Source organism: Mesoplodon bidens, assembly GCF_964165515.1.
Source record: "Mesoplodon bidens genome assembly, chromosome: 2".
NCBI classification, from domain to species: Eukaryota; Metazoa; Chordata; class Mammalia; order Artiodactyla; family Ziphiidae; genus Mesoplodon; species Mesoplodon bidens.
Window position 1 is genome coordinate 180085218 of NC_138177.1, and position 71174 is coordinate 180156391.

The window sequence follows — 71174 nt, forward strand, 5'->3', positions numbered from 1 at the left end:
CCCAGCAGCACAGGACTGTGTGTGGCCCCCCCAACCAACACAGGCTGCTTCAGGCCCCACCCTCCTCTTCTGGCTGATGCCTACTCACCCTTCAGGACTTGACTCAGCACCTTCTCCTCCAGGAAGCCCTCCTGGCCCCCAGGTGGGGCTCAGTGCTCTTCCGTGTCCTCCAGCCCCCCCTTGTTTATCACACTCCCAGTGTAGGGTTAGAATAACGCTCCACGTCTGTCCACTGTACAATCCAGCGGATGACAAAAATCCAGTAAGTTGGAAAAAGAGGTGGGATGGATTGATTCACAAAACTGGGAAGGCATGGGCGGGGCAAACCTGGGAGTGACAGGGATGGTTGGAACCCTCTGTGCCTCTTGTCTAAGTGGCTTCCTTCTCTAGGACAGGAGGCCTGGCTGCCCGCTCCCCAGGCCAACATACAAACAGGTCTGAGTCACAGAAAAAACACTCTTTTCCACCAGTTCCAGGTAGAAAATTCCAGGGAAGCTGTATCAGCCTGGACCCCAGCCTGCTGGCTCACACACATTAGGCTAATTAGAGGAGAGCTGCAAAGGGGACCCTTTACAGAGGCCTGGGCCCATTAGGGAAACCAGGGGGGACAGCACAGCCCTCGGGATGGGGTGGGAGGGCTGTTCCCACCCCCAGGTCTGAAGGGCCCGTGCGAGGGAACAAGCACTGGAACCCCAAGGGAGAGACACACAGGGAGTCTGGCTGCACAAGTGCTGTGACCCTCCTTCAAGGACACGGCCAGCCCAGGGGACCCTTCAGAGCTGGGGTAATAAATTACCCTCCTCACTTTTGTCCCATCGATGGATCCGACTGGAACCGGGGGCCAAGGGAGCCTGAGATGTAGCCCATGCCCACCAACCTGCTGGGACCCAGGTGGGGGTGAGGGGTGGCAGGATGCAGCGTGGGTCACGCGGAAGATCCCTGTGCATCACCCTCTCTCCGCGGACCTCTCTGCGGCCGGGGAGGGAGCCTGGCCAGTCCAGCCTCGGGCATCTGCCCTCCTCGGGGTGGGGGTGGGGCAGGCAGAGGGAGGAAAGCGTGTGGGAAGGTGAACGCCACAGTCTTGACACCCACTCAGCACACCGGGCCCCAGGGGTCAGGGCCTGGGATGGGCCTCCTCTCGCCGGGGCTCAACACCAATCAATAAATGTTGAAACGGATGAAAGAGGCTGTCCCCAAGCCTGGTGCTCAGGGGCTGCTGGGCACAGATGTGTTCAGCCGCCTCCTGGGCAGTGAGCGAGGCCCCAGGTTCCAGCCTGGGGTTCAGGCTGCAGGGACAGCGGGAGGGCGGGGCTTTGGGCTCCTTCCCTGCCACGCTCACACCACACAAATGGCTTCTCCAGGGCGTGGCGGACGGGCCAGGTGTCCTCAAGATCAGGCCTGGGAAGAAGCCCAGAGGGGCGGCCTCTCTGCTGGGCCAGGCTGAGCGGGTACAGCAGGCATCCCTGAGCGGAGCTGCTGCGTGGATTCTGGGGCAGTGGGGTGTGGGGACAGGGAGGCCTGGAGAGCAAGGAGGAGAGAAGGCACGGGCTACGAGAGTCCCTTTCTAGGAAAAACCGAGCCTGTTTGTGATGGAGTCGCCAGGGTGGCCGTCCCAGGATGGGGACACATAGACACAACCCTCACAGGGGAGGCTGCAGCGGGACTCCGGCCCCAAACTGCTTCAGGGTCACCTGAGGTCCAGCCCAGGGACCTTCCCGCCTCAGGTGACCAGCGCACGGCACCTGCAGCCCCTCGCAGCCCATCTGTTGGGTTCAACCAGCTTGGAACGTCGCTCAAATTCATGACACAGGCAACTGCGCCTCTGCCGTCCCTGGCCATCTACCCCGCCTTGTAGGATTTTGTGACAACCCTCCACAGAGGCACAAGAAGTCATAATATTTGCAAAGAATCAAACCACGGCTGCAATGGGAGAGGTCGTTGTTGCCCTGGACTTTCTGAGGCACTGGGGGTAATTTTAGCATCTGCTGCGGGGGAGGCACGGAAAGTACCATGGTTGTGCTGACCTTGAAGAGCACGGGGACCCCGTGGACACTCCCTCCCGCCTCACCTTCTAACTTGGCTCCCGAACACGGGCGGGCGTCTGAGCAGGTGACCCAAAAACTAGCTGTAAACTCTATCCTCAGCTTGGGCTTCTTGGCGGATGACTTGCTTCTGAAACAGTTTTATGAATAGAAAAACTTTTGGGTGGATGTTTCGTTCTCCGGAACACTACTCCGGAATAACTACTGCTAAAATGGTTATTTCTATTCACTAGACGGCCCTGATTTCTAAGGACCGGAAGGCAGCGAGTGAAAAGTTTGAAGCTCTCCAGCGTGCGTTCAGCCTGCGTGGTGGGTCCACGTGGGTCTGGGCGTGTCTGCTTCTCCTTTGGCAGCGACCCACCTGATGATCGCAACACCCCAGGGATGGGCAACTGCCCCCATCCCCATCCAGTGATCACTTCAGAGGCGGGTGCCACCCAAATTCCCATGAGGAGGGGCTTTGGGGCAGGAATCTGATTTAAAAGGGGAGCCCAGTACTTGCCTTCGGGCTGCACTGATTGCCCAGAACTTGACAAACATTGAGAAAACCTCAACTGTTCATATCCAAGAATTTTCGGGGTGCTCTGATGGGGTGGGGAGGGAAGTGAGAGGGCTCTCCAGACACCTGCTGGTGCCACCACCACAGTGACCCTTGCTGGACGCAACCAAGTCCTCCCCAGGGTGTCCCAGGCAGAGCCGTGAGCCCGAGGCCCTCTCTCCTTTCGGCATCCCGGGGCCATCGAGATGCTGTGAGCTGCCGGCAACCACCATCCCTCCCAGGAAAGGCCAGGTACACGAGGCAGGAATGAAGCCAGCGTGCACAGTAGGATCGCCAGATTAAACACAGACCACCCAGGTAAATTTGCATTTCGAATGAACAACAAATAATGTTTTAGTCTAAGTCTGTCCCAAATGTTGCCTCGGACATACCGCTACTAAAATCGTATTTATTCTTTACCTGAAACTCAACCTTAACTGGGCGTCCTGTAGATCTGTTTGCTAAATCTGGCAGCCCTAATGAAAGGAGAGCCTAACAGCTTCCTGGTGACACTGGCTGACTTCCCCGAGTCCAGCCCGGCTGAAGCTGCTCCCACCCTGGGCTTTCCAAGGAGAGGAGCCGGCCACTTCCTTCTTCTTTCAGATCTAGTTTGAGATGGGTTTCTGTCATTTGTGACCAAAGGGGTCTGGGTTAAAATAGCAAGTGATGGCCACCATTCAGCAACAAAGTAGCAAGTGGCCTGGGAATCCAGGGGCTTGGAAACCCAAAGTGTAGCGCCAGGGCCTCAAGAACCCTTGAAGGAGGATTTCTGGGCCTAGCGCCCCCGCCTGCAGCCTCTTCTCACTTCTCTCTCAGGGGTCGTGCCCCCGACACAGCCTGTGGCCGTGCCAGCCCCACGGTTCCCTCCTCTCTCTTCTGACCTAGAGGTTTCCAGCCTCCTCCTGTGTCCTCAGATTCTGCCCCCCCTTTCCTTCCTAGGCCATTGATGATTCTTGTGGTTATAACGATTGTCGTATCAGGGTTTGTTTCTCGATTCCAAAGTAGTTCACGTGTACCGGGTCCTTTGAAACCTCACATTTCTGTAATTTTAAAAGAATAAAAAGGGTTTCTGCCTTCTAAGTACGCTTTGTTGCAGCATTGTCTTCCAACAGGTAAAAGCGAGACGTAACCTAAGTGTTCAACCACAGAGGACAGGACCTGTTAACAGGATGCTATCAGTTGATGGATCTCACGCTTGCGTGGAAACAAAGTATGAAGACCGTGAGGACACGTGGAGAATGCTCGTGATAAGATAAACATGAAATAAAGCAGGACACAAAAGTGTGACAACAGAGACCACTGAGATGAGAGTCTCGTGGGCGAGGGAGGTGGCCGGACATGACAACGATTATTAGGCAGGGTGGCAGGCGCTGTGGACAACTTTCCTCTATTTCATGTTTTTAGTGGTGTCTGTTTTATACGTAAATAGAAATCCAAACGGGAGACAAGTCACCTTTTCCAAACTGCCTCCCTTCTTGATTGGAAGTGAGAGTGGGGACAGACCTCAGCTTTGGGGGCCACGTAATGAAATTCACAAAGAGAATCAAGGAAGAGGACAAGACAGCAGTGAAAGCAGGAGTCCCCCAACCCCGACCAGGGCTTCACTCTCAGGGTCGGCGGACACTGCCCTGGCCCCCCAGATTCAGTGTCAGCCGGCAGGCCTTGACGATGGTTACCTCTTGATGACCATCAGCGAAACGAGGTCTCGCGCCTGGACTGTTTTGGCTGCCGCTGGGGAGGCCACTGAGAAATCTGCTGGTGAAGAGGGCATGGAGGAGAAAGAGGAACTCAAAGAGGGATGGACGGACGGGCCACCCAAAATAAAGGGCAGATGGAGGGATCAAGAGGACGAGGAGGAGAGGCTCCCGGAGGACACGAGCTCTGGTTCACCTTTTGCTAATATTGCTAATTTCTGCAGTGGAGGGGACTGGACTGCAGTGATTTTTTTTTTGAACATTCATTTGTATACTTTTTGGCACTCTATGAATTCACTTATAATAAGTAAGCCTTATTTTACCAAAATATTTGTGATGTTTTTCCTTAAAAAAAGACAGCAGGCGGGCTTCCCTGGTGGCGCAGTGGTTGAGTATCCGCCTGCCGATGCAGGGGACACGGGTTCGTGCCCTGGTCTGGGAAGATCCCACATGCCGCGGAGCGGCTGGGCCCGTGAGCCATGGCCGCTGAGCCTGCGCGTCCGGGGCCTGTGCTCCGCAATGGGAGAGGCCACAGCAGTGAGAGGCCGTGTACCGCAAAAAAAAAAAAAAAAAAAAGACAGCAGGCAAAGATCTTACAGTGGTTAATGCTGAGTGGAAGTAATCTGTATGGATTCGTAGTCTTGTCTTTGTGCTTTTCCCCATATTTTTCCTTCTTTTTTTTCCCTGTAATTGAAAAATAAAGGTTTATGGAACAGGTGTGTGTAGGCGGGGGGCGTTGAGCTCAGTTTTACCGTTTTTATTTCCAAGAATGCTTCTTCAAGCAAAAAATGTGATGATGGGTTCCCACAAGCCAGGGGGTTGGGACAGGAAAGACGACGGCAGAGCAGAGGGTGACGCAGGTGGCGGACGGACGAGGAGAGCCGGGCTTCAGGGCCCTCACCTCCAGTGCCCGGCAGCTGGCCTCGACCTCCTAGCCCTGCTCTCCACCTGCAGCAAGCGGGAAAATCGCCACGCGTGGGGCTCAGACCTTGCCTTGCTTTTGTCACGCCTCCCACCCCATTCCTCTAGTGCCGACAAGTGCTGGCCCCCGACGTGGATGGACCACCTTTCATTGCCTCCTCGGCCCCAGCCCCCTGTGAAGGCAGGAGATCCAGTCTCCCCTAGAGATGACCACCCAAGGCCAGGCTCCCCTCTGGCTGCCACCCCTGCCTCGTCCTCCGCCCGTCCTGTCCCGCCTCTCTGCTGGCCGCCCCAGCTCTGAGAAGCTCCTGTCCAAGGTGCCGGCTCCCATTCTCCTCTCCTTAGCCACAGACAGCGGGCCTGGGGCCTACACGCCCTCTTGGGTCCTGCTGGCGGACCCTCCTGAGCCTCTCTTGGTGACTCAGCCCAGGTCCTGAGCCCTGGCTGCTGGGGCCACCTCTGTCTGTTTCTAGGCAGACGGTCCTACTCAGCATCTTCTTCAGGAGAAGGGGCTGTGGCAAGTGTCCAGGCAGCCTGGACCACGACACCTGGGCCATCCAAGAGCCCTACCAGCTGCAGCTGATGCTTCCTCTCCTGCTTTCATGATTGCCCTTCATTCACTCACACATTTACCGCAGGGCACTAAGTACCCGAAATGCAAGAGACACTGGAGTCTGCAGGCTTGGTCCTCAGCCGGACAGGTGAGGAGTGGATGGCGTGGGGTGGGGGTAGCTGGAGCCACGCTGTCCCCTTGTGTTGGGAGTGGGGCAGGCGGGCTGACACCATCTGGCACAGCCAGAGGCCCTCAGCAGAGATCCGGGAATGCTCCCCAGCTCTGGGTGCCCTCCCCGAGGGCGTGCGTGAGCCGTGTGTTCCCAGGCCAAGGCTCCATCAAGGGTGTGACTGCAGCCTTCGGTTCCCAGCCTCCATTACTGCCCACGGGCCTTCCCTTCTTCCCGGGGGCGGGGGGCGGGCAGGGCTCTGGGTGTGTCTGTCACCTCTGCCTCTCGGTCCCTCGGGATCCCACCCCCTCTGGATGTGCACGCTGCTCCTGTCCCCGCCTTGTGAGGCCTCCAGGTCTGCTTGGGTCCTGCACACCGTGGACAACAACTAACAAATCCCTGGCTCGTGCACCCCCAGTGGTCCTGCAGTTTTATTCGACTCCCCCAGAACCCTGTGTTCCTGGGATCATGACACAGGCTGGAGTGATAGCAGAGAACGTAAGAGAAGACAGATGATGGCATCAGGCGCTGCTGCTTCCGAAGGTGCGCTGTCCCGACCTCCCCCTCAGACACCACAGTAAGCACCCTCTGGGTGAGGCTCTGTCTGTCGGTGGACTGCCGGCTAGGTTGACAGCGGTGGGGGGACAGCTTTCCTCAGACTGCTTGGGAACCTATGAGACTCAGTCGTCTTGCCCGCCCCCCACTGTCTTTCCCAGGAGCCCAGGGGCCCTCAAGCAAGTGGAGACCAGCTGGTTGCTCAGACGTCCCACCTGTGATGGGCACGGGGGTAACCGGGTCTCCCTCCCCACCCCCTGCTTCAAGCACACACACAGCCGTCACACTCCATCTCCCAGAGAAAATGAAAGCATGAGTTTTGGCAAAACTATTTCATTGTTTCAAAGAATAAATGGTACATTTGACATACAAAAAGGCATTTTAAAAACTCTGTTCTGAATATGTCTCATCGTCAGAGGCATCGTTAAAAGTGTGCAGTATTTCCATAAAAACCAGGGGCGGTTTCTGTCTCTGCAGAAAGGCATGGCATGTTCTTGCCACTGGCGGCGGGCGGGGCTGGAGGTGGTCACGTCCACGGTCTCCCAGCACATGAGGGAACAGACAGGCCCTCTGAGAAAAGAGTCTTCCTGTCTCTCTTCTCTCCCGACAAAAGTCCGTGCTGTGCTGGCTTTCCCAGCTCGGGACAGAACGCACGGACACGACCCAGATTGCAACATGCCCTGATTTCAGTGCCCACACGCCCACCCCCCCGCCCTAATCTGGGTCTCACTCTGGCACCCGCTAAGCACGGCGCCAACATGCTGGAAACGAGGCCCTTCACTCAGCCATGGGCAGCAACGGCTCCTGGACCCAGCAGAGGGCCCACGGTGTCTGTTCTCAACCCGTTCTCCCACATGAAGGGCCAGGAGGGGCAGACTGTACAGGCCACATCTCGGAGAAGTGGATGCAACTGGGCCCTTGACTACCAGCTCCTCCAGGGTCCTTTCCTCTTATACTCAAGTACCTCATACCGTTTATAACCGACCCTTCTAGACTTCTGTGGGGTACAGCTAAAGACCCAAACTGACAAATACATGTAGTTCTGTTTACACTTCCACTCTCAAAGCTACTCGCCATTCAAACATACTCCACGCAGCTTTCAGTGAATGAAAACGTGTTTATCCCTTCCCACGCTGGACGGACAGAAAAGATGCAGAGACTTCCTTTAAAACGCCTGAGAGGAAGGTAAGAGTTTTCAACAAAGACCATCCTGGGAATGAAGACTAAAAGCAGCGTACCTCATCTAGATCCCCGCCCGTCCCCTCCTGTGGGTCACACACACACACGGTCACAGTGCTGGGGACCCGCTATGCAAACAGATGGGCTCCCGAAAGTTGGCTGGAGAGGAAGTTTCACCAAAGGGATCCTTCTCCCTGGCTGGCTGTGCTATCAGAAGTGCCTCCTCAAATCTCCGGCTTCTCCTCTCCGGTGCCGACAGCTTTAGTTAAGTCTGCGCCTTGCTTCGCCATGAGCCTCGGAATCCTGGGAGTTTCCCACTCCGGCCCCACCTCGAGCTGCTGACGGTGCGAGGCCGGGAGTGCGCGCCTCTAGACGAGGGTCCCGGGACGTCCTAGAAGACGCACGTGCTCCAGAAACACAGGCTGGCGTGTGTGGCTGGCTTCCTCCGGCGAAGGCTGATCTACACAGGAGGCAGGAGCCTGCTCTAGAGCAGGAGGGGTGGGAAGCGGGGTTTTCATCTCATGTGGACACTACATGGCAAAGGCCCACAAAGCACACGCTGGCGCCCAACCCCAAACTTCAAGTGACCAACGGAAGATGGACCTCGGACGGCAGGCTGACACCTGGGCCGACACTGGCCGGCCAACGGGGGCAGAGGGGTGGGTTATTAGAGGGTTGAATCCATGACTGCGACCAAAATGCTCGGGGCCTCCGAGAGCTCTTCGTCCCGGGCTCTGACCAGCTGCCAGATGTGGATGAGGTTGGAGGAACCACCCTCCTCCTCGTGGAAATCTCCCTGAACAAAGCGAGCACCTCGAGTGCCACGTGCTCAGCTGCAGCCCCGAGGTCTGCGGTGCCCAGAGCAGCGCCGTGGGAGGGCTGAGGGCATGGGGCTGCTCTTCAGCTCAGCGGGTGTGTGTGGTGGGGGGGGAGGGCACGGCCCCTGGTGGGCCACGCGGGCCACACGGGCAGCCTCCTAAGGCCTCCCCGCTCCCCGGAGTCTATGTTTGCGGGGCAGGCAGGCGCTGATCACGTGGGCCCCCCACCACGGCCAACTCCCCCCTCGTGTCACCACTGGCGTTTCCTGTGACTTGCTCATTCTCTGACACGGACACGCTGCCCGGCAGCTTCTCTACCAATGGACTGAGGTCCGCAGGGCCCGTCTCCTAAGGATAAAAAAAGAGCTGGTAAAGCTGATGCAGAAGCTGCTCCTGCGAGGTTGCATGTATTTCTGTCGAAGGAAAAAACAACTAGTTTCTGAAAACTAACGTGCTGCAAACTGCCCCTTGAGGCTCTGCAGAAGCGTCTCCCTCCCTTTCTCAGTCACACCGTCCCCAGCTCTCTGTACAAATGGGGAGGAGGAAGCCCCCAGACCAGGGAGACCAAGCCCTGTGTTCCGGAACAGCAGCCCTCGAGGGAGTGTTCTGAAACAGCGCCTGCTGGCAGACAGCTTGGGTTGTGCTGCTCCGCGGGAGGCCCAGGACTGGGAAGAAAGCACTGTCTGCAGAGAAATGAGAAGCCGGGCAGGTCAACAGGACTGTTCAAACTTGTGGTTAACAGAAAACTTTGCCCCCGGAGCAAAATCAGAATCCAGCTTACAGCAACCCGGAAAGTCCCAAATTCTTTCCCTACAGCTAATGGTAGTAATGCCTGCTCTAGAGATGGGGATTTGACCCGGCTTCCGGGAGGAGGGGCCCTGCTGCCTTTCACAGGCCCACACGGCCTCTGACGTGGGGTCTGCTCCAACAGCCTGGGTTCTGGGAACTGCGGCTGCACCGAGCTCGCTGGGGAGGTGGTGGCAACGCAGGGTGGTTGGGAGCACACGTCTAGAACCCTGAAGGCTTGGGGTCCACGTCTGGCTTAGAACAACTGGCCTGTTGTCATTAGACAACTGCAGTTTCAGTTTCAAAATCATTGGTAACTCAGGATTCCTCCACCTCCTCACAGGACTGTCGTAAAGATTAAACAAGGCCACCCGGTGCAAAGCGTTTAGTACTGAGCCTGGAACGTATCACCCTTCCGTAAAGGGCACATCGTCATCGCTCCCACAAGCCCCAGGGTTCTGGCCACCTTGTCTTCAACACCTACTCCTCCCCTCCCTCGTGATGGAGGAAGCAAGCATCCCACCACAGAGGCTGGAGCAGCATCACCTGGGACGGGTCCGAGGCGTGAAGCTGCAGCAACGGGAAGCCTGGGTACCAGTCCCAGTGCGGTCACGAGCATTCCCTGTGTGAGCCGGGCTCGTATGCTCCCTTCCAAACCCTGGGGCCTCCGCTTATACAACAGGGTAAAGTCAGATTAGAGCAGCACTTCTCAAACTTTGTACCAACTCAATTTAGCAAATTACAAGCAGTATTTTTAAAAATAAAAATTAGAGAAGGTATCCTGAATTCTCAAGAGTGAGAATTCCTTTATGAAACTTTTGCTTGAGACGTAGATTCATGCATGAAGGTGAGCACCGACTCATGACGTAAAGTGTGTTTTCTGCTGTGGATCATGATCCAGAAAGTTTGAAAACCACCATCACAGGGCAAGGGAGGGAAAGGGGAAAGGGGGCAGGTGGAAGCAGGAATACAACAGTGTCTCCCAGTGGATCTTCCTAGCGTGACTTTAAGACAGCACTCGATTCCGGAAAGGACACCGGCCCCTGCCCCTAGAGGCGCTCTCCACAGGTGAAAGTACATTTTGAGGCAAGGCGCTCCTCTGAAAATAGGACGTGCCAGGCTCAGGCCCCCAGTGACTCACTATTATTCAGACATGGTCTTGCAATGCCACTCAGGTATGTGGAGGTCCCCTTCTTTCTCGCAGAGGAAGAAGTTCCTAAAGAACAACGGCGGGGGCGGGGCCGGGGGGCCTGGGGAGTGGGGGTGGGGGCGTTGCTCAGAACCAAGGGGCCGGGGAAGCGCAGGAACCTGCGCGGAGGAGAAACGCCTCTGCGCTCCAGACAGCAGGGATGGTGCGAGGGCGCCCCCACGTGGCCAGAGGCGGCACTCGGGCGACGACCACGTGTCCGCTCCTGCAGGCCGGCCCACCAGGTGCATCAAAGCTAAAATACTGACTCTTCAGAAAGGGAGGAGACTTCCTGACCCCGGCACTGTGCACTTTTTGGCCAAGGTGAGCTCTCTTGGCCTAAAGAGAGATGTCCTGTCTGGACCGGGTCGTTGGAGACCAGGGGAAGCCAAATTTCAACAGGTGCAGGGCCCCCGGCCAGCGCCCACCTCACACGCACACATCTCAACTCACAGCAAGAACTCTTTTAAATTCTTGAAGAAGTGTAAATTGCCTTGAAGAAAGTGTAAGCAATCAAATGTAGAGAAACAGATTTCATGATGCTCCTTCTCACCCAGGAAAGCCCTTGTTGTGACCTTGACACTTTGTATCTGCCTGATCAGATGTATCTGCCTGATATAAAATGTGACTATAAGATGGGGAAACAGTTACACGGAAATACCTGTCTTATCCTTTATTGACATATCTTGGGGACATGGCTATGTGGGAAGTTGAAATAAAAATTAAATGTGTTCTGAGAGGGCTCCCCTGGTGGCTCAGTGGTTAAGAATACACCTGCCAATGCAGGGGACACGGGTTCGAGCCCTGGTCCAGGAAGATCCCACATGCCGCGGAGCAACTAAGCCCGTGCACCACAACTACTGAGCCTGCGCTCTAGAGCCTGTGAGCCACAACTACTGAGCCCATGTGCTGCAACTACTGAGCCCACGTGCTGCAACTACTGAAGCCCGTGCGCCTAGAGCCCCTGCTCCACAACAAGAGAAGCCAGTGCACCACAACGAAGAGTAGTCCCCGCTCGCCCCACCTAGAGAAAGCCCGAGCAGCGATGAAGACCCAATGCAGCCAAAAAAACACAAAAGAAGTGTCCTGAGAAGCTTGATTTTTAAAAAAGAATTTTGGAGACGCCCCTGCCTTGGGGGTTTCAGAAAAACAGGTATTACTGACCCATGGCTTCTCAGGAGCGGACTACCCACCTACTCTTAACGAGAAGCTTGCTGGTTTCCCCCAGATCTTCAGCAACGCGTTAGTGGTGAGGTGAGCGCTGCTGGCAGGAGGGACCGGCAGTCAGGAGGCCGATGCCGCCACGAGGTAGTATGAGAAGGGCAGGCGGCGGCCGCCCTCGGCGCTGACCATCAGTCAAGTCCCTGAGACGGTCGTGGGCAGCCAGTGCTGACATGAGCTGCAGGGCCCCACCAGGGAGGCCTGGCTCAGCCTGGTCAGATCAGGGCACCTGGATGGTCGCAATCACCTGATGTCACATCTCTCCCCCCAAATGAGATGTCACCGTCAGAGAAAGATTTAACTGGATCTTCCCAGGTAAAACAAGAGGGGACACCGAGAGTGGAAACACTCACTGGGAAGTTCCCTGAGACACAAAGGACCCTCCTAACTGTGGGATCCCTGGAATGGCCTGATCATCTATCTCCAGCGTGTTTCACGCAGAGTTGGCTGGGGACAGGAGCGCAAGCGTGGGGGCAGTGGTCTTCCCTGACAGAGCTGGGGAACCAGAGCCTCCTGCCATCAGAGAAATCCATCTACTGAGAAAAGGAGCTGCAAACCACAGTCGCACGATTTCTGGATCCACTTTAACATCTTGTTTGTCACCGTGTTACTGTCATCATCATCTGTCCATTAATGGGGTGTCTGAGGGACAGCAAAGAAACAGAGAGGGGGTGGGAAGATCTCCATGGTCGGGACTGAAAAGAAAGAGAGCCGAGATGCAGAGCAGGTGGAGGTGGCCCCGGAGGAGACAGGACAGCAGGTGAGTCAGAGGCTCAGGAAGAAGGGGATGGAGGAGGGTGCGGGCTCCCAGCGGCCTGCTCTGGGGGCGGGGCGGGGCGCAGGGCCACTGGTGCCGGGCTGCTGCTCTCTACCATCCACGTTCTGCTTTTCCACCACAGCCGGTCGAAGGGTCCCGGCCGGCAGGAAACCCCCCATGAACCTCGGCCCACCACATTCCTGCTCACGCGGGGAGCTTTCAGACCGTCCTATTTTGCGCTGGTTGGTGTTCACATGTAACCGCTGCAGGTCTTTTCTAAAGGTGGACATTTCTCTCCTGACTTGGATTTGAAGCTTCTCAAGAGCACAGATTCCATTTCTTCCTTGTTCCGGTGTGTACCCGCCACCACTAGGCGGGGGCGGTCACAGGGGCTGGGGAGGGGCTTTGTCCTTTGTCTCCGGGAGCCTGACCACGAGGCATCAGATTCCAGAGAGCAGGGCACGCGGGCTGGGGCAGGACTGAGAGGACGGAGAGAGGACGGGTGAAGGAGAGCGTGGGGGCGAGCGACGGGCAAAGGCACCGTCACCCCAGAAACGCGTCATAGTCCATGTACCACACCAGCTGGCCAGAGTCAGGCAGGACGCCCGAGATGGGCCACTTCTTGGGCTCGCGGCCCACGCGGCTCACCAGCATGGCGATCTCGCGCTTCATCCGGCCCATGACCAGGACCGCCACCTTGTGGGCGCGGTTGATGATGGGCAGGCTGAGGCTCATGCGCCGGCGCGGGCTGGAGGGGCTCGTGGTCAGCACCACCAGCTGCTGGCCGTCCAGGCCGACGGGTGACTGAGGGAAGAGGGAGGCCGTGTGCCCGTCGGTGCCCATGCCCAGCAGCACCAGGTCGAAGCTGCTGTTGGTCACCAGGGTGGAGATCTCCTCGGCATAGGCCTGGGCGCCCTGGTCCTCCTCGGCACAGAGCCGCTGGCGCCGGTGCACGGGCATGGGGTGGACGTTGTAGTAGGGGACATGCACATGCTGCAGCAGGTGAGCCTGCAGACCCTGGAAGTTGGACTCGGGGTCCCAGAGCGGGACGCAGCGCTCGTCCACCAGCCACAGGTGTGTGTGGGCCCAGGGGAAGCCGTAGTGCCCCATGGCCAGCTGCTGGAACAGGGCCACGGGGCTTGAGCCGCCCGAGAGTGCCAGGTGGAACTCGCCAAAGCGCCTCACAGCCTGCACAGCTGCAGCCTCGATGTCGCCGGCCAGCCTGGTGATCAGCTCCTCCGGCCAGGCCGATATCAGCGGGCTGTCTCGGTACTTGGCCCCGAGAACCTGGAAGTCGCTGGGCATGGGAGCAGAATCCGGCCCCGGCACCAGCTGCTCCGGCGGCGGCTGGGAGAAGGACAAGTGGCTGCCACCGAACTCAAAGTCCAACAGGTGTCCGTTCTCCGCTCCTCCTGGGTAGAGGCGTGGGACCTCGTGGGCCAGGCTGTCCAGCAAGGGCGTCCAGAAGACCCAGGAAGCCAGCAAGTTCTCCACGGTGATGAAGGAGTCCTTCCGGCGGTGGAAGATACGAGAGATGAGGATGGAGTAGGCGTCCTGCTCCCTCACAGGGCTGTAGGCGTAGTAATCAGACAGAGGGCGGCCGAAGAGGCGAAGCCCAGGCTGGCCCTCCACCTCCTTCCAGCTGGCGGAGGGCAGGGAGGGCCTGAACAGGTTCCTGCTGACCAGCACGGCTGGGCCGCCCAGCTCACCGTGGCCAATGTAGAAGATGATCTGCTGAGGAAGGCAGTGGCTCTGGGCCGGGACCCAGCGCTTCTCGCTCTGGGCACAGTACGCCCGGTCCTTGAACAAGATCCGCACGTAGCCCACTCTCTCATCCAAGGCTTTGCCGGACATCAGGATGAAAGGGACACCCTCCCAGCGAAGGTTGTCTACGTGCACGAGGATGCCTGGGGTGACAGGGGGACAGTGGAGGTGATGCTCCAGCGTAAGAACCAGGTCCTCTCGGCCCACTCGCCCTCCTCTCCTTTCCTTCCTGCCAGCAAGCCTTCCCCTCTCCGAGCCCTCCTCTGGGCACCCCTGGCCTCGCCCCCATCTTTCACCTCTTCTGTTACCTTCTCTGCCCAGTCGGTGCTTGAAAAGCAGCCTCTGGGGCCACCTCGGACACCCAGCTCCCTGAGGCGCCTCTCAGAGTCATCGTCCCCAAGCAAAGGGGAACTGGACTGAGAGGCTCCAACCCAGAGGCTCCGAGAAGAGTCTCAAGGAGGGTGGGCAAGGCAGCGGCGATCCTGACCGAGGGGGTGTGGGTTCCTAGGGAAACGGACTTCCTTCCTGTTTGCAGAGCCCTCAGGACGCGCTGAGGCCGTCACATACAGGGAAAAGGGGAGGGTGGACAGGGCTCTCAGCCACAGGCCAGTGGGGAACTGCCGTGCAGGTGAGGAGACCTGCAGCGGGGACCACGGCGGTAAGAGCCGGACGCCGAGTGCCCTCCGGACTCGAGTTGCAAGCCTGGTTCGCCCACGTACTACCTCTGCATGACCTCGGGCAAGTTTTGGCCACTTGACTGAGCCTCACCATTCCTCACCTCTAGAGGGGCATGATAATCACACCTGCCTGACGCGTCTGTACACGTGAGGATTAAATGAGATAATGTATATAAAGTGCCAGGCACGTGGTCAGTGCCCGACAAGCAGCTGCTGCTCTGGCTGTGGCGGCTGTTATCTCAGTGGCAGGGAGCCAGCTTCCCCCAGAAAGCTCTGAGCCTGTGGAAGTGTCCAGAGGATGGCCCCGCTGGGCATCTGCCGGACCAGCGTGGTGCCTGCCCGCTGGGGGTGCCCCCGGCTGCAGCAGGCGGGTCTGCAGCCTCTCTGGGGGCTGATGTAGGCTCCACAAGGGCAAAGCCAGGTCTGAGCCCAGACTGGCGAGCCCCGGCAGGATCCGTGGACGTGGACTGAATGGAGACCGCCACTGAGGTGTCCTCCGCCCACAGGGAGCCAGCAGGTGACCTGCTGCTCTGAGCTCTTGGGAAGTCAGAGAGGCAGGGGCACTTCTTACTCACCACTGAGCACCCTTGTGAAAACCCCACTTCAAGTCCCTTCCAACCCAACCTGAAGGGCGTCCGGGTTGGGAGCAGTGCTTCCGTCTGGGGGATATGGGTGGGGGCGGCCCAGCAGCCCGCGCCCAGCCCCAGAGCCCACCTGCAAAGGTCGGCGTCAGGCTGTGGAAGCTGTCTGGCTTCTGCAGCTCTCTGCGCACCTGCCCGCGGTAAGCCTGGTACTGGCCCACGACAGCACTGCCCTTCTGCAGGCCCCGCAGGGCCCGGAAGGCCTGGAGCTTGTGCCCCAGCACCGCCTCCGAGCTGCTGATGTTGAGGGGCAGCTCCATGGCCACCAGCATGAGGATCTCGGTCAGGTGGTTCTGCAGGACATCGCCGATGACGCCGTACTCCTCGTAGAAGCTGGTGCGACCTGAGCGGGAGGAGGGCGAAGCTCGTAAGCAGCTCCCCGACGAGCGCCAGGAGCCCCGCCTGTGCTTCGGGTCCCCAGTGCGGGGGGGCGGGCCACAGGGCAGCACAGGTGGGGGAGGGAGTGCGGGTGTCTCTGAGCCACCTCCCTTCAATGAGAACCATTCTGCCAGGAGGTGTCAGGCCCCTTGGGCGTCTCCAGGCACCTGCCTGGGGAAGGCTCTGGTCCCCGCAGACGCCAAACTGCATGCGCGGATCCTGGGCCCTGGCCAGCAGGTCTGGCCCTGCACGTTACAGCGAGGGCCTAGGCGGCCTGCTAGAGCACGACCCTGACGAGTTACCTGACTTCTGAGTCTCTGCTCTGCAATCCTGCCATCAAATGGGGCTCACTGCCACCCCCTACCAAGCGCACGAGGCACCGGGCAACAGACAGGTCCTTGCCCGCAGCTTACAGTGAGTGGGAGGGAGGGAGGGAGGGAAGATGGGAGGGAGAAAAGCCAACAAAGACATTACAGACAGAGCTCATGACAGAAGGGAACGGGCGGGCCCGTCTGAGACCTGAAGAGACAGCCCTGCAAGAAGCTGGGGAGGGGCTTCCCTGGTGGTGCAGTGGTTGAGAGTCTGCCTGCCGATGCAGGGGACGCGGGTTCGTGCCCCGGTCCGGGAAGATCCCACATGCCGCAGATAGGCTGGGCCCGTGAGCCATGGCCGCTGAGCCGGCGCGTCCGGAGCCTGTGCTCCGCAACGGGAGAGGCCACAACAGTGAGAGGCCCGCATACCGGGAAAAAAAAAAAAAAAAAAGAAGCTGGGGAGAACATTCCGGATGGAGGGGAGCTTCGAGAGGGAAAGCCTTGAGGCAGGAACAAGCTCGGCTGCCAGGCGCCCAGAAGGAGGTGAGCGGGAGAGAGCAGGCAGGAGGGCAGGGCTCGAAGCACCTGGGGACGAGGCTGGACTTGTGTCTAAGCTCAGGGGAAGCCACTGGAGGGTCTCAGGCAGCACACATCAAGCTCTTCCGCACATTCACGGACGCCCGGCCTGCTGCGGGGAGAGCGGCTACAGAAGCAGGAGACTGAGGAGGAGGCTGTGCGGTTGCCCAGGGGGAGACGGTGGGGCCTGGGCTGAAGTGGCATCAACAAGGCAGCTGGAGGGAGCGGACGATGCTTTCTGGGGTCAGAACTGACTGGACCCGCTGACCGATGCGGTAAGCGCGAGCAAGGAGGGACCAAAGACAACTCCTAGGACTCAGGCCTGAGCAAAGATGGGCAGCGGCGGCATCGACTGAGATGAGGAGACTAGGAGACGGATGGTCTGGTGGAGGGGAAACCAGGAGCTCCGTTTTAGGTGTGTTTAAGCTTAAGACATACAGGTGGAGACGGCAAGTTGCCCGGTGGACAGTTACTGAGAGGCTAAAAGAGGGGGACGCACCGAACACTGATCACAAGGCCGGCAGTGATAACACCGACGCCTGCTGTGCCTGGGACAGTGCGGAGACGCTAGGCACCCGCCCCCCTGGTCACACCCACGAGGTCCCGCACGGAGGTACCACGACTGTCCCTGTCACACCCACGAGATCCCGCACGGAGGTACCACGACTGTCCCCGTCACACCCACGAGATCCCGCACGGAGGGTACCATGACTGTCCTGGCTCTACGCAAGAAGAAAGAATCAGAGGCCCAGGGCTAGGACAAGCAGAGTCAGAAGCTGGTTAACCACACACGTTACTCTCCCTCCTCCAGACCTCGGCATGAACTCTGATTATCAGTGACTCCAGTACATACAACGCAGTGGTCTAAAGGCTTAGGGTTCAAATGCACAACAGCTCAGACGACATGTTCACATTCAGCTGACTTGCCAAGATTTGGGCCAATCACAGCCTTACGTACAGAAAAAGGCGACATCACAACAGGAAGAGCAATCGTTTACCCAAGGTTCATGAGCACCGCCTGTAAGACGGGACCAGCTCTCCCACCCAGCAAGTCCTACTCTTCCTTCGGGTCTCAGCTTCTAGGAGGTTTTTACCGACCTCTTGGCCTCTCCTCCTGGGGGTCCTGTCTTTGGCCAGTTCACCTGACTGACTTGGTGCCTGTTTATCTGTCTTCCCTGGAACCCTTGAAGCCCCACCAAAGCAGGACTGCACCCGTCTGCTCCCTGCTGCACCCCGGCACCAGATGCACCGCTGCACTCAGATCGCACAACACTGTATGGCCGAGAAAGTGAACGCACACACAGCGTCAGGAATCAACCGCAAAGGCACAATGCGGAGAGAAACCTGATTGCTCTGAAAAAAATTCAACTTGAAAATATGACATAAGATGACCAGAATAAACAGAATTTCAATCAATGAAAAATATAAGGGGAAATCAGAAATTCCATAGATGGGTTTTATGGATTAGGAACAGTTGGAAATAAAGTCAGTTATCAGAAGATAGATCTGGAGAGATTATGGTGAATGCAGGTTAAAGGGACAGAAAGACTCAACTCTCACACACACACAGTGTGACGGTTCTTCGAAATCAAACAGCGCGTTGTTTAGGGAACCGGACACACACAGAAGCAATAAAGAGAAGCAAGGGGAAAGTCCACCTGAAACTTGGAACGCGAAGGACAGGGACTGGGATAGAATCTGGGGGAGGGACACAAGGTTGGCAGGTACCCTGGCATTCGTCACACGTAGTTCTGCATATCTTCCCTAGATTGTGTAAGCATTCTTTTCTATCCGGTCAATATTTAATTCAAACAAACAAAAAGAAGTGGCTCCCGGTTCAGACCTGCCCGGCCCACCTGCCCTGACCCAGCTCACCATCTCTCTCAAGCCAGCTGGATGGTGAGCAGGGACCACGTGCCCCGAGTTCAGCCCCACAGGCCAGGCCTGGTGGCGGCACCAGCGCTGCGGGGCAGGAAGTGAGGCCCACAGCCAGCTCGTGGGAAGGTGCCCTCGTCCTCAGGGCTGGAGCATGAGGCGGCAGCTCTGGCCGAGGAGGCAGAACCCCAGACGCACAGGACAACCAGCCCGGCGTGACCGCCGCTGAGAAGCCATGGCTGAGCTCCCAGCCCCGCCGCGGTCTGGTCTCCAAAGTTCACAAACCACCACTGAGAAGACATCAGGAAAAAGACAGTAAGGATAATGTTGATAATAACAGATGTATATCAGTCCATTTACCCCTCACAGTAACAACAGATAAAGGGGTCCTACTGCTACCCCCATTTTAAAATGTAAGGAAACTGAGGTTCAGAGAAGTCAGGTAACTGGCCCAAGGTCACACAGCCGGTAGAAGGGGGGAAACATGAGATTTGCACCCAGGCAGCTGGCCCCAGAGCCTGCAGCTCTTCGTGCTGTCACAACCCCCTGTAGCTGCCCAGCACTCCCATCTGAACAGCCTCCTGTGTGGAGCCGAGCGGCGCGAGCTCCAGCGGCTTTCGGCAGTGGAGCGCGACGGTCAAAGCAGCAGGCCGAGCTGGCTCTTGGAGGGATGGTCTAGGTCAGAGGTCAGGGACCCCAGCACCTAGCAGGCCAGGAAAGGTGTGAGAAGGACAAGGTAGGGCTGTGCCCCTCAGCTGCAGTCCGCTGGGGGGTACCTCACAGGTATGTGGGCCCACGGTGACCAAATCTTGCAATTTTTAGAGAACATGAAAATCTGCATCATTAAGTATCATCTCACTAGCTCAAAGAATTCAGATTTTTTAAACTGTCGTGTGTCTCAAAGAAATATATGTGTGGGCTGACTCTGCCCCTGGACCATGTCCTAGCTGGGGTGAGAAGCATGAGCCGGAGGTCAGAGGCCCCGACACGCAGGTCAGATGGTGAGGGTGAGCCTGGTCTGGCAGAAGTGGCCAGGTTGCGATTCGGAATAGCAGATATCGAGAACAGATGGAAAGGGCTTTGGAAACTAGACGGAGGGCTTTGAGGAGCTATTAAAAGTTCTTGACCTCACCAGTTAAACAGAGTTACTGTATGATCCAGCAATTCCACTCCCAGGTGCATACCCAAGAGAAATGAAAACATATGTCCACGTAAAAACTTGTACATGAATGTTCAGAGCAGCGTTATTCACAATAGCCAAGGGCTTCCCTGGTGGCGCAGTGGTTAAGAATCCGCCCGCCAATGCAGGGGACACGGGCTCGAGCCCTGGTCCGGGAAGATCCCACGTGCCACGGAGCAACAAAGCCCATGCGCCACAACTACTGAGCTTGTGCTCTATAGCCCATGAGCCACAACTACTGAAGCCCGCGCGCCTAGAGCCCGTGCTCCGCAACAAGAGAAGCCACTGCAATGAGAAGCCCGCTCACCGCAACGAAAAGTAGCCCCCGCTCGCCACAACTAGAGAAAGCCCGCGTGCAGCAACGAAGACCCAACGCAGCCATAAATAAATAAATAAATAAATAAATAAAAATAAAGTTCCCTCCACAATAGCCAAAAAGTAGAACCAATCCAAATGTCCACCAACTGGTAAATGGATAAAATGTGGTACATCCATCCACACAATGTTATTCAGCAAGAAAAGGAAATGAAGCACTGACACAGAGAACCCTGAAAACATTATGCTTCGTGAGAGAAGCCAGACACAGAAAGTCACATATTGTATATTCTATTTACATGAAATGTCCAGAATAGGCAAATCCATAGAGACAGAGAGTAAGTTAACAGTTGCCAGGGGCTGGGGCAGGGGGAAACCAGAGGTACAGAGCTTCTTTTGCGGGGTGATGAAAATGTTCTAAAATTGATCGTGGTGACGGATGCACAGCTCTGTGAATACACCGAAACCCACTGAATTGTAAACTTTAAATAAGTGAACTGTATGATATGTGAGTTGTGTATCAATAAAACTTTTTTTTAAAAAGGTGTTAGGAGTAGGGAAGTGGACCCCTGAAGGAGGCGCTGTGGGAAGATTAAGCCATCTCTGATTGGCAAGATGAACAGAGAGGGGACTGGTGGAAACAGGGCAGCTTTTGCTGCAATCAAAGGAAGTAACAGGGGCCGGAGCAAACAGTGTAACACAGAGACATTATTCAGTGCATGAGTGAAGACTGCATGGTCACTGGCTGGATCCATGAAAGGCAGTGCAAGAGTTGTGATCTGGAGTCTCTGGAACCAGGCTGCTCGGGTTCAAGTACCCACTCTGCCACCTTTCAGCCCTGGGACCCCGGGCGAGTGGCTCTACATCACATATAAAAGAGGACTGGTCACAGTACCTGCCTTGTAGGGCTGCTGTGAGGATTAATGGGGCTTGGAACAGTGCCTGGCATGCAGGAAACACTAATAAACATTGGCCGGCATTATTATTACAGGGGCTGTGAGAGAAAGGCTACCAGCTGGGCAACTCAGAGAATGGTCACCATTTGAAAATAAAGAAGTTAGAAAAAGCAGACGGTATTTCATGAGAAAAATGCCATGATGGTTTAAGTTCTAAATCTGCTGGGTCTGACGTGGTGATACACACCCAGTGAAAATATCTCAAGGGTAGCTGGAGGTGTGATACTAGGGCTTGGGAAGGCAATGAATGCTGGAGACAGACTAAATCTCATCACATCAAAGATGCCAATGATGGTGAAAGCATCATTATGTTGTCACCACTAAGAAACAGGCTGCCAATTCAACGATATCACCCCGTCAATGGTAAACCCAGCTTTAGAGAGGTTCAAATATGTAAAAATGTGTGTCTTAGAATCAATGAAAACAGGAGATTAAAGAGTGTAAAGAGGATAATTAAAGCTTTGAGAACAGATGAATTCTTTATGGAGAGAATACAGCAGAGTCTTAAAAAGCCCTGTTGTCTGCTTACTAGTCATTAGTTCAGCAAATCCCTAAGGGGCCCCCTTCCTATTTTTATCCTCTCTCACTCCTGGGGAGAACGCATTCATAGGTTTACTAGCCGCTGTGCAAAAGAGAGCTTCCTTCACTCCGTAATCTCAAGCTTCGGGATGGGGTGGAGGTGCGCCTGTGTGTAGCACAGCCCATACGTTTGTGGACTTTGATCCCTTCCTGCTTAGCTGTACTTCCAATTAACGTGGAGTGATCAGGCCCAGGGCTGGCACCTCATGGGGGAGAGGACAGGCAGGGAGAGGAAGGTCGGGGCTGGTCCTCCTGACGGCACCCAACAATGTGATTTCTTCTGGTTACCACCAGTTATTGTGGACTGATGTTTCCTGAAAAGGATCCATAATGACTCCTCGCATCCTTCCTAGGTTGAAAGCTGAGGGGTAAAAGCCCATCAATACACGAACAAGGACAGAATAAAGCATGACCAGGTGGGACGACAGGAACAAAGACCCCTATGAACTTGGCTCCCAAACTGTTGAAACCCAGAGCTCGTGCACGTCACAGGATCACAAGCACGGGAGACCCGTCACTTTGCCCCTTGGTCGTGCTGCCCCCTGAAACCTCACGGGGCGGCACCCCCACGTGGGGCAAAAGCAGCTGTGTCCCACACGCCTGAGAAGAGCTGCTGCAAACCTACCAAACCGGCAGGAACAGGGGAGACGGGGGCGCCCGACATGGGCAAAGCTGTAGGAACACCACTAAGTGATGGACGCTGCTGTTGCGAATTTTCTGGAAAACAGTCCGATAAGATGTAATAACCACCATGAAGTCGTGTTCACCCTTCTGGCCTAGTCATTCCACTTCAGAAGTATACTTTAAGAAGAAACACTTTTTAGAACACTCATAAATGTTCCAGAATTAGATAATGGTTGCGTGAGTGTGTGAATATATTAAAAACTACTGAAGTGTATGCTTTAAAAAAGGGTAAATTTTATGGTATGTCAATCGTATCTTAATTTTTTTAAGCGTGCAAAGTACTATTTAAAATAGCAAAAAGTGGAAACTGAGATGCCTAATAATAGAATAATGCATATTCTGTGATATAAACAGAATTGAACAGAAACACAGAGCTACTGAAAGGTATATATTACACAAAGTGTCAATACATGGAAATTTAAATACATACGTAAGTGAGAGAGATAATATTATGTGAAAAATGGACATAAGAGGGCTTCCCTGGTGGCACAGTGGTTGAGAGTCCGCCTGCCGATGCAGGGGACACGGGTTCGTGCCCCGGTCCGGGAGGATCCCACATGCCACGGAGCGGCTGGGCCCGTGAGCCATGGGCGCCGAGCCTGAGTGTCCGGAGCCTGTGCTCCGCAACGGGAGAGGCCACAACAGTGAGAGGCCCGCGTACCGCAAAAAAAAAAAAAAAGGACGTAAGAGAGAAACTGCAGATCAATTACGGGTCTTTATATAACCCAACACAAGTCACCTACAAGCCACGTGGAGCCCAGAGAGACGGAGAACACTGCTGCTTCCACTCCCTGCCAACCTGGAAGGAGAACAGCATCTCCATTTGTAGAGTATTTCCATGCACATTATCTGGTTTAATCCTTAAAAGAATCCCAAGAGAGAGGGGTTACCATCGTTATGTAGAGATCGTGCTGAAGATGCAGCCTTCAGATCTGGGACCAGAAACCCCCTCCTCATTGCCTCTACACTGTGGGAGATCCGGATTTTCCCAGCAAAACAAAACAAAACTAAAAGCCAGCTGCCATCTCTACCAGTAGCTTCTGGGACCACTAAACATAAAAAGGCGGAGGGCCAAGGAGAGTGAGGGTCCACGGGCTGGAGGCCCGGCAGCTGCCCTGGGCTCACCTTGCAGACAGCCCTACAGACGGCTGGAAGGAGAGCTGAGCGACCTCTCAGCCCCTCCTCACACACCAGGCTGGGAGGCGAGACAGCTGGTGCGTACCTGGGAGGATGCCGGCTGCCTTGGTCCCTCAGTGAGGGGTACGGAATGATCACTCCAACCCTCAGAGGTCAACGTGCATCATGCCAATGTCTGAACGGGGACCCTCCCAAAGCAGTGACAGCTACACTGTCCTCAGGAAGTCTCCCTCCTTTCCCCTGCAAAAAAAAAAAAAGAGGCTTCCAGCCAGAGGGCAATCTAGGGCAGCAGAGAGACAGACAGCCCGAGCACATCCTGGCAGGAAGGCCAACTGCCGACGGCCTGGACAGACGGACGCTGCAGGCGCAGTGGTTAGGAGCTCGGGTTCCGGGGGGCCACCGACCTGGGACCATGTCCCAGCACCCCCGGAAGAAAGGGCAGCCTGGCCTGCACGGCTGCACCTCAGTCCATGAGCGACCAGCCCCCCTTTCAGCACAGCCCTTCCCAGTGGCCGCGATGAGGGCCAGCAGGGGTCACCTCCACACACAGGCTAGTGGCCCAGCCAAGGTCACTCTTTGGACGGCCCGGAGTGCTGCTTCAGGAGACCCCGGCAGGTACCCAGGGTATCTGTGACTCTCAGGGGCTCACTGGACAGGGGCTCCCTAGAGGGAGATGAGGCTGAGAGCGAGCTGGGCGCTGGGGCTGCAGAAGGACCACTTCTCCTCCCGCCTCCCCTTTGCTCTCTCCCGCTCCTGCCCACGCAGCAGCCTTGACTGCAGCAAACTCCTCTGGGCCAGAGGCTACGGCAGAAAGGGAGGAAAAATCTCTCCCACGGCGGCGGAGCGGGGGAGCCGGGGGGCCTGGAGGGTGGGGCTGGGGGTCGGGGAGACATCCAAACCACCTTGCAGCTCAGAAGCCCCCGGGCCAGCGCCCGCAGCCCCTCCCTTACCAGCACTCAGGCCGCAGTCTAGGCTGCCACCAGGAGCTGGGCCCTCCGGGGCCTCCTGGCACAGGAGTCAGCGAGGGGGGTGGGGGAGGGGGAGTGCCGCCACACTGTCCTTCTGCTTAACGGCCAGACCACGCGGCTCGGAATCCTGCCTGGACGCTTGCTGGCCACGCTCAGTCCTGCTGCGGCAGCTCGCCTGCTGAGCTCATCAAACGACATCAAGACACGGTGACCTCTGGCGGGGAGGGCAGCTTCTCCTCCTGCAGCCTCCCACCCCCAACCCCACGAGGAGGCACAGCCGAGGCCCTGATGTGCTGGGACGGGGCCTACTGGCCATGGTGGGGCGGCTGCAGGGTCCCCAGCTCCTGCAGGACCTCCCTGGGGGATGGGCTCCAAAACAGGACCCAGAAGGAAAAGCAAGGGTCCGTGCTGGGGCCACGGGGCTGTACCAGGCCGCTTCCTCGGGCTGCAGAGAACCCTGTCATTCTGGGTCCCCGAGCCCTAGGGGAAAGAGAGACAGGCAGACAGAAGGTGGGGCGGGGGAGGGAGGGAAAGAGACAGACCCAGACACAGAGAAGAAGAGACCCTCCGTTCTCACTGTTACCGAGGACCCAGGTCCACAGCCCCACCCTGCGGGGATGAGCCCAGAGGCAGGAAGTCATTCCACCATACACCATCAGTGCCTGTGGATCCCACCAGCAGGTAAATGGGCCGACCAGGGAGACCCAGCACCCAGGACAGCCGCAGTCCTGCTGGCCACCTCTGACAAGGACAGTGGGCTGAACTATCCCCCTCTGGCTGCAAGCCCCTCAGGGTTGGGGGGGGTTCCTGCCGCCTGCCCTGCTCCGTCTCTCTCTGCCTCTGGGCCAAGTGAAGCAGCACGTGCTCTGGGGTTAGCAGCAGTGAGACCCACTGCTCGGAGCCCACACCCCGCAGGCGACAGGGCCTGAGCTTTGGTCACACACAGCAGCCCTGAAGGCAGAGGCGTGGCGCCACCCTCCTTCCTGGACCTCGGCTGTTACACTGCCGTTCAAACCCGAGACTCCCTGCCATAGGCCTGCCGTGGCAAACAGACCTGCCCAGGCCTCTCCCTGCCTTTCTGTTTTGCCTTCTGTTTTCCTTTCTCCACCATCCAAAGGTACCTTCGCAAGGATAAGCAGGCCTGCAGTTTGCCTAGCCCCTGGCTCCGCAGGGATCCTGCAAATGACATCAGATAGCAAGAAGGATGGTGTGGCAGGGCTGGAAGAAATAAGAGGCAACGACGCCAACTGGTAACTCCAGGCATCACGGCTCTTCCCCAACCCAGGGTGGGCCCGGGAAGGAGTTGCCAGTAATGGGCTAGGAGAGAAGACCCCGTGTCAAGCCCAGGCAGAGAGGCGCTGGCCCCTGCCCCTGGCCCACAGCTGGGGGGACAGAGGCCACCTCCCATCCCGCCCCGCGCTCTCAGCGCCAGATCTATAGCTCATGTCTCTGCAGATGAAGCCAGGGCACAGCCCAGCCCTCAGTCCCGCCAGGACACCCAACACACACAGACACAGGGAGGAAACCCATGGCCTGAGCCCTTGCTGAGGACGGGACGGGAAACGTGGGGGGCTTGGGAAGGATCCCCGAGACCCACGAAGGGTCACTGCAGTGGGGAGAGCACCTCTTTTCTCATATGGGTTCCAGATGGAGGAACCCAGCTCCCCTAAAGGACAGCAAAGCCCTTCGAGGCCTGCCTCCTGCCCGACACCCCAGCCCACCGTTCCTCCCCTCCCCCCCCCCGCCCCGGCCCCAAAGCACCATCTGCATCATTCACTGTAGAGCTTGTCCCGATATTTACCTCCCCTGGTGAACCCCTGAGGTATCAGGGGACTGCAGCTGGGTTTCACACCTCTCTATCACTGCAGCCCCCAGAGAGCTTCTATAGCACTAAACAGAAAAAATGTCATGAAGAACCTAGGGGTAAAACGGGAATAAAGACACAGACCTACTTGAGAATGGACTTGAGGATATGGGGAGGGGGAAGGGTAAGCTGTGACAAAGCGAAAGAGAGGCATGGACATATGTACACTACCAAACGTAAGGTAGATAGCTAGTGGGAAGCAGCCACAGAGCACAGGGAGATCAGCTCGGTGCTTTGTGACCGCCTGGAGGGGTGGGATGGGGAGGGCGGGAGGGAGGGAGATGCATGAGGGAAGGGATGTGGGAACGGATGTATATGTATGACTGATTCACTTTGTTATAAAGCAGAAACTAATAAAAACGTAAAATAAAATAAAAAGGAAAAAAAAAAGACAAAAGGGGAGAAAGCTGAAGAGAGTCACCAAGGGAAAGAGAAAGAGACAGACCCCCTGGGCCCTCATCCAGGCCCGAGGGGCCCTCCCCTCCGCCCAGGCACACGCTGTGGGGTGGGGACGGTGGCCTCTGGCACTGCTGCTCGGGCTGCGGAACACAGTGGTGGGGACGAGCTGACTGCAGTGGCGCAGAGCCTGGTGCCGGGGCCAGACTGCCTGGACCAGGACCCGGCTCCCCCACTTCCGGCCATGACCCTGGGCTCGTCACCAAACCTCGTCTGTAGGTGGAAGCTAATAACAGTGCCCATCTCATATGGCTACTGGGGGCATCAGCAAACAGTAAGAATTAGCTTTAATGATTTGGGGTAAGAACCGATGCTTTGAACACACACACTCAATGCTCGCAAGACATGATGGAATCACGGAACGCTGGAGCTCAAAGGGGCCTCAGCTGCTGTTGTCGACACAACCCGCTGGCCTCACAGATGAGGGACAGGAATGGGCATGCTGAGGTCACTCGGATGCAGAGACAGGCCTGACACTCAGGTGTCCCTACTCCCAGGTCAACACCGCTCATTCCTGCAGTGTTTGGTCAGCACTTCCCAGGTGTGTGCCAGGTGCCAGCGAGGAGCTGGGAAAGGCAGATGGGGCGGGGATGAGATGAGGCCAAGAGCGCAGAGGGGCAGGGAAGGGAGGCACGTGAGCTCTGAGTGTGCAGCAGAAGCGGGCCTTGTCGGGACGGTCAGCAGAGGCTCCCCAACCAAGTGACCAGTGAGCTGAGAACAAATGCACAGGAGGGACAGGAGGCAAGCAGGGGGCAGGAGAAGGCAGAGGGGGCCGCTGGTGCAAGCACTGCATACAAGCCCGGGAGCCCTCGTGCTAGCTGCCGGCCTCCACCACACTCACAGGAAAGCCAGCTTACCTCCCAGGGTTCACTGCTGGCCAGTGTTTCAGCACCTGGGCCAAGGCTACTTAACGGGACTGCACACTCCCTAAGGGCAGCGATGACCATGTGGGCTTTGCCTGCAGGCACCCCGAGGTGTAGCATGACCCAGAGCTGGGCACACGGCAGGCCCTGGAGGGAGACCACACACCGGCAAAAGCTCCCCTCTGAGCAGCACTGGCCAAGGCGCGGGGGCCTGGCAGACCCTCCAGTCCTGCGGGCCGACGCCTCACAACAGACGCGGGGCGGCGACCACTCACACACCTTCTGCGTCCACGGTCTCCTTCATGATTATCTCCACCCGCTCCACGTGGTGCCGGTTCCAGAGGCCGTCCAGGGCCTTGCGGTTCTGGTCTCGGAAAGGCAGGATCTGGGCCACCACCTGCCAGGGAAGGAGACTGTGGTGCTGTGGCTCCTTTCAGGACGAAGAGGGAATCCTGACCCAAGGAAGGGCCCCCAGCCTCTCTGCCCCCTTCTCACAAGAGATGCTCTCGGGAGCAGCGGTCCCTGGACACCAGGGCTTCACAGCCCAGTAAGGACTCCAGAAGCCTCTCAGTCACCTATACAGGGTTACCAGCTTTTTAGTTTGCAAAGAAAGAAAATATTTAAGGATTCTCTATCTTCTATTATCATCAATTTTTAATAAAAGAGATTTTAACACTAAAAATGGAGCAAGAAAAGCTTCAAATTGAATACCATCCAGTTTTGGGGTTTTTTTTTTTTTCTAATTTCTCCCATAAACAAGTGAAAAAACCTACCAGGATGGGCAAGTGGCCTGAGGACCTGTCTTTGGAATACTGCAACTCCAAATAGGGCTGGACGGAAGGCGATGCCTTTGCCCCAGATGACTATGTGGTGCCCACCCTGTGGCCCTGGGCCCACGTCCTGGTCGGCACCAGAGAACACAGGTGCTCGTGTATTCTCTGCTGCAGTTTCCGGGAAGAGGTGTCCCGAAGGGGCCCTGAAGGTATGTTCAGAGAGAACTGGCCAGCTGACTAGCATCACCCAGGAGGCCAGCCCCTCACTCCACCACAGGGCCTGGATGAGAAGCATGGACTTAGGGTCCCTATTACATTTTAAGATCTCGTTACCAGCCTTCTGGTTCAAAACAGAACTCAGGAAGAAAAAGGTACTGAGAAAGAGCCGGTGGGTGCGGAGTAAGGAGGTTAATTCTAATTCCCGCAGCATGCCCAGCTGGAAGCCAGGTCCAGACGCCAGCATCTCAGGGCCCCCTCTGCAGAGAATGCAGGGCAACGCGGAGACATCAGAGCCCGAACCCTGGCTGGGAAACAAAGAGGACAGGATACACTAAAGAACAGGTGGCTGGACACGTGGACGTGGGCTGAGCAGTCCTGCCCTTGCCACTCACCGCCTTCCCTCCGGCCTCTTACCTCCTGCCCACAGTCAAGATGGCCATGGGAGCCCAGATTTCACGATGCCTTCAGGACCAATTCCGCCATCGGTGTGGCCCTGTGGACGGGGTCTACCTGCACCAGCTCCCTCCACCCCAGCAGGCTCCTAGCTGCAGGCTCACCTGCTTGCCCAGGTAATGGTCCACCCGGTACATCTCCTCCTCTTGGAAAAAGCTCCCAAGTTCTGTGGCCAGCTGCTGGGCCGAGCGGTGGTCATGGCCAAAGGGTTTCTCAAGGACAACGCGCAGCCAGGCACCTGGGCCTGGGCGGCAGCTGCTGTTGATGCTGCGGGCAATCTCTGCATAGGCGAAGGGTGGCACCGAGAAGTAGAAAATCCTGCCGGTCTCCTGGAGGCCTTCGTGCTGGACCCGGGCCTCTATGTCCTTGCTCAGGGCCAGATAGTCCTCAGGCGTCTTCAGGCGGCGGTACTCGCTCAGCTGCTGGAACTGAGCCTTCAGTTCAGCACAGCGACCGGGAGCTGTGTCCCTGGGGCAGGAGAGGGACTCCAGGACCTTGGCTATGACCTCCTGGCCCTGCTTGGTGCTCGTCAGAGCAGTCCCGTGGAAGCGAAAACTGTGGCCCTTCCCCGCCTCCTCCAGGTACAGCTGGAACAGCCCCTGCCATAGGTATTTTCTGGCCAGGTCCCCGGTGGCTCCCAGCAGGATTACGGAGACGTGTCCCTGGAGCTCCTGGGCCTTCAGGCAGCCCAGCAGGGCCATGCACACGGCCGCCGTGAGCATATTCCAAGCGCCTGCGTGCCTGGGGCACATGGGGAAGACAGACAAGGAACAAGGAAGGATCAGACACGGCTCAGGCAGCTGCGATGCAGGAGGGAAACACACTTCTAGGTTATCAAACGCTTCCTGCCTGGCAAGAAACAGCCACCTGGTTCTCAGGAAAATGTTACAGTCCCGCAGCTTCCCTCTCCCTCCTCAGCAGCTCGGCTTCTCTGCCTCAGTGGGTCAGGAGCCTGATCCATACACAAGGATGATGCCACTTGCTAGAGGTGGGCCATTCTGCTGCAGGAGCAGGGCAAGGCAGCACCAGCCCCCAGGGAGGTCCCAGTGCAGCCATGCGCTTGGAGCTGTCCACTCTACGACCGAGGCCAGTCTCGCCCACAAGCACGGGGGGCCAGGACCATCGGAGCAGCAGGCCTTGGTCTTGGATGATGGCTGGAACTTTGGAGGGAGACATCACTGCCCCCTCACTTCTTCCTCTGCTCTTCCCTTGTCTACTGGGCTCCAAGCCCAAAATGATCACCATTCACCGCTACAGCACAGTGATCAAAAGCACGGACTCTGGAACCAACTGGCTGAGTTTGAATCCCAGCTCAATCCTTACTCTGAACAATTATTTAACCTCTCTGGGACTTCCCTGGAGGTCCAGTGGGTAAGACTCCGTGCTCCCAATGCAGGGGGCCTGGGTTTGATCCCCGGTCAGGGAACTAGATCCCGCATGCATGCCACAACTAAAAGATCCTGTGTGCCGCAACTAAGACCCGGTGCAGCCAAAATAAACAAACAAACAAACATTTTCAAAAACAATTATTTAACCTCTCTGTACCTCAGTTTCCTCATCGGAAATGGGGGTATTAGTGGTACCTACACCATAGGGCTGTTAAAAGGATAAAATGAGTTAACATTGAAAACGTGTTCAGGACATGCCTATCTCCTATAATGCACTATATAAGTGTAGCTATCATTATGGAATATTGCTAATAGCAGCAAATACTGAACGCCAGCATGTGCCCAACACGGAGCTAAGCACTTCTGTGCATTGGCTCTCACTGAATCCAGACAAGAGCCCTGAAAAGGACCAGTGGAGGGGGTACTATCATAGCCCCCCCGCCACCTCATTTTGCAGACAGACAAGCTGAGGCTCAGGCAGGTGAAGGTCCCGTGGTGGGAAAGCGGGGAGCCGGGCAGGCACCAGGCTCCTTGGCTCCAGAGCTGACGGGCAGCAATTACACGCTGCAGCCTCGCCAAGGTTAGCCTAACTTCTTGGCTAGTTCTCAGCCTCAAATGTGAAGCAGCTGATGCGCAGGAAAGGCGAGAGGCCTTGGACCTGTCACAAATGCACCAGAGGGTTTAATTTCTCTGGGCTTCTGCTCTGACCAAGGCTGTAGGGCTTGATACGCTCAATTCCTACCCCATGGCTCTCCCATTCTCCCGTTTCCTGCCAAGGCCAATGCTTTGAAGGAAAGGCAGAGGAAGCAGGAGGAAAGCAACACGGGTTTGCAGACATAGGTGGGGGGACCGGGGCCCAGCCTGGGGTGTGGGAAGACTGAAGAAGGAACAATAATCATTACTATACGGCACTTATTATATGGCAAGTATTCTACCGATAAAGGATTAACAAAATCCCCAACCATGAGGCCACAGTCTCGTTATACAGATAGGGACGATGAGGTTTAAAGAAACAGCAGGACTTCTGAAAAGGCCCTGCAGACCTTCCCGCATCCCTTTACCGTCCCCTATATCAAGGGACCAGACCTGCCCCGGACTCTAACATCGACCCCCTCCTCTCACTTTGCCCTTTGCCTCTTTCCCACCTCTCTTGAGATCCATCTCCAAGATGGCCCTGTTTAGTGGCCAAACCAAGATGAGGTTCCGGCAACAGTGTCTGCACCAGAATCTATAGGACACCAGACATTCCCATCATTGGAGCTTTAACTGAAGGACCAAGGGACCACATGAGCAGCCCCCCAGCTTCCTCTTCCACGGTCCCTTTATCTGCACTCACGCCCCAATCCACAGATGGCCCGGAGGACCAGTCCACTTTCTCCTGCTTTCCTGTCCTTGGCCCTTCAAGCATTTCTTTCTCACCTGGCAACCGCCCCTGTCTGGAGGGAAGGAAAAGCTGCAAGGTCAGTGCAGGAAAGAGGCAGCGAGAAATCCGAAGCCCAGAGAACAGCCTGGAGAAGGAGAAGCGGCCAGCTGGCAGCCGCGTCTCAGAGCTCCTGCCCAGGTACTGGTAGCCAGAGGTCTGGACGTGCCTGGATGGGCAGGCGAGGGAGACTCCAGGGCCAGCACATCTACCCCACCCCCAGAAAACTGCAGAAAGCCGAGACGCTTGGCCACTTGGCCTGAGCCGACCCCTGGGCCTCTATTTAACCCTGTTCTGACTCTGAAGTCTTCTGCGGTCTTCCCTGCCCAGCCCTGTCCGGGCTCCCAGTTCTCAGGTTAGCCACCCTTATCTCTTGCTTACGTTCCCCGGCCTCCTTTAAACAAACACAGATCAGAAATATCAGTTACTGCAACATGGTTGCTTACTCTGTGGTTGCTAAACAACCAGAGAACAAGTCAGGGGGTGTGGCTCTGTGTGTTTGGTTTTCTTATCACCATGTTTTTTAACCTTAACAGTGTTTCTCAAACTTATATGTGCTTATGAATCTCTTGCGGAGCTTTTTAAAATACAGATTCTGATGCAGAGGATTCGGGGACGGGGCCTAAGGTGCTAAAAGCTGGTCCCAAAAGCCCACTGCAAGGAGAAGGACCCTGGGGCACTGAGTGGTGAAGCCCAGAGCCAGGGCTATTGTCAGAGGAGCATCTGACGAGCTGGAGGGTTTTCAGCCTGCCTCCTACTCCCTTCACCAAGGCAATGAACCGCTGATCCAGCAGGCCCAGGACAGGTGCAAACACGGGTATTTCAAAGCCGCCTCGGGTGGCTGAGACTTGCCCATCCCCCTGCAAAACCTGGTTGCTAACGACCTCAAGCCTAATACCTGACTCAAGCCTAATACCTGACGTTTACCAAGCAGTCAGCGTGTGCCAGACGATGACGTAAATGCACCATCTCAACCTTCCCTCAAAACGCTGTTGGGAAGGAGCTCTGCAAGGATGCCCATTTTACGGATGAGGAAACGGTAGGTGAAGTCAACTGTTGAGTCCCAGAGCCTGAGGCCCCAGTCACTGTGTTAAACAGCTCTCTTAGTCGAGTGGAGAAAGGTGGCCTTTGGGTAAGAGGATGGGCTCAAGGCCACCTCTGAGCTGTGTGACCCAATTAAGTCACCTAGTCAGTCCTCACCTTACAAGTGGGCTAATACCCCCAGAATAATGGAGGCTTGCGAAGATGAGCTGAGATGGTAAAAGCCTTGCCATTTCCTCCTCTCGGGGTCTACAGAGCCCAGCCCTGCAGACAGCACAGGACACACCCCAGCATCTGCTGGTCCTTACACCCTGAGAGGAGGAAGACGGGTGCACAGGTGTCCTCCCTGCTGCCCCGACAGAGAATAAACAGGCTCAGAGAAGCCCAATTACGTCAAGGTCGAGGTCAGGGTCCCCGCCCTGGAGCAGAGGGGAGGTAACAGGGAACCAGACGGCTCTACACTCACCTGTGGCCTAAACTGCTCTTGGGCTGCGAGGCTCTGCTATTTTTTTTTTTTTTTTTTTTTTTTTTGCGGTACACGGGCCTCTCACCGTTGCGGCCTCTCCCGTTGCAGAGCACAGGCTCCGGACGCGCAGGCTCAGCGGCCATGGCTCACGGGCCCAGCCGCTCCACAGCATGTGGAATCTTCCCAGACCAGGGCACGACCCCATGTCCCCTGCATCGGCAGGCGGACTCTCAACCACTGCGCCACCAGGGAAGCTCTAGGCTCTGCTTTTGAAGGATTTTCTGAAGCACTTCCTCCTTGTCTACTGTGAGAGGAACAGGCTGTGAAATACAACTCCCACTAAGATTACATACTTGAACTTAGCCAAAAAACACGGAAGTGGCATTCCAATGGCTGATCCTGCTATGCATCGCTTCTATTTTTAATTAATAAATAAGAAAACTATTAGTGCAAAGTTTGAGCTGCTCCAGGACAGGAGGACAGTGTATTAGACTGTGGATGGGAACACATGACGATCCTTCCCCAGTAGAATCTAAACACCACGTAACCTTGAACATGCATGTACCCTGGTGGGCCTCAGTTTCCCCATCTGTGAAGAGACGGAGCTAAAGGACCTCTACAGCACTTTCCTGCCCCTAAACTCTGTTTTCCAAGGAAAGGAGATAACATCTCTATTATCAGGGAGACGGCCACAGCCTTTCTGTAAGGGCAGTTTAGTGCTTGCAGCATTAGGCCAACGCAGCAGGGCCGGGAAATACAGGACTGAAATAGGAAGCACAGAGCTGATAACTGAATGTCACCCAGAAGTTAAGGCCAAACTCCTCGGAGCTATAACTTCAGTGTGTGGAGGATGCGATTTCATTTATGACAATTATTCAAGATACTTGCCAGAAACACACTACGCTACCAAGTGTGGTGCCGCGGAGGCATCCTCTGGGGGTGACAAGGCTCATCCCAGAGTCGGGACTGAGCGGGCCCACGTCCAGAGTCCAGGGCACCTCGCGCTGCCCCCAGCTCCAGGGTGAGGGGCTCCTACCAGGCATCCTGGGAGACTCACCTTGTAAAGTGCGGCTCTGCTAACATCCCCAAAGCTGCGAGCACTGACGTGGCCAGCCAGAGGGTACGGACCAGAAGCGGGGTTCCCGTCTGTTCTGCCCAAAGTGAAAGAGGCAGATGTGGGGTGCACCCAGGACCAGTCGTGGCACAGCACCGGCCTGAGCGGGTGCTCCAGTGGCAGAGCCGTTTCTGGGAAACCACAGGACAAAGCACCTCTGATCCTCTGGTCCCAGCAGACAAGTGGCAGGAGAAAGGAGCTGGGAGGTGAACGCCAATGGCTGCTGCCGCTCTGACCCCTTTCCCAATGCCACGTCCACACCTTTGACCTCTACCTTCTGTTTGCCCAGCAGGAAGAAGGGGGATTTCCTTCAAATCACAGCTCAGGAGCTTGGAATGTTTAAAAGAATGCATGGGAGTAAAACAAGAGTTCAAAGTGAAGGTGGGGGCTTCCCTGGTGGCGCAGTGGTTGAGAGTCCGCCTGCCGATGCAGGGGACACGGGTTTGTGCCCCGGTCTGGGAAGATCCCACATGCCGCGGAGCGGCTGGGCCCGTGAGCCATGGCCGCTGAGCCTGCGCTCACCCGAGCCTGTGCTCCGCAATGGGAGAGGCCACAGCAGTGAGAGGCCCGCGTACCGGAAAAAAAAAAAAAAAAAAGGTGAAGGTGACTTTTAGCTAAAGTACAAGGGGAAGTGCCCAGTCCCTTCTACACTCGCCAACTCCAATGTTTCCTGCATTCTCTCCTTTGCGTCCTGAGTCCTCCATACATCCCCAAGCAGATGCCAGCTGGACCCTTCACGATGAACTGTGACCTGCACACGTCCCCCTCAAGGCTGGACGGGGGGCAGAATCCATGAGATCAGCTCTGAGGCTTTTTCCTCCCTAATCTCAGAGAATCCTTATTCCCATCACCTCGTTAGGTATCAATCCTGGGTCCCTGTGACCCAAGTGGTGTGCTGGAGCCACCGCATACCTGCACACAGGATGCCACTGCTAAATCTTCAGGCATTTGTCAAGTCAGTTGTTAAACACAGCCATTATTAAAAACCGAACTACACAAATTTATAACCAAATAAGTTATATTAAAAACAAAGGGATTAGGGGAATTCTCTGGTGGTCCAGTGGTTAGGACTCCAAGCTTTCACTGCCAAGGGCCCAGGTTCAATCCCTGGTCAGGGAACTAAGATCCCGCAAGCCAGTGTGGCTCAGCCAAAGAAAAAAATAAATAAACAAAACTCTTAATTAAAACAAAAACAAAACAGAAAAAGGTATTAAATACTCAAAACTCAACACTCCCTAATTGATTTACTTCATTTTACTATTATCTATGCTCTTGACATTATTTAACCTATTGTGTCCGTAAGGTGAAGATAGATACTCTGTAACAGTGTGCTTGAGGCTGGCCAGGGTGGGAACATTTACACAGCAGGTGTCTGTCGGCAAATGCCATCAACCTGCCTCCCCACCACCAACCGCCACCCTTTCAGAGGTTGTTAAACATTCACCAGCACACAAATGCCCATACACCAAGTGGTTATTTCCAGTCTGGACTTTCTCCCCCTAAACTCCCTTCTCGTACAATCAACTACTACTCTGACACCAACAACTGGGTGCCCACAAGACTTAACTGCGTCCAAAGCTGAACTGCCTTATCCCCCAAATGCTCCAAATGCAGATCTTCCCCACCCCTGGCAAATGGCACTTCAAACCTTCCAGGTGTCAGGCCAGAAACCTTGGGGTCATCCGATCTGTCAGCAAGTCCTATAGTTTCTGCGACCAACACTTATCTAGCATACAACTACTTCCCACCATTCTCACCTCCTTCCACCTCCACACTCTGGTCCCAGCCACCATCACCTCTGTCTGGACCACTGTAGGAACCAGCTCACTGGCCTCCCGTTTCTATCTTCGCCCGAACCCAGCAGAGTGATCTGTTTATAGCATCAGTCAGATCATGTCATTCTTCTGTTGGGTGGCCTGCGGGGTCTACACATTCTGCCTCCCATCTACTACCTCTTTGATCTTTTCTCCTATTCTCTGCCCCTCTCTGGGCTCCAGCCACCCATCCTCCTGCCTCAGGGCCTTTGTACTTGCTGTTCCCACTGCCTGGCCTACTTTTCCCTGCAGATGTCCACGTGGCCCACTCCCTCACTAACTGCAATTCTTTGCTGAAATGTCACCTTCTCAGTGAGGCTTTCTCAGCCGACTCTGAGTAAAATCGTAACCCTCCAACCCTCATCTCATCCCCTGCTTTATTTCTCCCCGTAGTACATATCTGTATGTGATAAGTATATTTATTTTGTTTATTGTCTGTCACTCCTCCGCTCAAAAACGTAAGTGCCAATGAGGACAGGGGTTTTTGTGTTTTGTTCACTGTCCACCTCCAGGGCCTGGCACACAGAAGGTACACTATAAATATTTGCTGAATGAACAAAAGAATTCCCATTGCCCAAGACCACCATCACCTGTGTATGAGCACCTGTGTGTGAATGATGGCACGAAGGAATACATCTCTAATGGTGACTTCAAGCACTGTGACACAGCACACAATAGCAGCAGCTCACTACCTGAAATGATACTATGAACAATAAAAGAGAATATAGAGTATTTAACTAAATGCCAAATACTGGGCTAAGAGCTTCACAGGCACCATGCCATTTAATTCTTGCCACAGCTCATGAGATAGGTACTATTATTGTCCCCATTTTTAGAATGAGTAGAGAGAAAACTAAGGTGCAGAGAGATAAAATGACTTACTGAAGGTCAGGCAGCTCAGAGGTGAGAAGATTTGAATACAGGCAGCCTGGTTCCAGCACTTACTTCCCACCTACCTGTAAAACGTGTGACTACAACCCCAAATAGCAAATTTAAAACACTGTTTTCGGGGCGTTCCTGGTGGGGCAGTGGTTGAAAATCCACCTGCCAATGCAGGGGACACGGGTTCGAGCCCTGGTCTGGGAAGAGCCCACGTGCCACGGAGCAACTAAGCGCATGCGCCACAACTACAGAGTCTGCGCTCTAGAGCCCTTGAGCCACAACTACTGAATGCCACACGCCACAACTACTGAAACCCGTGAGCCTAGAGCCCGTGCTCTGCAACAAGGGAAGCCACCGCAATGAGAAGCCCGCGCACCGCAACGAAGAGTAGCCCCCGCTCGCCACAACTAGAGAAAGCCCGTGTGCAGCAATGAATGCCCAATGCAGCCAAAAATAAATAAATAAATTACAAAAAAACCCCAACAAAACCCCCCACTGTTTTAGTGTGGACACTGATTCTGCTCCCCTCCAAGACTGGAATGACAGTGGTCTAAACACTCACGTAAGTGACCCAAGCTGGTCGGCAGCTCTGCTTCCCTGCTGTGAATGGCCGTGGCCTCCCATGTCCACTCCAGCAGTGATTCACTCACCTTTGTTCTGACGTCATGAAAACACTGTAAGCCTGAGTTGCTTTCTTTAAACCTGAAAGGCCCTTTGCCGGGGAAGGGCTCGTTTCTGGACTCCTTAGCCACTTAGTAGCTGTGTGAGCTTACACACGTTATTTAACCTCTCCCAACCTCGACCACAGAGTGGGGAAACAAGTCGATGAGAAGCACAGAAGGAGACAATCCACATAAAGCACTTGGCACGATGCTCGGCACGCTGTAAGCGCCCGAGAAATGTTAGCCTCTGTCACTATTAAACCAAGAACATCATGAGCAAAGCGACTTCTCTCGCTTGTCTCTTGGAGCTGCTGCAGAACCAGTTAACTTCCCACAACAGAAAAACGTGCCAAGGAACAGCACATCGACAACTTTGTGACCTTCCAGTCATACTGATGATAAATCAAAGGGATATAATGCTGAGATGGTTAAAAAAAGTCCCCACCCCAGCCCATGAGGGGTTTATAATCTGGCCCAAAGAATACATGAGTAGAGTAAACCTCTAACTCTGCAGTCCTGGGCCTTTCACTTAACTACTGAGGGCCTTTTCTCCAGCTGGAAAATGGGGATCTTCCACCTCATTTTAATGTCTGGAGGAAAACCCCCCGTATCGTGACAGTGAAAATACTTTGAGAGGTAATGGTGGTAGACAGAGAGCCACCCAGCTCCCAGCTCAGGGCAACAAAAAGCAAAACCAGACATCCTGCTCTGTCCATGGGTTCGGGCCTGGCAGAGTCCATGGTGAAATTTGGCAACACGCAATGACATTTTGCCTTGTTCCACCAATAAAGTGAGAAGTGGGTAGGCCACAGATGACCAAAGGTGCCTCCTGGTTCCCCTTTGCCCACAGATTTGACTGTTTCCCTTTTAAACAGCCTAAAACCATCTGACAATAAGAGTCACTTAGTAAATTCTAGTCCTTGGATAAAAATAACTTTGAATGTTTGCCTGGAGTGGTTATTTGCTGAGCAGTCATGTACCTCAAAGTAACACGTACACAAAATACTGCCTAAAAATGAGCTCTGTGCATGCCAAACACTGAGCCTTTTTATCTCAGGTGCTCCTAAAACTTGCCAAAAGATTAGCCTCATAAGCTGATCACTGTAGAAAATGTACAACATAATTTAAAATACACCCAGCCTGCTGGATGCTGGTGGGGGACCTCGACGCCCAAGGAGACAGGAGGAACCCCCAAACGAACCGGTAGGACGTGGGGGGACTGAGCGGGGAGGAGAAGTGGAGGCCGGAGGGCGCCCCTGAGGGGTGGCTGAGAGGGGGGAGGGGTCCCCACGCCTGGAGGGACCCTTGGGGGCTCGGATCAGGGGGGAGTACGCCCAGCATTTCCTCTGCCCAATCGGCTGGGGAAGCCTGCCCAGTTATTGGGCTGGGTCCTACGCCCGCCCTCAGAGGCCCCCTCAGGGCCCCGTTTGTCCTGGGGGCGTAGGAGGGAGGCCGGGGGAGAACAGGAAAGGCAGGCTGGAGGGGGGGAGCGGGAGCGGGAGAGGAGCAGAGGGTGTTGGCCCCGCCCACTCGACCCTGGGAAGCTTTCTGGGCTCCCAGGTGGGGTTCCCGTGCCCCCTGAGACCAGAGGCGGGAGGCACACCTGGGTCCCTTCTGTTCCACTGAGCCTAAGCCCCACCGGCCACACCTCCCGGGGCCTTTTCCAGCCCTGTGGTCCTAAGCAGAGGCCCCGCCCCGTTTAGGCCCTGCCCTCCACAGCCAAGGTCTTTTCCACCTTTTTTTTTTTTTCTCCTCATTTTTACTATTGCAGTTCTGTTTTACCTTCCGGTTGCCGTTTCATCTACATTTTTATTTTTATATTCTTTCTAACATATCTGTTCATTTCCTAGTCTAATTTTTTTACTTTGTTATTGTTCTCTTTTTTTTTTTTTTTTTGCCACCCCACACGGTGTGCCGGACCTTGGTTCACGAGCCGGGTGTTGGGCCAAAGCTCCTGAGATGGGAGCTCCAAATATGAACCACTGGACAAACAGAGAACCTCAGACCCTAGGGAATATTCATCAGAGTGAGGTCTCCCGGAGGTCCTCATCTCAGCACCAAGACAAGCTCTACCCAACAGCCTACAAGCTCCAGTGTTGGAAGCCTCAGGCCAAACAACCAGTACGACAGGAACACAACACAATCTAACTCATAAAAAAAAAAAAAAATGAGATGGCAAAAAAATATGTCACAGATGAAGGAGCAAGGTAAAATCCTACAAGATCAAATAGATGAAAAGGAAATAGGCAATCTACCTGAAAAAGAATTCAGAGTAATGATAGTAAAGATGATCCAGAATCTCAGAAATAGAATGGAGGCATGGATTGAGAAAATACAAGAAATGCTTAACAAAGATCTAGAAGAACTAAAGAACAAACAAACAGAGATGAACAACACAATAACTGAAATGAAAAATACCCTAGAAGGAATCCATAACAGAATAACGGAGGGAGAAGAACGAATAAGTGAGCTGGAAGACAAAATGGCAGAAATAACTGCCGAGGAGCAGAATAAAGAAAAAGGAATGAAAAGAATTGAAGACAATCTCAGAGACCTCTGGGACAACACTAAGCACACCAACAATCGAATTATAGGGGTCCCAGAAGAAGAAGAGAAAAAGAAAGGGTCTGAGAAAATACTTGAAGAGATTATAATGGAAAAGTTCCCTAACATGGGAAAGGAAATAGTCACCCAAGTCCAGGAAGCACAGAGTCCCATACAGGATAATCCCTAGGAGAAACACACCAAGACACATATTAATCAAACTAACAAAAATTAACTTCAAAGAAAAAATATTAAAAGCAGCAAGGGAAAAACACAAAATAACATACAAAGGAATCCCATAAGGTTATCGGCTGATTTTTCAGTGGAAACTCTGCAGGCCAGAAGGGAGTGGCAGGATATACTTAAAGTGATGAAAGAGAAAAACCTACAACCAAGATTACTCTACCCAGCAAGGATCTCATTCAGATTCAACGGAGAAATCAAAAGCTTTTCAGATAAGCAAAAGCTCAGAGAATTCAGCACCACCAAACCAGCCTTACAACAAACGCTAAAGGAACTTCTCTAGGTGGGAAACACAAGAGAAGAAAAACACCCACAAAAACAATCCAAAAACAATTAAGAAAATGGTAATAGGAACATACGTATCAATAATAACCTTGAATGTAAATGGATTAAATGCCCCAACCAAAAGATACAGACTGGCTGAATAGATACAAAAACAAGACCTATATATATGCTGTCTACAAGAGACCAACTTCAGACCTAGGGAAACATACAGACTGAAAGTGAAGGGGGGGTTGAAAAAGATATTCCATGCAAATGGAAATCAAAAGAAAGCTGGAGTAGCAATACTCATATCAAATTAAATAGACTTTAAAATACTGTTACAATAGATAAGGAAGGACACTACATAATGATCAAGGGATCAATCCAAAAAGAAGATATTAACAATTATAAATGTTTATGCACCCAACATAGGAGCACCTCAATACTTAAGGCAAATGCTAACAACCATGAAAGGGGAAATCGACAGTAACACAGTAACAGTAGGGGACTTTCACACCCCACTTACACAAATGGACAGATCATCCAAACAGAAGATAAATAAGGAAACACAAGCTTTAAATGACACAATACACCAGACAGGTTTAATTGATATTTATAGAACATTCCACCCGAAAGTGGCAGAATACAGTTTCTTCTCAATTGCACATGGAACATTCTTCAGGATAGATCACATCTTGGGTCACAAATAAAGCCTCGGAAAATTTAAGAAAATTGAAATCGTATCAAGCATCTTTTCTCACCACAACGCTATGAGATTGGAAATGAATTGCAGGAAAAAGACTGAAAAAAACACAAATACATGGAGACTAAACAGTGCACTACTAAATAACCAAGAGATCACTGAAGAAATCGAAGAAGAAATAAAAAAATACATAGAAACAAATGACAACGAAAACACGACAACCCAAAACTTATGGGACACAGCAAAAACAATTCTAAGAGAGAAGTTTATAGCAATTCAATCTCACCTCAAGAAACAAGAGAAATCTCAAATAAACAATCCAACCCTACACCTAAAGCAATTAGAGAAAGAAGAACAAAGAAAACCCGAAGTCAATAGAAGGAAAGAAGCCATAAAGATCAGAACAGAAATAAATGAAATACAAACGAAGAAAACAATAGCAAAGATCAATAAAACTAAAAGCTGGTTCTTTGAGAAGATAAACAAAATTGATAAACCCTTAGCCAGCTTCATTAAGAAAAAAAGGGAGAGGAGGCAAATCAATAAAATTAGAAATGAAAAAGGAGAAATCACAACTGACACTGCAGAAATACAAAGGACTATAAGAGACTACTACAAACAAGTATATGCCAATAAAATGCACAACCATGAAGAAATGGACAAATTCTTGGAAAGGCACAATTTTCCAAGACTGAACCAGGAAGAATTAGAAAATATAAACAGACCTATCACGAGTAATAAAATTGAAACTGCAACTAAAAATCTTCCAACAAACAAAAGTCCAGGACCAGATGGCTTCACAGGCGAATTCTACCAAACATTTAGAGAAGAGCTAACACTGATCCTTCTCAAACTCTTCCAAACAATTGCAGAGGGAGGAACACTCCCTAATTCATTCTATGAAGCCACCATCTCCCTGATACCAAAACCAGAAGAAGGTATCACAAAAAAAGAAAATTATACACCAATATTACTGATAAACATAGATGCAAAAATCCTGAACAAAATACTAGCAAACAGAATCCAACAACATATTAAAAGGATCATACACCATGATCAAGTGGTATTTATCCCAGGGATGCAAGGATTCTTCAATATACACAAATCAATCAGTGTGATAAAACACATTAACAAATCAATGATCATCTCAATATATGTAGAAAAAGCTTTTGGCAAAACTCAACACCCATTTATGATAAAAACTCTCCAGAAAATAGGCATAGAGGGAAACTACCTCCACATAGTAAAGGCCATATATGACAAACCAACAGCAAACATCATACTCAATGGTGAAAAACTGAAAGCATTTCCACATGATCAGGAACAAGACAAGGATTCCACTCTTGCCACTCTTATTCAACATAGTTTTGGAAGACCTAGCCATGGCAATCAGAGAAGAAAAAGAAATAAAAGGAATAGAAACTGGAAAACAAGTAAAACTGTCACTGTTTGCAGATGACATGATACTATACATAGAAAATCCTACAGATGCCACCAGAAAACTACTAGAACTAATCAATGAATTTGGTAAGGTTGCAGGATACAAAATTAATGCACAGAAATCTCTGACATTCCTACACACTAACAACGAAGAATCAGAAAGAGAAATTAAGGAAACAATCCCATTTACCATCACAACAGAAAGAATAAAATACCTAGGAATAAACCTATCTAAGAAGGTGAAAGATGTGCACTCAGAAAACTATAAAACACTGATGAAAGAAATCAAAGATGACATAAACAGATGGAGAAATATACCATATTCTTGGATTGGAAGAATCAATATTGTGAAAATGACTATACTACCCAAGCAATCTACAGATTCAATGCAATCCCTATCAAACTACCAATGGCATTCTTTACAGAATTAGAACAAAAAAGTTTACAATTCATATGGAAACACAAAAGTCCCCAAATAGCCAAAGCAATCTTGAGAAAGAAAAACAGAGAGGGAGGAATCAGGCTCCCTGACTTCAAACTATACTACAAAGCTACAGTAACCAAAACAGTATGGTACTGGCACAAAAACAGAAATATAGATCAAATGGTACAAGATAGAAAGCCCAGAGATAGACCCACGCACATATGGTCACCTAATTTACAACAAAAGAGGCAAGAACATACAACGGAGAAAAGACAGCTTCTTCAATAAGTGGTGCTGGGAAAACTGGACAGCTACATGTAAAAGAATGAAATTAGAACACTACCTAACACTATACACAAAAATAAACTCCAAATGGATTAAAGACCTAAATGTAAGACCAGACACTACAAAACTCTTAGAAGAAGACTTCCCTGGTGGCACAGTGGTTAAGAATCTGCCTGCCAATGCAGGAGACACGGGTTCGAGCCCTGGTCCGGGAAGATCCCACATGCCGAGGAGCAACTAAGCCCTTGTGCCACAACTACTGAGCCTGCGTGCTAGAGCCCACGTGCCACAACTACTGAAGCCGTCACACCTAGAGCCTGTGCTCGGCAACAAGAGAAGCAACCGTAATGTCAAGCCCACGCACTGCAACGAAGAGCAGTCCCCGCTCGCCACGACTAGAGAAAGCCCATGCACAGCAGCGAAGACCCAATGCAGCCAAAACTAAATAAATAAATAAATATATTTTTTAAAAAAAAAAAACTCTTATAGGAAAACATAGCAAAAACACTCTTTGACATAAACCACAGCAAGATCTTTTGTGGCCCACCTCCTAGAGTAATGAAAATAAAAACAAAAATAAACAAATGGGACCTAATTAAACTTAAAAGATTTTGCACAGGAAAGGAAACCATAAATAAGACGAAAAGACAACCCTCAGAATGGGAGAAAATATTTGCAAATGAAACAACAGACAAAGAATTACTCTCCAAAATAAACAGCTCATGGAGCTCAATATCAAAAAAACAAACAGTCCAATTTAAAAATGGGCGGGGCTTCCCTGGTGGCGCAGTGGTTGAGAGTCCGCCTGCCGATGCAGGGGCCATGGGTTCATGCCCTGGTCCGGGAAGATCCCACATGCCGTGGAGCGGCTGGGCCCGTGAGCCATGGCCGCTGAGCCTGCGCGTCCGGAGCCTGTGCTCCGCAAGGGGAGGGGCCACAACAGTGAGAGGCCCGCGTACCGGTTAAAAAAAAAAGGGCGGAAGACATTTCACCAAAGAAGACATACAGATGGTCAAGAGGCACATGAAAAGATGCTCAACGTCACTAATTATTAGAGAAATGCAAATCAAAACTACAATGAGGTATCATCTCACGTCGGTCAGAATGGCCATTATCAAAAAATCTATAAACAATAAATGCTGGAGAGGGTGTGGAGAAAAGGGAACCCTCTTTTACTGTTGGTGGGAATGTAAATTGATACAGCCACTATGGAGAACAGTATGGAGGTTCCTTAGAAAACTAAAAATATAACTACCATGTGACCCAGCAATCCCACTACTGGGCATATACCCGGAGAAAACCATAATTCAAAAAGACACATGCACCCCAACGTTAACTGCAGCTCTATTTACAATAGCCAGGACATGGAAGCAACCTAAATGTCCACTGACAGATGAACGGATAAAGAAGATGTGGCACATATAGACAATGGAATATCACTCAGCCATAAAAAAGGAACGAAATTGAGTTATTTGTGGTGAGGTGGATGGACCTGGAGTCTGTCATACAGAGTGAAGTAAGGCAGAAAGGGAAAAACAAATACCGTCCGCTAACGCATATATATGGAATCTAAAAAAACAAAAAGGTACTGATGAACCTAGTGGCAGGGCAGGAATAAAGACGTAGACATAGAGAGTGGACTTGAGGACACGGGGTTGGGGGGGGGAGGCTGAGGTGAAGTGAGAGTGGCATTGGCACATACACGCGACCAAATGTAAACTAGATGGCTAGTGGGAAGCAGCAGCATAGACAGGAAGATCAGCTCTGTGCTCTGCGAGGACCTAGAGGGGTGGGATAGGGAGGGTGGGAGGGAGGCTCAAGAGGGAGGGGATATGGGGATGTATGTATACATATGGCTGATTCACTTTGTTGTACAGCAGAAACTGCAGAAACTAACACAGTATTGTGAAGCAGTTATACTCCAATAAAGATCTATAAAAATAAAAAATACATGGAAAAAAATTCACCTGCAAAACCATTCACTGGATGGATGTGTTTGAAACGCTGATCGAAAACTGAGCGCTAATGCCAAAGATTAAGCAGATTCCGGGGTGGGGGAGTGGGGAAGCCGCAAGTTCCTCCTCTCACTGAACTGAACTGCAGAAAGCCTGGGAAAGGGGACGCCGCCGGCCCCTCGGGACCAGCCTCGACTGCGCCTGGCTGCCTCCTGCCCACCCGCCACCAAACACAACTGCCGCGTCAGGGGATCTACGGAGGCGGAAGCGAACAAGAATTTATTTCGCGGAAGGAAGGCGGGGAAGGGAATTCGGGCGGGTGGGTGGTGGCGGGGGTGACTCTTCCCAACTGAACGCCCAAGGATTTCACCGCCACAAGAGGCCGGCCTCCCGGGCCTGCGGGTTCGGCTGGGCGCGAGCACGCGGTCGCCCTCCGGCTGTAAATAATTCCTGCGGCCAAAGGAGCCGGAGAGAAAGCGGGGGATGCAGCTTACTTCATCTCGCCCGTCAGAGCCGGCCGCTTCTCCGGGAAACGTCGGGGGCTGCGCAGGGCGCCCGGTGCTGCGGGCCGAGCTCTGGCCAGGCAGGGGCCCCACGCATCCTCTTCCGCCCGCCGGGCCCACCCTAACAGGGGCGCGTCACGCGGCCCCGCGCCTGACGCGCGCTCGGGTTTCGCCAGCGACGCCGGGGGCGGTGAACGGGGAGGGCGCGAGACCCTTCCTGGCCCAACCCGAGACTCGTCACTGTCCGCGAGGGCGGTGCATCCGCGGGACCTGGGCCTCAGACCCCTGCGGCCTTGGGGCGCGCGCGCGCGCGCGCGTGCAGAAGAGCCCCCCGGGTCAGGGACGCGCGCGCGCAGTGGGGCCGAACCAGGGGCAGGCGGCGGAGGAGGAGGCGAGACCACGCCCCCTAGCTCTGGTCGCTGGGGATACGGGTCGGGGGCGGGGCCCTCCCAGGGGCGGGGCCCTCCCACACGATTCCTTGGTTCCTGTGGATGGGCTGGACTTAACGAAGTGAGCGGACCGTTCTCTGTCGCCTTGGGTTCTCTTGTGCATCGTAGAGGCCGCCTTCTGGGCCACACGAGGGCCGAGGGAAGTGGTTGTGTCGAGGAGCCGGGTTGCCCACGATCTGGCACAAGCTGTGGGACCTGGAACAGGTCACTTGACCTCGCTTTTCTCCATCTATGGAACGAGCGGCTCGGTGCATCCCATTTTTAATATCCAGAAGTAGTGATTTAGGGGTGGGAGAGCAGGCTATGGGCGGTGTCTCCACCAGACAGCTTCAGCTCTCTGCCTACACTCGTGTGACTTTGAAGACACTAGCCTGTGATAAGTGCCCAGGAAGTGGTAGCTTGCACCTGTGTGGCTTTATTAGCAAGATCGAGGATGGGAAGAAGGCCCTCTCTGCGGGGTGATGGTGAGGTTATAAAGAGGTAACAGGGTGAGCTCCCTCTCTGAGCGCTCAGTGTGTGGTATGCCGGTCCTCTGCCCCCACTCGTCACCATTATCATGCAGTACCTGACTCTCACCTTCATGCCCACTTTCCTCCCAGCCCTACAGTGTGGTCAGTGCCCCCTGTGGGGCCGCAGCCATCAGAGAAGCTGCTGCTCCTTGCTGCTTCTCAGCAGACCCTGGGTGACCTTGAGTTAAATAAGGCAGGGCTGCTGCTACATTGACCAGCCAGACCACCCAGGACCACCTCCTGGATGGTCTCATCCCTACCCCTGAGCATCTTAGCTCTTTCCCTTCTTCAGACCCACCTTCCTCCCGTCCCAGAGACAGGAGAATGCCTGGTCACCTGTGCTGCAGAGCGCTTGACCACCCAACAGAGGGCATTCTGACCAGAGAAAGAAAACTTATAGCAGCATTTGATTCCATGAAGGTTCCATTAGAGGTAGGAATGTCAGGAACTAGCAGAAGGAACTTGGCAGTGGCCAGCAGGCCTAAGTAGGGCCAACAGGCGTGATTACCACACAGGATATTAAGCAAGAGGGTTCCAGGAAGGCTGGGGATCCAAGGGGGGCTGGGCTCCACTGTCATCAAAGCCAGGGGCCATCTGGGGGCCTGCACGGAGCTGCTGGGCCTCAGCAAGGATCTGGCCGTACTGGGTGGGACCTGAGGGGAGAGTCAAGGAGCCAGGTCCCTGCCCGGCTGCCTCCATAGCTGGAAGTGGGTGGGAGGGTCTACGGCAGCGGGCAGCCAAACCGTGCTGGGCGATGCCAGGACTCTGCCAAGAGCCCATCCCATGTTCGTGACCCTGGGTGCACTGTGCACTCGCATAGCATGTAAACTGGGGCCAAAGGAGGCACAGGTGGGAGAAGGCAGTGCTCAGAGGCTGATCTGAACGGTGGGGACGTTTCCCAGATCCCTGTACAGCCAACGTCCGTTACCTCGAGGGCACCTTTCAAAACATCCCAAAGCCAAGTCAGCAGTAACCAGCTTATTAAGAACATGCCTGTGTCCACTTAGGTGTCAATGGGGTGGGGACTGGGGAGTGACATGAAATGAGCCTAGGGTGTCACAGCTGTTCTCCCTGCCAGTACTTCCATGCCCACACATAGTTGAGATGTTTTCATTTCTCTACCCTCCTCCCTCACTCTTAGTCGTTATCTCAGGCTCCTCAGCTCTGTACCTTCTAGTCTGATCTGGACCATTACTTTGCTTTCTTTCCATCATGAAAACCATTTGATTTCATCCAGGTGTGAGAGCATTGCCCCCTAAAACCAAAAATCTCAAAGCTTGTCCATGGGGCTTTATGATGAGCTTTAGCACCTTTGCATACCTAAAGCTTTTCTCAGTTCTTTGCTAACAGCAGCTACAAGGCCACATCACAAGGTACGCCACATCACAAGGTACTCCACATCACAAGGTACTCCACATCCCATGGGACCAGGTATACCCAAAACCCTCTGAAGGAAGCCGGAAGAAAGGAATGATGCCCTGTGGTGGTGATGGAGGGTGTCTCATGACCTGAACTGTGTCTGCAAGGAGCGCCCTGGAGCTCTGTTTGAAGCTGACTTTTTTTGTCTTCCTAAACTGTGGGGTAGGCAGAAGTCAGGGTTAATTCAGCCTGCTTCCCAGATGTGGAAAGTGAGACCTGGAGAGATGAATGACTCACAAGAGAGGGCAGTGGAGTTAGAAATAAAATCGTGTTGCTTCTATTTTGGGGGCAGCAGTCACTAAGTCAGTTCTACTCTTTCCCCCTGCTCTTTGTACAGGGTGGGGAGGACAGAACAGGTGTCATGGATTTTCAACCACCAGGACATCTTTTCCTCCCCAGGCATGAGAAAGCCCAGCACTCACTCTCTCTCTCTCTCTCTCTCTCTCTCTCTCTCTCTCTCTCTCTCTCTCTCTCTCTCTTTTAAGATTAGCTTCATAAAGTCTACATAAAGTAGCTACATATTGGTTTCCTATTGTGGCCATAACAGTTGACTACCATTTAGTGGTTCAAACAAAGCAAATATATTATCTTACAGCCCTTTAGGTCAGAAGTCTGATGTGGGTCTCACCGGACTAAAACCAAGGGGTGGCAGGGCTGCTGTGTCCCTCTCAAGGGGAGCCCTTTTCTTGCTCATCTGGGTGCTGGCAGAATTCAGATCCTTGTGGGTTTAGGACTGAGATCCCTCTTCCCTTGCTGGCTATCAGCTGAGGGCCATTCCCAGCTTCTAGAGGCTAGCACATTCGCTGGCTTGTGGCCTCCTTCCTCAATCTTCATAGCCAGCAACGGCAAGTCAAGTGCTTTGTATCTCTCGTCATTATTTTCAGGTTCATCTCTCTGATGCAGCTGGGAAGGGACCTCTGCTTTTAAGGACTCATGATTAGACTGGGCACACTTGTGCAAACCAGGATCATCTCCCCATCTCAGAGTCCATGTGTTTAATCACAGCTACAAAGTCCCTTTTGCCATATAAGGTGACATACTCACAGGTTCCAGACATTAGGGCCTGGACATCTTTAGGGAGTCATTATTCTGCCTACCACAAGTTATAAATTTCCACACTCTCAAACTCTCTTGATTGTCCAGGATCTTTATCACATGATTTTTTTTTTTGGTTATAGCTTTACTGAGATATAATTCACATAATACACAATTCATCTATTTAAAGTGTACAATTCATTGTTTTTTAATATAGCCACAGACTTGTGCAACCATCACCACAATCAATTAAAAACATTTTAATCGGGCTTCCCTGGTGGCACAGTGGTTGAGAGTCCGCCTGCCGATGCAGGGGACACGGGTTCGTGCCCCTGTCTGGGAAGATCCCACATGCCGTGGAGCGGCTGGGCCCGTGAGCCATGGCCGCTGAGCCTGCGCATTCGGAGCCTGTGCTCCACAACGGGAGAGGCCACAACAGTGAGAGGCCCCTGTACCACAAAAATAAAAGAAAAAAACATTTTAATCACCCCAACAAGAAACCATGTACCTATTAGCACTTGCTCCCTATTTTCCCTGAACACTCCCAGTCCTAGGGAACCACTAATCTACTTTCTGTCTCTGTGGATTTGCCTATGTTGTATGTTTCATACAATGAAATCCTATAATATGTGGCCTTTTGTGTATATATAGTATGTTAGATAGACACATATATATAATATGTGTCTACATAATGTTTTCAAGGTTCATCCATGTTGTAGTATGTATCAGTGCTTCATTCCTTTTTATTGCTAAATAGCATTTGATTGTACAGATATACCACATTTTGTTTATCCATTCATCAGTTCATGGACATTTGGGTTATTTTCACTTTTGAGCTATGATGAATAATGCTGCTATGAACATACACCTGTTTTTATGTGGACACAATGTTTTCGTTCTCTTGGGTATATACCTAGGAGTGGGATTGCTGGGTCATATGGTAACTCTGTGTTTAACGTTTTGAGCAACTGCCAGATTATTTTCCACAGTGGCTGCACCAGTCTGCATTCCCACCAACAATGGATGATCCTGTTTCTCACATCCTCGTCAACACTTGTTATTATCTGACTTTTTGATTCTAGCCATCCTTGTGGGTGTGAAGTGGATCTGACTGTGTTTTTTTGATTTGCATTTTCCTGATGGCTCATGGCATTGAGCATCTTTTCAGGTGCTTATTGGCTGACTGTATATCTTCTCTGGAGAAATATCTAGTCAGATTATTTGCCCATTTTTCAAGTGAGTTATCTTTTTATTATTGAGTTGCTAGAATTCTTTATAAATTCTAGATACAGGCCCCTTACCAGATTTGCAAAAATTTTCTCTCATTCTGTGGGTTGTTTTTTTACTTTCTTGATGGTGTCTTTTGTAGCGTAAGAATTTTTTATTCTGATGTCCAGTTTATCTATTTTTTCTTTTGTTGCTTGTGCTTTTGGAATCATATCTAAGAAGGCTTTGCCTAATCCAATATCATGAAAATTTATGCTTGCATTTTCTTCTAAGAGTTTGTTTTAGCTCGTACGTTTAGGCTTTTGATTCATTTTTGGTTAATTTTTGTGTATGATGTGAGAGGTAGGAGGTCCACCTATATTCTTTTTTTAAATTTATTAATTAATTTATTTATTTTTGGCTCCATTGGGTCCTCGTTGCTGCACACAGGCTTTCTCCAGTTGGGGCGAGGAGGGGCTACACTTCATTGTGGTGCACGGGCTTCTCATTGGGGTGGCTTGTCTTTGTTGCAGAGCATGGGCTCTAGGCACACGGGCTTCAGTAGTTGTGGCTCACGGGCTCTAGAACGCAGGCCCAGCAGTTGTGGCGCACGGGCCTAGTTGCTCCACGGCATGTGGAATCTTCCCGTACCAGGGCTCAGACCTGTGTCCCCTGCATTGGCAGGTGAATTCCCAACCACTGCGCCACCAGGGAAGTCCCCCAACTTTATTCTTTTGCATGTGACTATCCAGTTGTCCCAGAATGCTTTGTTGAACTGTCTCATAATGTGCCCCAAACACATATGCTTGGATTTCTATGCAACACTGACATGACCAAAGCCCCTCCCCGGTCCAGTAAGACAGACCCCAGCAGACCAATGCCTGGCAAGCAGCAGATCCTCAAAAAGTGTTTGTCAGATGAATGCCCCCAAGTTCAGGGGTTGGAGTCCCCTTCACTCTGCACATGACTCCGGAAATGTTTCCTCCAAGCGACCACTTGGCCACAGTCTAAAGAGGTGACTTGGTACCCTTGAGTAAAGGGGACAAACTAGCAGTGCTCCTACTGCCTGAACCAGATCTCAGGGAAAAAAATCCCCAATTTTGTTTTGAGGCTGCCAGGGAACGGGGGGGTCAAGGGAAAGGAAGAGAGAAGATTGGGGAGCAGCTGGCTTGGATGTGACCCAGGACAGGGGACCTTGAGTAACAAATGAAGAAGAACCTGTACTCAAGGTCAACATTTCTTGCCTTAAGCTTCAAGAGGCAAAAGCAGGGGAAAGCTCTTGGCTGGCAGATGAAATGAAAAGATAAAAGTGCTGGCAGCCACCCCAGACATCTCTGCACCGGCAAAAGCTGCATCATATCCTTTGGGCCAAGTGGAGACGCAGCCTGGGGACAGCCAAGCTTCTGGAGCAGGGGACAGATGAACCTGGGGTCTGCGGAAGGAGAAGGCACCCTTTCAGGGGAAATGTGCTGGTCAGCAGAACCTCACGAGACAGAGGCTGGCTTCCCGTTGGCTTCTCCAGGAAGCAGGCACTGTCTGTCTCTCCCAGCCCTGACACTGCAGTAGCCTGAGATGAGGCCAGGAGCTGGGGAGCCTCTGGTGAGCCAGCAGCTTCCAAGTGGCCGCAGGGTCACAGCAGGGGACAACTCCTTACTCCTCAGCCCCTTCCACTCCCCTCTCCAGTCCTGGAAACACAGGTAAGGTACCCCTCATTCATTCATCCAGTACGACATGCCAGGCTGTCTAGGCTCAGGGAACACAGCCATGAACAAGGCTCCCGTTCTCAAGGAGCTTATGTTCTACTCCGTGGTGGGGTGTGTGGTAGAGAGATGGACCATAAAGCAGTAAAAGAATAATTACAGAGTGACAAGTGTGATGAAGAAAATAAAACAGAATGATGGAACAGGATGTCTGACTGTACAGTTAAGGAAGGCCTCTCCAGGGGTGATATTTGACTGAGACCAGAGGGAAAAGGGCCAGTCACACAAAAGCTAGGGGAAGAGTGTTCCGGGCAGAGAGAACAGCACGTACAAAGGCCCCAAGGCAGGAAATAGTTTGGCATCTCTGCAGAACTGAAAGGAGGCCAGTGTGGCTGGAGCACTGAGCAAGGGGAGACCTAAGAACAGGTTGTAGAAGCTGGGACACGTGGTGCCTTCCAGGCTACAGAAAGGAATGTGGATTTCATTCTAATTTGTAGTGGAAGCCCCTAGGGAATTTTAAAGAAGAGAAGGAGGCAATCAGTTTTCATTTTGGAAAGTCCCTGGGCTTCTGGGCTGCAGGCCTGAAGGAGAAGCACATTGAGTGGATGGGGGTTATTGTAGGGTCCAGACAGGCTAGGGGCACAACTCCAGGATGTATTAAAATGTAGATCAGGAGATGACTGCCATTGAGAAGGTGGTTTGTTACAGTTTCCAAGAAGAGTGGGCACGCCCTGCCGCCCACGCCGGGCCATGTGGGGATGCACCAGGGTCAGCCAGGAGGCAGAGGGCGTGAGGGAAAATGTGTACAAGGGCCTTTATAGTGGTTTCCAAGGGAAGCATGGGCAAGGCAGGGTCAGCAGGCTTAGGACTGGCCAGTTTGAAGAGTTTCAGCAGGCTCTGGGGCGTAGGGGCTGTCCCCTAGTTGTCTGTATCTGGTCTAGGGTGATTAGGGCAGGTAGATAGTGGCCCTGAGTCTGAGAGCCTGATAAAGAAGGAGGTTGGAGCTTAGGGATCTGGATGGGTTTGTTTGCATATGAAAGGCACGCGCCAGAGTGAATCACAGACTATTTCTAGGAATTGGCTAGCCCTGGGAGGGGCAGTCCCTCCAGGGTCAGCAAGGCCTCGGATGTTAAAGCATCAGAAACACATGGTTGACATACAAGGGACATCTGTATTCTGTGGAGAGAGGCTTCCGGAGAGGAAATTGATGGGATTTGCTGATGCAATAGACGTAGGTGATAAGGGAGGAGGAATAATCAAGGATGCTGCTTGGCCTTTTGGCTTAAGCAGTTGGGTCCCCCCACTCTCAAGCAAGTCTTTTTTTTTTTTAATACTTTATTATTTATTTATCTTGGCCACACTGCACGGCATGAGGGATCTCAGTTCCCTGACCAGGAATCGAACCCGTGCCCCCTGCAGTGGAAGTGTGGAGTCTTACTCACTGGACCGCCAGGGAAGTCCCTCTCAAGCAAGTCTTTGAGGGTCCAGGAGACACAGCTACCCTCAAGGAGCTCAAACTCTCATAGGGGAGCCAGGTTTCAAGTAGGGACAGTTGGCAAGTCAAGTCAGTGCCATTAGGCTCCCTGAAATATGAGTGTACCTTGCCTTAAGTAACAAAAATGTTGCTGGAAAACAACGTGTAATTCAGATACAATATTTCCCTCATGTACTTGTATTACCATTTCAGCAACCATAATTTCTGTTTGGCTTTCACTTGTCCAGGGCCCAGGACTCATGATGAGGGTCTCTGCTGATATTGTCCAGAGATTTAATGCTTCTATAAACCCATCTTATCTGTGCCAGAAAACCTCTTCATAAGAATTTAAGATGAGGGCTTTCAAAGCTACAGACTCCTTTGATATATAAATGATTGCCTTTTAACTTTTTGGTTTTGTAAGATCTACTTCTGTTAAACTCAATGATATATAACAGTAATAACTTTTATTATTATTATTATTTTAAAATCAAGATTAAGAAAGCAGAGCGCCCATGACATAAATTAGGTGCTCAATAAAAAATGTTCCTGTAAGGTTTTTTTTTTTTTTTTTTTGCGGTATGCGGGCCTCTCACTGTTGTGGCCTCTCCCGTTGTGGAGCACAGGCTCCGGACGCGCAGGCTCAGCGGCCATGGCTCACGGGCCCAGCCGCTCCGCGGCCCGTGGGATCCTCCCGGACCGGGGCACAAACCCGTGTCCCCTGCACCAGCAGGCGGACTCTCAACCACTGCGCCACCAGGGAAGCCCTGTTCCTGTAATTTTGATGACGTAGCCTCCATGAAAGGTGGGACTGCTGATGTATTTATATGTTTCAAAGCTACAAAGGAGCCCTTTCTCCAGGATATAATAACCTTGACCTGGTTAGGGACCAACTGAGCTGGGAATGCTGTAACACCTGAGGTTAATGTTCTCAAGTTCTTGCTAGTTTAGATGCCATACAGCGTATGGCATACGGTACAGATGCCAAACTGTGAGGATGGCAATATTGATTGCTGGTGATAAATGTGATCGTGCGGTTTGGGGCAGGTGATGCGGAGTTGTGTGGCTTTCCCCGACCAACCTCCCTTGGTGCGGGGGCACTTCCTGTCACATCCGATTGGAATTCACACATTTGGAATGATCGTATGTCAGTTGCCAACGTCCACTGTGGTTGTTTTTCAGCCTCTGTTTTACGGGAAGTGTCTTGTTAACTAGACTATAAATGCTTTGAAGGGGAGCTGTCTGGTGGCTACTATATCTTGTGAACATAAACCCCAGAACGAGGGTCTCCTTAATACATACTTGTGGGTTAAATAGATGAATTAATTAACGTTACATAGCTGTCAGCTGGCAGATCTTTGTCAGATCAACTTTTTTTTCAACGTATGCAAAAAGTCCCATTTGATTGTGCATCAAAGGACCCTAGAGAGTGAAAAGATAACCCACAAAATAGGAGAAAATATTCAGAAATTCATAGTGTTTAGAATATATAAAGAAACGCCACAATTCAGCAACAAAAGAAACCAAACCCAATTCAAAAATGGGCAATGTGGGCTTCCCTGGTGGCGCAGTGGTTGAGAGTCCGCCTGCCGATGCAAGGGACACAGGTTCATGCCCCGGTCCGGGAAGATCCCACATGCTGCGGAGCGGCTGGGCCCGTGACCATGGCCGCTGAGCCTGTGCGTCCGGAGCCTGTGCTCCGCAACGGGAGAGGCCACAACAGTGAGAGGCCCGCGTACTGCAAAAAAAACCCCAAAAAACAAAAAGGGCAACGGATTTGAATAGGCATTTTTCTAAAGAAGATATGCAAATGACCAAAAAGCACATAAAAAGATGCTCAACATCATTAGTCATTAGAGAAACGCGAGTCAAACCACAACGAGACACCACTTCGCACCCACTAGGATGGCTGTACTTAAACAACCAAACAAAAAAGGGAAAATAACAAGTGTCGGGGAGGACGTGAAGAAATCGGAACGCTCATGCACTGCTTGTGGGAATGTAAAATGGTGCAGCTGCTATAGGGAAAACAGGTTAGAGGTTCCTCAGAAAGTTAGACACAGAATTACTATATGATCCGGCAATTCCATTCCTAGTTACACACCCAAAAGAACTGAAAGCTGGGACCCAGATACTTGTTCACCAACATTCGTAGAAGCATTATTCACAATAGTCAGAAGGTGGAAACAACCCAAGTATCAGTGAACAGATGAACAGATAAACAAAATGTGGTACATCCGCACCACGAGATATTATTCAGCCACGAAAAGAAACAAAATTCTGATACATGCCATAACATGGATGAACCTTGAAAACATTATGCTAAGTGAAAGAAGCCAGACACAAAAGGACAAATGTTGTACGGTTCCATTTATTTGTGATGCTTAAAACTGGCGCATTCATAGAGACAGAAAGTAGAATGGTGGTTGCCAGGGGCTGGGGGAGGGGAGAAATGGGAGTTGGTGTTTATAGGGTACAGAGTTTCTGTTTGGGAAGATGAAAAAAGTTGTGGCAATGGATGGTGATGGTGGTTACTTGGCACTTTGAATACTTAATGCCACTGAACAGTGCACTTAAAATGATTAAAGTGGTAAACTTTATGTTGTGTATGCTTTATCACAATAAAAGAAAATACTGGAAAGAAAAAAGAAAGTCACATTGGGGCAGCATCCCATGGATGAGGATCTGAGAGGCGTCTGGCTTGTGCAGTATCATTTAGCCCAGGATACCCTGCCCGCCTGTCTCCCCTGTGCCCTGGGATTAGAACAAGCCAGTCATCCTTTGACCTTTGTATGGGGAGTGCTAGACACACAGAGGTTTATCCCCAAGACTGACACTTTTCAGACCTGGGACAGCAGCCAGTGTCCACACAGCAAAAATCTCTTCAAGGGCCCAGTTCTTGTTTCTACTTCTGTGTCCCCCTCAACGCCTCCTCAACTGTCCAGCTGCAATTTTATTGTAAAAGGTAATTATGTGTTAGCTAAAATCAGACACTTTGCCTTGATATCAACACCAGTCCAGTGTAGGAGAATGTTGAGTACATGAGTCCCCATTACAAAGTAAAAGGCATTTGAAACTCAAACATATGCCAGGGTCTCTGAAATACTTCATTCTTAAAACCCATGCAATTGGGTAACAGGCTAATGACGTTCTCCTAATTCTTCTAGAATTAAGTGCCACATGGATGAGACCCCCAAATGAGTTTATCTGTATTCAGTTCCAGAAAGTTGGCTAATATTAGAGCATGGCTCCCAGGTACTTAAAGAAATCCGAATTACAAATAGAACGGGAATGAGTGCAGCCATTAGAAGAACCAGCTCCCCATAAACAGGTACTTAGAGGTGAAGCAGGAAGTGTAAATGGAGCCCTAATTAATGCCTTGCTTATTGTGCTTTCCTGCAACTGGGAGATTAACCCTGAGATGTTTTTAAAGCTTTCACACGTAGCTGGTACCTTGAACAAGTGGGACTCATTGGGTGCAAAAGACAGAACTTCATCTTGCCCCACTGCCGGTTCAAACCTGCTGGGACGCTTAACTCCACCTCTGGATGAAATCTGAAACTGAAATCTTGGATGAGATCTGACTTTCTCAGCCTCTCTCTCCAGCCAGGTTTTTAAATGTCTAGTCCCATATAATAGTCAGAACCCCAGAGTTACAGCTTTTCCCTGCCCCCAGCTCCTGGAGGGGAGGGGCTAGGATACTGTTCTTCTACTTGGGCAGCCCTCCTGTTGCTAGCTGTGGCCTCTGCCTGCTCTCGAACTGCAGGAAGAAGACACGAGAAAGCGACAGGTGAGGTTGCCCTGGTGGCATCGCTGCTCGCTGGGCTCAGCAGATCTTCAAAGCTTATCACACCAGGCACTGTGAAGGGTCTTTGGAAATTTCAACAGGGAAGAGCTGACACCTACTGTTCTTTTGACTCCTGTGAAAATGCCTTCTCTGGCTGGCTTTTTGTTATTTGTAATTCCATCCCCAGTCCCTGGAGATCAGACCTCTTCCTCTGAGATCTCTTTTCCCCTCCAGGCGATCTATTGGGAAGATCAAAGACTCTCCTAGATGCACACCTGGTCCCCAGAAGCTCCCACCTTGAACCGGCTCTCAGGGAACGAATGTCACTACCAGTGGGTGCTTTAGCCAGGCGTCCCTTCTCCACCTTTCGATTTCTCAGGCGGGAGTTGCACGGGGCCCTGGGGCACCTGTGTTGCCCTCTTGAGCTCTTTACGTAAAGATCCCTTCAGCCAGCTGGCGGTAAGGGGAAGCAAGTCCCCGCTCCTCCACGTGGGGGCGATACTCACGGGACAATGACCACTGAAAAGCATTCTTCCCTCATCTCAAATGTGATGCGTGCACCTTTTTCTCTCTCAGAGTAGTTACTGAGCTGATGGATGCAAAGCAGTCACTTGACCCCTCCTTCGCATGTTTGTCCCCGTGGAGCTGGGAATGGTGGCCTCCCAAGACTGGACCCATGACTGAAACGGAGCTGGTGAGTCCCTTTAGAACATCTCATTACACACGCTTTTAATGATCCAAAGATTGAGGGCAAAGCAAGGATTTCTTTTTCTTTTTCTTTTTTTCCATCTTTTAAGAGTTTTGCTTCGTACGAAATCTAAAGGGTGAAATATTCTCAGCAGAATTCAAGAGACCCATGCAAATCACTGAGTGATTTCAGGAGACCCAGAAAATTGCCCCAAAACCTGAGTCACTGAGAAGAGCTGCAGCTGCTAATGAAGGTCTTTACAGCCCGCGTGGAGCATCATAGGACCAGAATTCTCCTCCACTGGATCAGTTTTGTCAGGAATATGAGTGATTTCCCCACCCAACCTAACCAGTCTCTTTCCTCACCTAACCTAATCAGGAAGGAACCCAGGCACTATCTCAGGCCATTTCACACCCATGTATCACCTCCAGGAGAGCAAGCACTCCGTGGGTGGGCGCCACGCAGCCCTCCTTTTATCCCCTGCTCCTACACCATGTCGGGCACATAGTAGGATCTGGGCAAAGCCTGAATTGAATTACAATCTAAGGGGAGAGTGGGGAGAGCCACAGAGACCTGAAATTTATTCTTCAAGGAGTTTACTCTTCTCCTCAAAAAATTCTTTTAAATTAGATTTTAGATATAAAAAGATCAATCTGCTGCTTTATTTTATTACTCTTCTGTTATATTGAACTGTAACCCTTGGTGGCTTAGGATCGTAACAAGTGAAGTCTATAAAACAAAATAGCAGGTGTGTTAAAATTGCCTATATTTTTCAAAAGTGGGCCCTTAAAGTCCTCCTGTGGAAAGGCCAGTTATCCTAATATACAAGGAAAGAAGACATAGTGTTTTATTGTCTATCTGCCTACCTAATATCCATTCTCCCCTCCTTCTACTAACAAATCCTTGATTTTTTACAGTGTGGCAATGTACACAGTTATAACACTACATTTCCAAGCTTCTCTTGCCGCTAAATAGGGCCACGTGATTAAGTTCTGGCCAACGAGTTGTAAGCAGAAGTTATCAAGTATTACAGAATTTATGAAAAGGGGTATAGACAGCTGGCATGTGCTTTTTTCATATTCTTCCTCCACCTGCTCCTTGCTTCTTGCCTGGAATGCTGGTGTGATTGCTGGGGCTCCAGCAACTCTCTTGGCTCATGAGGTGACAGTGAGTCTGGAAGTCACATGCTAAGAATGAGAGAAGAAAAAGGTAGGAGGAACCCAGGTCCCTGATGACACTGTGGACCTTTGACCTCCGGAATTTTTTTATATGAAAGAGAAATAAACCTCTGTTTAAGTCTCTACTTATGGCTTCTGTCATTTACACAGTTCTTCTTTCTTTTGGCCGTGCTGGATCTTCGTAGCTGCATGCGGGCTTTCTCTAGTTGCAGCGAGCAGTGGCTACTCTTCATTGCAGGGCGTGGGCTTCTCATTGAGGTGGCTTCTCTTGTTGCGGGGCACAGGCGGTAGGTGCGTGGGCTTCAGTAGTTGCAGCACATGGGCTTCAGTAGTTGCAGTGCGTGGGCTCAGTAGTTGCGGCCCATGGGCTCTAGAGCACAGGCTCAACAGTTGTGGCACACGGGCTTACTTGCTCTGTAAGGCATGTAGGATCTTCCCAGACCAGGGATTGAACCTGTGTCCCCTGCATTGGCAGGCAGATTCTTAACCACTGGACCACCAGGGAAGCCCCCATTTACATAGTTCTTACCTGTTACATCTGTTACAAAGGATCACTTAAGCACTCATCATTTTATTTTACCCATTTTGGAAGGAACTCTCTCTAGAATACATTGCACATTCTCTTCCTTTTTAAAATCAAACATGTAGTGAACCTAGGGTTGCTAGATAAAATACAGGAAGTCCAGTCAACTTGAATTTCAGATAAGCAACAAATAGGTTTTGAGTAAAAGCATGTCCCAAATATTACATGGGCCATACTTAGACTAAAAAATACTTTGTTGTTCATCTAAAATTCAAATTCAACTGAGAGTCCTGTATTTTTATTTGCTGACTCAGCCAGTCCTCACTGAACAGTCTCTTTTCCTGCTGTTCTCTATGATGAGGTGTATGGTGATGCCTTGGGGACCTTTTGAGGCGTGGAGGGCTCTTAGCCCTTATGGAAATGGACCAGATTGCCGTGCTTTTTATTCCTATTCTGCTCTTTCTAACGTTGCCATCTCTTCTTTGGTTGCCAGTCTATCGATTGCCCTGTCTGCTGCTCTCTAAGTGGGCCTGCCTCTCCTAGCCCCTCACCCCACCGATGATGTGCCCTGGGAATCTGTGGGCAAACACGGTGTTTGGAGCACATTCCCTGATGCTGAAAGTCTGGGTTCCACTCCAGGTCCCCCCACTTTCAACTCTATGACCTGGGGCAGCTCATTCGACCTGTCCAAGCTTGGTTCCTGCCTACGTAATATGGGGGCCGTCAGAGCCCCCTCCTGGGTTATGTGAGGCATAAGTGTGGGAAGTGTGGGAGCAGCACCGGCCCTTAGTAAGCGCTCGGCAAACGGGGTAATTGCTATGTGGTGGGCTGAGCCACCAGCTAGCCAAGCCCGAGAAACGAGGATCTGAGCAGAAAGCTTCTATAAGCAAAACATGAGCAATGGGGACACTCAGATAAGTAGGAGTGGGAAGGAGAATGGGGGCCGAAGGCCAAGGTCAAAGGAGAGTGGGAGAGCTCACGCAAGGCAGCCAGTGATGGCGGGGGTGAGTGGACAGCAGGTGTGTTATGAGGTGCCCCCCGCAAGATTCATATGCTGAGACCCCACCCCTGGGACCTCAGAGTGTGACTGTATTTAGAGATGAGGTCTTTAAAGAGGTGATGACGTTAACATGAGGTCCTCAGGGGGCCCTGGTCCAATCTGACTGGCATCCTTATACGAAGAAGAGATTAGGACGCAGACACACACAGAGGGAAAAACCTGTGAGGACACAGTGAGAAGACGGCCGTCTGCAAACCAAGGAGAGAGACCTCCGGAGAAGCCAACCCTGCCGAAACCTTGGATCTTGGACTTCCAGCCTCCAGAACTGAGAGAATACATTTCTGTCGTGTAAGCTGCCCAGTCTGTGCTGCTTTGTTACGGTGGCCCCAGCAGGTTAATACAGGTGTCGAAAGAGAAGACTGTGGGGACAGGGCCATAGGCTGAGTGCCCGGGAGCAGTCATGCAGCCCTTGATCCAACAGACGTTCTCGTTGATGTTGGAGGGGGGTGGGGCTGGCATTGATACCAGGTATTCTTCCTGCACAGGGTATCCAGGGGTGAACACCGTCCTTCTCCTGAGAGAACAGATGAACCAGAGAGTCACAGACAGTGACAGATGCCGGGCTGTGGGGACTGATTGGGAAGGAGCAGGGAGCCACTCCAGGGAGCCCATCAAAAGAGGCTCTTCCAGGAAGGGAGCCAGGCTGACACCTGAAGGTGAGAAGGAGCTGTCAGGGGCTGTTCAGGGACACCAGGAGGAGGCCAGGGGCTGCTGGAACTGCTGAAGCTGAGCAAGAGGGAGAGGTCGGCCAAGAGGAGGTGGGAGGCTGGAGGCAGGGGTCAAGGCTGGACCTCATAGCCTCCTGGGCCTTGGTAGGATGTTTGCATTTTATTCTGAGATGAAGGGCAACTCCAAAGGGGTGCACTATGGCAGAGGGACGGCCTGCTCGGCCCACCCTTCCCCCCGGCCCGCGTGTCGGGGAAGGACAGCAGTGACTTCCTTGGGACGAGATCTGCAGAGTCGTCATGTGGGCTTGTGGGAAGCCAGCTTTCACTTATGGGGGAAAATTAGAAGTCCCCAAGCGGCGGAGATCGTAGGTTTGCCTGGAAATGAAGAATTCCACTGGCACAGATCGAAAAGAAAGGGAATATGTTTGTTCATTTATTCATTCAGTCATTCATTTACAAAAATGTGTGGAGCTTCTACTGCCTACTAGGCACTGTCCTAGTTCTGCGAACACAGCAGTGAGTGAAACAGCCAACCTCTCTGCTTTGGGGGAGGTGGCACCCTGGTGTAGGGACACAAATGCTAACGAATAAACAAATAAGTGTACAATGTCAGGTGCTGATATACCTGCTCAGAAGGCAAGGAATAGAGTGAGGAGGTGGTCCTGCTGTGCTGTTTTGAAAAAGAGAGTGACTCTGATAAGGGGACATTTGGGCACAGGCCAAGAGATGCAGGTTCCATGGGCACAGTGAAAGATGCTTACGGCCGAGGACCCCAAGAAGGCTTCCTTGCACTGAAAATATTTTTCATCAGGCAGCCAGGACCTGAAGATGCCCTCATCATCCCTTGGCAGTTAACACAGACATCCTGGGGAAGAATCTTAGCTTAAGCTGTGAACCTCCAATGTCTCAGCAAAGATACGTTAACGATCTATGGAGCGCAAGCTCACCTTTAGCCCAGTGTGGACAGAGTGTGTGGCTCTCCACTGCTCTGCACATAGAAGGGGCTCAATCAACACTTTTTTCTTTTTTTTGGCCACGCCACGCGGCATGCGGGATCCTAGTTCCCCGACCAGGGATTGAACCCGTGCCCCCTGCAGTGGAAGCACAGAGTCCTAACCACTGGACCTCCAGGGCAGTCCCTCAATTAACACTTTTTAAATGAACAACTGAGAAAACTCACAAAGTGCATATGTAAGCTGGCAGATCTAATATTTGAGCATTTATGGTTTTTTTGTTTAAACAGATTACGAGGCAGATCAGGAGGGTAGGAGATTGCTGTCCCCCAGCTGACCATGAGGAAGTAGGAGGAAGAAACAGTGTGATTGTTTGGGATGGAAGAGCTCTAATTATAAAATGCATTTGACTCTGCCGTCCTTGTGCCCTCACATGGCATTGCTCGGAGCAGAAAGAACTCTGCCCAGCGCAGCTGTCAAACAATGTAGGAGATTCAAGGCGGGCAAAGCCTTTATCTTCTGTTGAAGATGATGAAAGCCACCCTCTTGGACCCCTCCCTAGTGATGGTGATTTTGTGTTGATAGAGAAAAGGCCAAGCACATGGAAGTCATCACAGAAAGCTTTACTCATCCGTAAAGAAAAGCCACTGTGATGCATTCAACGATGTTCTCCAGTCCCAACCCAGATGCTTTGCTATGTAAAGGTCAAAGGACTTTTTATGATGTAAGAGGCAGGGAATCTCCTGAGTCAGATGGCCATCTCCAGCTTATCTCCAGACAGCACTTCTCCTGGGCCTTCAAGGGTTCTGCCTTGTCCTTAAAAGGGAAAGACCCTGATCTAGAGTAATATTTTAGAACAACTTCCAGATAGGACACTTCCCTAGGTTGAACCTAGTTTTCTACTACTGCTACTGAACATATAAGAGACAGTGGGATTGTTGCATATTAACCCCGCATAAGGCAGCCGATGAAAAAAACTGGGGCTGTATCTGCCTTCCACCCAGCAGTTTGTGTGCAAAGTGCTCAAGTTATTTCTCAAGGCCTAAGAAGAAATCTAACATGGATTAGAACTTGTTCTTTCTTTTTTAAAATTTATTTATTTGGCTGCATTGGGTCTTCGTTGCTGTGTGCGGCTTTCTCTAGTTGCAGAGAGCGGGGGCTACTCTTCGTTGCGGCGCGGGCTTCTCATTGCCGCAGCTTCTCTTGTTGCGGAGAACAGGCTCTAGGCGCATGGGCTTCAGTAGTTGCGGCATGCGGGCTCAGTAGTTGTGGCGCATGGGCTTAGTTGCTCTGCATCATGTGGGATTTTCCCGGACCAGGGCTCGAACACGTGTCCCCTGCATTGGCAGGCGGATTCTTAACCACTGAGTCACCAGGGAAGTCACCCTAGAACTTGTTCTTGAAGAAAGTGAAAGACTCACCAGATTTGCTAAAACAGCCTGGGAAAGAGGATCCAATGCAAGAACCACAATGTTGGCATCTCCCAAAGACCACCGTTGTTCCCAAGTTTCTTCATTCTTGTTGATTTGAAAATGGATGCTTGTTTTTGTTTCGTGTTAATTACTGACCTGACGGGTGTCTTGTTGATCACGAGGGACAAAGATGTGCAGTGACATGTCCCCTCCGTTCTTAGGGTAACCTCGTGGGCTTATCTGCACGGTTTACTTTCCTGAGTCCCTCCCGTGTGTCTAAAGGCTGCAGAGGCATCCCTGGTAGGGATGGAAAAGGACAATGCCCAGAATTTAGATCAGCACAGAGCACACATTCAAACATGCCCAATAAATATCTGTAAAAGAAACAAATCAGAGATGTGGGTTGGATAGAAAATCAATGGTTGAGAGAGAGAGAAGTATCTGCAACCCCAGCACGATTGAGCAGAAGTGTGGGTAAGAGCACGGGTTCTGGAGCCAGATGGCCTCTGTCCTGCTACTCAGTAGCTGTGTGACCTAAACCTCTTTGTGCCTCAGTTTCCTTGACTGTAAAATGGGGGTGATGATGACAGTACTTACCACAGAGGATTGTTGACAGAATTAACTAAGTCGACACAAGTAAAGCACTTAGAGGCCAAGCATTCCGTACACATAGCTCTTAACTCTCTTTTTTTTTTTTTTTTTTTGGCCTCACCGCAAGGCTTGTGAGATCTTAGTTCCCCAACCAGGGATCGAATCTGGGCCCTTGGCAGTGAAAGTGCAGAGTCCTAACCACTGGACTTCCAGGGAGTTCCAAACTTCTCTTTTTTTTTAATTTAATTTTTATTTTATTTTGGAGTATAGTTGATCTACAATATTTTGTTAGTTTCAGGTGTACAGCAAAGTGATTCAGTTATACATACACATATATCCATTCTTTTTCAGATTCTTTTCCTATATAGGTTATTACAGAATACTGAGTAGAGTTCCCTGTGCTATACAGTAGGTCCTTGTTGGTTATCTATTTTATATATAGTAGTATGTATATGTTAATCCCAAACTCCTAATTTATTCCCCCCCTCCCTGCACCTTTCCCTTTTGGTAACCATAAGTTTGTTTTCAAAGTCTGTGAGTCTGCTTCTGTTTTGTAAATAAGTTCACATGTATCATAAGATTCCACCTATAAGTGATATCACATGATATTTGTCTTTCTCTGTCTGACTTATTTCACTTAGTATGATAATCTCTAAGTCCAACTATGTTGCTGCAAACAGCATTAAAGGGCTCTGTGTTATGGCGCCTCCAGAGACTGGGAGGGGATCAGCACCGTGATATTCCATTGCTGTTGCTGCTCACGTGAAAACTTTCAATGCACAGTACAGTGGGTTGAAGGATGCCCCCCCACACAAAAAAAAACAGATGTGGAACCTGTGATGACCTTATGTGGAAAAAGGGTCTCTGAAGATATAATTAAGGAACTCAAGACAAGATCATGCTGGATTAGGATGGGCCCTAAATCCAATGACAAGTGTCCTTAAGAGAAGAGACAAATGAGAAGGGAAGACATCACACAGAGGAGAAGGCCACGCACATGAAGACAGAGGCAGAGATTGGAGCGATGCATCTACAAGGCAAGGAATGCCCAGAATTTCCAGCAATCGGCAGAAGCCGGGAGAAAGGCATGGCATGAATTCTCCAGAAGGAACCACCCTGCTGACATCTTAATATCAGACTTTTGGTCTCCAGAACTGTGAGACAATAAACGTCTGTTGTTTTAAGCCACCAAGTTTGTGGCAATTTGTTTCAGTAGCCCCAATGCAGATGACCCTGTAGGTCTCAAAATCGGAGGAGACTGAAAAACACTTGCTTTGATTCCTAAGCCTTAAGTATGGTCTTGCCTCTGAAGGCAAGAAAATGACTTGGTATTTTTCTCACTTTCAAAGAGTTGAAACTCCTTGGCCTAAGTCTGCATACCATCTAGGGAGGGGAAATTGACTCACAGAACAGAGAGGTGATCCTCAAGGTCATATGAAGGAGGGGCAGAGGAAGTGGGCTCACCTAAGGGGCAGGGGGTTGGCAAATACAGTGCCAAGTTCACAGGACCAAGGATCTGGAGATCCAAGTTCTAATCCAGGTTCTGCCTCTCACTGGCCAGGTGACCTTGCGTGAGGCCCTGCCATTTCTTGGGTGTCAGGACTACCTGTCTGTGAAATGGGGGGATGGGGCTGTGTGCTCTCTGGGGTCCTTTCCACTGGGACCCTCTGTGAGTCTGCGGCCAGCCCTGCCACAACAAAGGGTGCAGCATGGAGGGTGCCAACAGCCTGACCGTGGCTGGTCCTTGGGTCTGCCTGTCAGCATAGCCCGTGCCGCACAGCCTTACCTGTCTGCCAAAGCCTGAGAGCCAGGAAAGTGGGTGAGTGGCCAGCGGATGCGGTGCCCACGTCGGCGCTGGCGCACTGCAGCAGGGTGGCCCTGTGTGTCCCAGGCAGGATGCCGGCAGCACAGCCTTCCCCCTGGGTCTGTTTAGAAACCAGTCACACACCAGGTTTTACTTCAGTGATGAAATGTACATGAAATTGATGCAGTTAGTCCTCCTGAACAATTGATTTAGGAGTCTTAGTTTCCCTCCCGCCTTTCTCCTTAATTGACTTTTCTCAGACTCTCAGTCTGCCTTAAATTCAAAATCTGGGAATCCCTTCTTCTCCCCTCACCCTGCTCTCCATCTCAATTTATCTACTCTGCTTTCTCTCTCGTGGATTATATTAGGATGTGCTATTTTAACCGTATCTGCATTGAAAGTGCTGCTCTCTCCTAGAACTTTCCCAATTAAATCCCTATCGCAATCTTAAAAGATATTAACTTTCACAGAGGTAGGAGCAAAACCTTTAAGAATCACAGACATGTCAGGACAAAAATTTACACTCTGTGGCCATCTTGTACATTTCACGTGCCTGCCAATTTTTAAAACGGGATTTTCTTGAAGGAAAGCAAACATAGAGATTTTCCCAAACTGTTGAAAATTTGCCAGCAGACAGAGAAGAATTTTCCTATTCTTCTTACCCTGTGTCTACCTCTGTCCTTTTTTTGGGTAAAGCGATGGTGTAGACTTTTGTCTGAAGCAAAGCAGACTTGTCACTCGCTGCTTCTACTCCTCCCTGGGCATCAGGCTGCAGTTCTCAAACTTGTGAACAAGTCACACCTTCTCTAAAATGTGGTCCCAGGAAGGAAGGAATTAAGGATTCTGCAGTCCCTGTCTTCTTTTCGTTGTTTTTTTTTTTTTTTTTTTTTGCCGGAAAAGCACCTTCAGGTGAACAAATGTGGGAGGTGGAGCAAAGCCTTGGACCTGGTGATAAGGAGGGTTTTTGGAGATGCGCCTCCGTAGGAGCGGGCATCTTGCAGTGTCAGGGGTTTAAATTAAACCAGGATGGGGGAGGGAGAAGGGGAGAGACCATCCCCGCGCCTGCAGCGTTGACTCCTGGCATCATTTTGGTGCAAGGACCCAGCTGACACTTCTTATTTTGGGTCCTGCCTTCCCAGCAGAAGTCTGCAACTTGCCGGCATCGGGGCAGGACGGCAGCCGGCAGCCGCTGAGCAGAGGAGAGAGGTAACTTTCCGGGAGGGGTGTGTGGGTTTCTTGATGCTAGATCATCAGCTCATTTTACCCGCTCCTTAGGTAGCCGGCAGAACGATTCCCTTTTCTTTGGGTTTTTTAAAAGCTTTCTTTTCTAAGAAGCTGAAGCCCTCTCCCTGCACTTTACAGCAACTCTGGGCTCCATGAAGTTCATCCAGGTTCCTCTCCGCATGGCTTTCCGTACAAGGAAAGCTGAGTCAGTTGCTCAGAGGAGTAAAATTTTCCAAATATTTTTAAAATGTTGTTCGAATTATTTTTTTAATTCGGTTTCCTTCTCATGTTGGTTTTATGTTTGCACCTTGTGTTTTAATTCAGCTACGATGAATATAAGTTTGTGGAGGAAATTTTGGTGGTGGTTTTGTGATTTAAAAAAAAAAAAAAAACTACTCCATTGCAGTCGTGCTGCAGTCCCAGCAACCTGGTTTAACTGCAGAGTCTATCACGGTGCAGTCAGCCTCTCCTCTTTACCCTCGCTAGAGTCTGAGTCTCTGATTCCCACCCGCCTGGCTTCTCCAAGCAAGCCCCCCATGCCCCACCTCCTTGCCCACCCACCCTCTGCAAAGGACCCCCGGTAAGTGCGCTGATGTCTGTGACACTTGGGGTTTGAAGGAGAATTTGGACACTGCAGCTTTAAGAATGCCGTACTGCGAAATCTTTCTCCTTCAAGTGACTGCAGAACCTCAGTAGCGGGGGGGGGGGGGGGGCGAGGAGGAGAGAGAAAGGGATACCCACTCTCGGGTCAGCCCGTTGGGTAGCTCAGACTGGGGAGCGCCGAGCCCTGGGCGAAATCCAAAGTGCGTTCAGGACCTGACTTCGGGTTGGTTCACATGCTTGGGCACGGGGAGACCCCACAGACTCACTGATGAGTTTAAGCGTAGTCCTTGCCTCAGCGCGTGCGTGCGTGCGTGCGTGCGTTTGTGTCTGGTTAACTGGCTCTGTAAGCCGTGTGGAATCGGGCTGGAGAATTCTGGTCTGATCTCTGTTGTGATCTTTCCAGCCTGGCTTGAACCCTGGGAACACAGAGGCAGCCTTCACTGCCTTATTCACTGGGGGTGGAGGTTTTCTTCTTGTGGGTTTATTGAGATGTGCTCTGGAGGGAAACTTGAAACAATGATTTGCGACCGCAGGGGCAGAGGCTGTAGCACTTAAGAATGGATGAATTCACTGATGTGTTAGTAGTGGGTGTTGAATTATGATGCACGGGGTGCCAGGCAATTGTGGGGGGCTCCATAAGGAGCCCATCTAGATGGGGATGGGGTTCGCACAGATGCAGCAGAAAGCACACTTGGGGCAGTGGCTCTTTCCGGGGAAATGCACAAGGAGCCCAAGGCGTCTGAACTCCCGTCTCCGGGACCAGACTCCTCCCCATCTGGCCAAAGGGCCGCCCCAAAGGCAGTTGCTGCCTCAGTAGGTGCCGGCTGGAGGAGCGCCAAGGCTGGCACCACTGGCGTGGCATTCCAGGACATGCAGTGCCTGGATCCAGGTCTGCATTGGGGGTGATGCCACGCAGGGCCAACGGTGGCATGTGCCCAGGTGGTCCCAGGCACTGGATGGGCTGAGCTCCTGTGCAGTTCTTCCCAAAGCAAAACGGTATCTTTTTACAAAAAAAAACAAAAAAAACAAAACAAAACCAAAAAAAAAACAAAAAACTTTAGGTCTCTCACTAAATATGCTCTAAGGATGCGCAGCAAACCTCTCAGATATAAATTATCCAGGCAAGTCCCTGAAACAGCAACTGGGCCAAGGCTGGCAGTGTGCCATGACCTCTGTGGGTTCTGCATTGTGTTCTGGGTCTTGCTGTAGACTGGAGCCAGACTTGGAGGCTCATCTTTAGAAAACCCTGCCTGCACTCTGGCAGGGGCTGCAACAGTTGAAGCTCCTTGGGGCATGAGAGGTGGTCTCATTAAACCCTCTGCAGGCATTTGGGGAAATTCGGGCTCATAGACAGATATTTTATAGGGTCTTAGACCGCATAATTGCCTAGATTGGAAAAGCCCTCTGCAGGTGAAAACAAACCTCCTCCCCCAAATTAGGAGCACCTTGATACTTCTCTACTTTCAAAATCCCTGTCTCTCTGACTCACTCCACTGGCTTTTTATATATTCCCTGTGTATTTAACACCATCTTTGACCTCGGCTCATAGATCTGTGGCATGGGCTTGCAGAACCTCCTGAGACATAGAGCAACTTAATTTTTCCAGACTGACATCCTTGGATGTGGAACAGTTTGAGCCTGGTGTACCCAGATGAATCACTGGGGTCCCACACACTAGGGTCTTTGGTGGTCAGTATCGTGTGGTGTTGATGATGGAGCCTCATTGGTGCAACAGGCAGAACTTGCCCCTCCCCCCAGAAAGCTGCTGGGATGTGCTGTTTGGACAAACCTTGACAAATTTTCCCTTATCAGTGGGATGGAGGTGTCAGCGGCCTCTCTGCCCCGGGGAGCAAGAGACTGGAGCTGGCATGCCCAGGCAAACTCCTCTCCCATTCAGTGCCTCCCTCCCCTGCCTGGATGACAAATGAGCCTCCTTTACATCTGGAATTAATTCCTTTATATCTGGAATTAGCCAAGAGAAAGGCCTCTTGTCCGTGGCTGCAAAGCAAATGCCACTGTTGGCCCCAGCATCCCGCCCACAGCCACTAGTCTCTGGTCCCCTAAGGGGAGGTCAGGTGAGACAGGAACTTCACAAATGTGCCCCAAGGGGAACAGGTGACCCCAGAGCCCAGCCCTCAGACATCACTGGAGCTTGTGAAATGAATGACACGCACTGCCAATATGAGATTAAAAAAGGGGTTTCTACAAGCTTCCCATTGTGAGAGCTCTCCTTCCCTCAGCAGGTGCTGTCAGGGCCAAAGTGACCCCATCAAGGCAGTCGGGGAAGAAGCAGCCAAAGTGGCTCAAGAGCCTCAGGGATGGACAGGTGGGTCTTAGCCCCTGCAGGCCCCTGGACGCCCTCGTTTCTCAGGGAGTAGAATGGGGAAGCCAGCTGCTGAGGAGCTGGTATGGCGAGAGCTGGCCCCATGCTGGACAGCGAGGGACCAGCATTTCCCAAGGTTTTCCTCAGGCAGAAAATCCAGTGCAATTGATGACGACCACTACCCTGCCCCCATTTCCACCAGGCCCGACCCACTAGTCCAGGGGCTGCCGGATGGTGGTAGCAGGAAGAAACTCTCCCCCACCAGGCCCACAGGTCAGATCCAGGGGCTGCCATGGGCCTGGGTTGATCTTTAAAAACAATTCTCTCTTTCC

The 71174-nt window shown here is 51.9% G+C and overlaps 1 protein-coding gene across 4 annotated transcripts; it reads right to left on the bottom strand.

Annotated features, from left to right (window-relative positions):
• Positions 1-12227: 12227 nt before the first annotated feature.
• Positions 12228-46329, bottom strand: H6PD (hexose-6-phosphate dehydrogenase/glucose 1-dehydrogenase; the record flags this gene model as incomplete). Of its 4 annotated transcripts, none has more annotated exons than XM_081226418.1 (5): positions 12228-14326; positions 15575-15844; positions 27923-28040; positions 29193-29829; positions 46228-46329. In XM_081226418.1, the coding sequence occupies 5 exons, from the start codon at positions 46230-46232 to the stop codon at positions 12963-12965; spliced, it is 2394 nt and encodes a 797-aa protein (XP_081082544.1). In that variant the 3' UTR covers positions 12228-12962. The 4 variants fall into 4 exon arrangements, with proteins under 4 accessions (XP_081082544.1, XP_081082546.1, XP_081082545.1 ...); XM_081226420.1 differs by lacking the exon at positions 46228-46329 and adding an exon at positions 34461-34739; XM_081226419.1 differs by lacking the exon at positions 46228-46329 and adding an exon at positions 31896-32231.
• Between the last annotated feature and the right edge of the window lie 24845 nt (positions 46330-71174).